The sequence below is a fragment of the Protopterus annectens genome, chromosome 2.part1, assembly GCF_019279795.1.
Source record: "Protopterus annectens isolate FY-2018-M chromosome 2.part1, PAN1.0, whole genome shotgun sequence".
Taxonomy (NCBI): Eukaryota; Metazoa; Chordata; order Ceratodontiformes; family Protopteridae; genus Protopterus; species Protopterus annectens.
Window position 1 is genome coordinate 1128705667 of NC_056729.1, and position 72089 is coordinate 1128777755.

A 72089-nucleotide genomic window follows, 5' to 3' on the forward strand; every position below is an offset into this window, starting at 1 on the left:
GTGGACATCCTCCAAGAGGGACTCACCCAAACAAATGACTGTTGCCAGAAACATGGCCTCAAACTGAATGCAAAAAAATGCATCATCATCTCTTTTGGGGAGAATGACATCCCCACAAATTATCACATTGATAATAAGGCACTAAGCATGCAATCAGCAGTGAGAGACTTGGAAACCTAGGTTGATAGCAAACTGACTTTTGACCACCATATTGCCTCCATTGTACAGAAAGCTTTCTACATGGCCCATCTCATTAGTAAGGGCATCTCATCCAGCAACAAGGTGGTCATAACATCCCCTGTATTCCTCTCTTATAAGACCGATTATTGAATGCAATGCCCCTTTTGGCATGTACCTCACAAAGCACATGCAGCAGCTGGAGAGACCACAGAGATTTCTCACATGGAGAATCCAGGGCCTCAAACATCTACCCTACACAGATAGGCTAAAACCCTGTCCCTCTACTCAGTCTCCTACAGACTCCTCAGAAGTGACCTCTGTCTGGCATACAACGCAATCTCAGATCCCTCCTTGATGGGACTGCTGCATATCCGCAAGTCAAGCTCCACTTGAGTAACCTGCACATGCAACCTCAACCTGGTCTGTGACATCAATAGGACTTGTTGGTGGGACAGATTTGTGTCCCAGAGACTCCCCCTTTTGTGGAATAAACTCCCTCTCCATGTAAAACAGAGTACCTCATTAAACCTTTTTAAGTGGAACCTAGATAACTAGATGGGGAACAGAAAATACATCCCTGGGATTCTACCTATGACCCTGCTGGACAGTAGCATAGGGTGCTGACCTGTTGGAACATGGGCTAAATTTTTGGCTCAGCTTGTAAGGGCCTCAGGGCCACTAGCCTAGTAACTTCATATGATCCTATGATCCTATGAACATTTTACAGAAGGTACATAGATGATTTGTTTTGTTTGGGAAGGTAGCCTTGAATAATTAGACATTTTTCTTCAGGCCATGAACAAAAGTACTGACTTTTTAACTTTTACCAGTGGTAAACAGGGTAACATTGGTACACTTCTGGACATTGAAATTGAAATGAATATACATAAACAGAAGTTTAGTAGTAACATTTATAGGAAACCTTCTTTCGTAAACAGTTATCTAAGTATTGATAATCAACATACTAAGTTTATGAAAGAGAATGTCCTGAAAGGACAATTTATTAGGTTAAGCTATTTAACAAGTAATGATCCAGGATTTTAAAGTGAAATATTACACTAAAGAAATTTATTTTTTGAATGAAGATACTTTGTAAATGTACTAGATAGAATTATCCAAGAAGCTGAAAGTTCTAGAAATTTAAAATGTTCTCCCATTATAAAACAGGTTTTATAAAAGGTAGAGAAAAGCAACAAGGACCTGCTAATAAGAAGGTATTTCCTCTTCCAGTTTCCCTGGATTCTCACAATATTAGAAAAATAGTTAACAAATACTGGAAGATTATTCTTGGGCAACAGCAATTTATCTTCAGTTATTAGAACAAGACCTAAATTTATCTATAGGAAAAACTATAATATGAAAGGTTTATTTGAAAGGACATTAAAATCACAAGTCAGTAATAAATGTGGCATGTTTAATTGCCATAGTTGTAAGTACTGCAGGTTTATTAACAAAGGGTCCAAAGTTATTTTAAAGCATTCTCTGGAACAGATTTGGGCTAGACACAGATTTACTTGTAATTCAAGCTTAGTGGTTTATTTATCAACTTCCTGTGAAATTTGTTTTACCTAGGTAAGATAAAATATCAAAAAGAATATATAGGCATATATTAGCAGTTAAAAATAAAGATTTCATAAATGCTCTTCCGAAACATGCTTAACATTGTGATGGTTTTCAAAAGTTTACATTTTTATTATTGATAATGTAACATATGAAGTATTTGTAGGTGTTTTAAATAACAGGTTGGAGGTGAAAAAAGTTAACTGGTAGATTTTACTGTAAGCAGAAAAATCCTCTGGCTTAAATGAAAACAATATTAAATGAATGCTACAATCACAACTATATGAGTTGGAACAGAAGTCAAATTAATTAATTATTGTATGTGATATAGAAATCTGGGATAATTGTTATAGTAAAAATGTTTTTTATGTAACTTGCTTTCTAAGATGTTAATTACTTATGTAATTTGGTCATATGACGCATTTTTAAAGATGTATAAAAGTAATTTCTCATTGCCATGGTTTAGTGATGATGATGTTCTAATAAATAATGGACCAAAAGTGTACAGCTAAATACAGTGTGAAATTCATTTTTTTAAGTCAAAAAGGTGTACTTGTACTGTTAAACTTCCATAAGATGCTTTGAAGAATTTATGATTAAAATTTCAATTCATTTAGTTTTGGAAATTTAATAGAAATGATCAACAAGGGAGAAGTAGGAAAGGGGTGTCCCTACTGGCTTGTTGAGAGATACAGAATAATTGATATCGAAAAGATTATTCAGGGAGGCTGTAGTGGGAAGTAGAGAGTTGGTCATCTAAAGTTTATACTAGGCTAAGGACCGCCAGGGTCTTTACAAGTCTAGCCATGCAACCCAACCCAGTTTTTGTCCCCAGTTTCTGTGGATTTCTATATGATGGGGTATATATATTAGTAAAGAGGTAGCTAAAGGTTATGTGGGGAGGTATGTTAGTCAGGATTAATACTTACTGTTGAAGTCTATCCATGAAAGACATGGGAACCAGACTACAGGTAAATCTGTGATTTCCTATGCAATCAAGATTTTTTTTTGAATACAGTAAGGGATGAGCTCTGCTTCATGTAGATGAGGAGCTTATTCCATAGCTCAAGGATCCTTTGAGACACATATTGATTTTTCCAGCATGTTCTAATTATGTCACAAGCAAAGTTCAGCTCCTTGGATCTAATGTTTCTGGTACTGTTTCTTTTGTGGATGTGCAAGAGATCCATCAGTCCTGTATCTGAGGATGCCTTATATGCTAGGCATAGATCACATCCCAGTAACTTGTCAGAGACCGAGTATAAAGATAGGAAGTTAAGGTGATCTGTGTAGGACAAGGTATTCATACTCTGGATTTTCCTGGTGAGGAACCTTTGAGGGAATTCCAGCTACTGCAAGTGCCTGGTTAGGTACATGTCAGACAAGGCATTGCTCTCAAGAATGGGTCTGATTAGGGCTGAGTAAAGTGGTACTATAACTTCCAAGGACCTGAATGCCATACCCTTGCTCATGACTTAAGTGACATGAAATTGTTTTATTACTATCTTGTCTACATGTTGTTTGAAGGCCATATTACTGTCTGCATATGTTTCCAGATTCCTAACTATCGGGTCATCTCTTGAGGATGTTTTACAAATGGAGTAATTAGCTTGGATGGACAATATACCAAAGTTCACCGTATTTCTTCATGCTGTGTTTTAATCTGTGACTTTGACACCAGTCATTTGTTTGTGTTAGACTGTATTGTAGGATGTTGGTGTCAAGGGGGAATCTATGATGGCTCCCAATTTAAATTCATCTGCAAATCAAGTGAGCCAGGTGCCTTTGACATTAGCCTGAACTTACAAGAAGTAGATGCCAAACAGAAACGAGCCCAACAAGAAGCCCTGGTGTACTCCACTAATGACCATTTTCCTGGTGGATGTGGTCTAACTGATCCTGACTTATTGGGTCCTATCAGTGAGCCAGCCAGCAATCCAGTGAGTTATGCAAGGATTTTTACCCAATTCTGAGAGTTTGTCAGCAATACCCAAGTTGGGTATTGTATTGAACACCTTGGCCAAGTCAAGGTAGGCATTATGCACCATTTTCCCCTCATCTATAGCCTTGGTGACCCCCTGAGAGCACTTTACCAGTTTGAGGAGGCAATACCTTCCCTTAACAAAGCCAAACTGGGATGGGTTCAGTGCCTGTAGGTTGCTAATGTCCTTGCTGATCATTTTCATGATAATATGTTCCATTGCTTTGCATATTAGACTTGTCAGACTGATGGGTCTGTAATTCCTGGGGTCAGTTGATGGTCCGTCCACACCAGACCTCCCAACCTTTCTGAATTACTCGGTTTTTACCGAGTTTTGGGGTCCAAATGAAGGGGTGCCATGATTCCCGAGTGGCACCCCTTCATTTCCGATTTATTTCTTTTGGGTTTCTAAATTTTTTAAAATATCCCGCTGTCGGAGCTGACGTCATCACGTGCGCAATGACGTCAGCGCCGTCAGGCTACCAGCCAGTTGGAATTGAGCTCAAGGAGCTCACATCATCATTTCCGGCTGGCTGGCCGTTTGCTTCATCATTTCCGGCTGGCGGGATTAAAGCAGCATTTGAAACAGACAGGGAGCCTTGCAGCATGGGGAACAGGAGTCCACCAGGTCCAGGACTAATGACAGCAGCAGCATGGGACAGACTAATTGCAGCAGCATGGGATGGACTAATGGCAGCAGCAGCATGGGACGGAGGCAGCGGGACTAATGGCAGCAGCAGCATGGGACGGACTAATGGCAGCAGCATGGGACGTCATGGACTAATGGCAGCAGCAGCATGGGACGGAGGCAGCGGGACTAATGGCAGCAGCAACATGGGGACTAATGGCAGCAGCAGCATGGGACGGAGCGGGAGTGGACTAATGGCAGCAGACAGTGAGCCGGGATTAATGGCGGCAGCATGGGCCGGGGAATGGATAGCCCACAGCAGCAACATGAGGAAAGGAACAGAAGAGGCCGAGCACTACTCAGGGTAAGTTACCAGTGTGTGTGTGTGTGTGTTTGTGTGTGAAAATGCCCCCATATAATACACTTGGTGGCTAGGGGTATTCAGGCTCAAACTCTGTACCTTTAGTACAGGGTAAAAAGAGCCTACTATCCCTAGCCACCACCATTTCGTAATTCTGACTGAGTTGAGAGCTATGATGAGAAATAAGAACACTTTTTTTTTTTTTTTTTTGTGTTAAGAGTTTAGAGCTATGATAAGAAGTGAGCACACAATTTGTATTCCCCTATTATTGTTTTTGTGCTAACAGTTCAGGGATATGGTGAGTGAGAAGTGAGAAGTGAATTTGTATTCCCCCATTATTGGCTTTGTTGTTTGTCCATGTTTTTTGTGTTAAGGTTAAGAGCTATGTTGAGAAGTGAGAAATTAATTCACTAAATGATGGCTATTAAGTTTCAGTCTTCCTATTTTTCAGGCAGCTGCTGATGTGGGATAGTGGTATGTTGTTCTGAATGTACTGCATAGAGTCCTGGGTTCAAAACCTGCCAGTGAAATGCATGATGGTAGCACAGCATTTTATTCTAGCAACTTTACAAAATTATACAAGCAATGTTTAAAATGTGTCCCTGGTTTTTGACCTTTTGTCCCCCCCCCCCCAAAAAAAAGTGAAATTGAAAATAAGTGCGAAACGTTGTGCAAGATGCCTATGGCTTACACTACTGTCATTCTATTTATAGTGTGGGTGTGGAAGCAGACTTTTATGATGGAAAAGTTCTGCATTGGGCAGTTTTGTCATTATTGGTTCATGTGTTTTGTTTCATTGCCTACAGTACAGATTACTGGTAAAATGTTCAAACAATAAATTTAAAATGCTCTAACATGTGTGTTGTATTATACAAGGAATATAATTTAATAAAATCGGGAAGGTATATAAAGAAAAGAACACATGTATGTTTCTTGTTTTGTGTGCAAGGGGCCAATGATTTGAAAACAGCCCGAAGGTAATCTTTATCCACCACTGGCCAGATGCATTTTCTTTGGATGTGGTGTGGGTTTCGATGCTGTTTCAATGAATGTGAGTTTCAAGGGCAAAGTTTAATGTCAAGCCTATTTTCATTGTGAGACAGTGTTGCTTTGTTTACCAGATGATGTCTTTTAGTGTTTCTGCATTGTTGTGCTGTAAAATGTAAAAATAAAATTCAAATCATTGTAGAAGTAAAGCAGTATGCATACATTAGTGTTTATGGTAAATGGGGCAAAATAGCCAGGTAACAGGACACTGGAATGGCTGCAGGGGGACTCTGGTCTGGTGCCATGTTTTGGTTGTCTGTTCTTCAATTTGCGTTCGAAAGTTGGTATCCCACAATCCCATTGGAGTGGGTGGGGTTACATAATTATGTATGCAAATTAGATGTTAATCGGCGTACAGATTTGTACCTATTTTTCATGGGCCTTGTCCAGATTTTTTATGTTTCCAGGTTGAGAGGTATGGTCCACACTTATGAAGAGGGATGACCATTGTGGCCCTCCATTCATCTAGCACATAACCTGTTTTGTGGCTGTAGTTGAAAAATGCCTCAAGTGGTCCTGCTAGACCATGTTTTAGGCTATTTAAGAGGAGGCAAATAGGGATATTTTGGGGGCCAAGTGAAGCAATGTGTTTGGCCTTAGTAAGCTCCATCAGGATCTGCTCCCTGTTGATAGTTGGGGAATATGTTAGAAGGGATTTCACAGAGAATAGTGGGGGGAGTGTTGGTGAACTAAGAGCTAAATTTATCATCCAGTAGATTAGTTATGTCACCCTGGTGAGTTAAGGTTGTATCATTTACCACCAGTTCTGCACACTGCTAAGTATTACTTTTAATGTACCTGACATAGCTGAAAAAACCTTGTGATTGTCCTTAGCTTGGAAGGCTATCCTAACCTTGTAACTGACCTTGTTGGACTTTATTAGACCTCTTAATTCTTTTTTAGGTGAATCAGAGAGCTATTGTCTCTGTGAGAGTTGATCTTTCTGATTTTGGCCATGACTTTTTTTTCTCTCGTTATATATCCTGTTAAGGTAAGGATTTCACCAGTGGAGATTGTTTTTAGTGTTAGACTTGGGCTTACTTCTGGTAGGTACAGGAGCCTCTATGCAGCCATTTACATGTTTATACTCGATTTCTGAGAATAATTCTGCACAGGTTTGTTGTGTTCTTGGGGTTGAGAAGAGTTGTGAATTTTGCAGACTCTCACTTAATAGGATGTACTTTGCTTTAGAATAGTACCTTACTGTAGCTGCATTTTCCAGGCTGATTTTTATTTTGAGAGAGACAGCTTTGTGGTCTAACTTCATCAATGAGTATGTGACACAGGAGACACAATGCTATCCCATATTGGTGAATACTAGGTCAAATATATTTGACCCTGTAGTTTGAGTGCACACCATCTGGTTCAAGATGTTTGTGTTGATAAAGTCCAGGAAACACTGTGCCTCTGAGTTAGAGACACTCTATGTTTCCCAGTCTATAGAGGGATAGTTAAATTCTCCCATGAATAAGGTATTTGGCTGGATGGTGAGCATCTCTAGTAGGTCTTGATAAGAGTTCTAAGCTTCATGTTTCATATAGGGCAACATATAGCTGGCTGGGACATCGTGAGGAACCTAGTCTATGGAGACTTCGACATGGATGAATTACAGGGCATTATTCTGTTTGACCAACCTGGAGTTGCATTTGTTGCTAATGTGAATTGAGGGGTCTATCTGAAAATGCTGAAATCTCAAAACGCCGATGATGAGAACACCTACACTGGAAGATCGACAATGGAGAAGACTGACAGTTGAGAATCCCGATGCTCAGAACACCGACATGTAAATGTAAGTGTGCAATAGGGGTGGACGTTAGGGTCAGGGTGTGTGTAAGGCAAGTGTGTGATAGCGATGGTTTGTAGGATTAGGGGCAGGTTAAGTGAGCTGGGGTTAGAGCACAGGTCAGGTGAGTGTGCGATAGTGACAGACGTTAGGGTTAGGGGCGGGTTAAGTGAGTTAGGGTTAGGGCGCGGGTTAGGTGAGTGTGCGATAGTGACGGACCTTAAGGTTAGGGTTTGGGTTAAGGTTAGTGCATAGATAGTTGTGTATGTAAGGTTCAGTGTAGGTTTGTAAGGTTTTTGATGTACTTGTGTTGTGTGTGCACTTTTTGTACAGGAATTTGTTTTGTTTGTTGAGTGTCGGGATTGTGGTCTGTCGGGTATGTGACGTTTCGTGTTTCTGAACTTTCGGTTTTGTGGTGTCAGCGATTCTGTTGTCAGTGTTTTAGTGCATCAATGTTGTCAGGTAGACCTGAATTGAGACACCTCCACCTTAAGCCCTTGTCTGTGCTGCTTTTGTTCTAAATGTGTGGAAAGCACTATACCCTTCCACTGCTAGAGTACTTCCTGTGGCTTTAAACCAAGTCTTGGTAACAGCACAGATGCCTACATTCTACAGAGTGAGGATAGCTTGTAGGGTATAAAGTTTATTGTTTAACCTCCTAGCATTCAGCTGTAACAGTGTCTGGTTGCTTTGAGTTTTTTTTTTTTTTGCTACATTTGTTGTTTTGTTATTTTGACTTTACCTGAAAAAGGATCTAAGAAGCTTGAAAAAAATTGGCCAATATCCAACAGTCCAGAGTGCACCAGTGCAAAGCATCCTTGGCAAAGCAATGTGGTCTGTTAACCATGTCCCGCCATGGTGATATATATTGGATTCCCCTGGAGTGACACCAGAAAGTAAGCCAATTATTAAAATCAGTCATTTTTGTTAATACTATGGCATTATCCTTGGTGAAGGTAGAATGATGGTCAATGCAAGGAACATTCCTGCCTGTGACAAATATTCAATGAGATCCATGTCTCTTTTCATATAGTCCAATGAGGTATATCTGAGGTCATTTACACCCACATAGACTATGGTAGGATCATATTGGTACCTGTGGTACAGTGACTTCAGTATATATATGATATTAAGGATCCTAGCTACAGATAGGCAACTAGCTGTTATCTTCCCATTGTCCAGGCTGCTGGGAGGGGCATCTGTGCATTGTACAATAGAATCCCCTTTGACAAGACTACTGTGTAAAGTGTTTGCTTGTCTTATGGACTTTGTAATTGGGGATCATTATGTGTGGGCTTATATGTGGTGTTAGGTGTTATTTTGGTTTGTGCTTTAGTGATTGAGGGAGATAGGTGTTGTCATTTGAGGTTTAGTATCAAATGACTGAAAATCAAAAGACTGAATCCCAAAAAGACTGAAAATTCAAAATATTGAATGCATTTCTTATGCAAGAGGCAAGCCCACCCCCCCCCCGCTCCCCTCATGTGGGGGGCTGCACACCCCCTGCTAAATATATATACCAACTCCAAGATTGCACAACAGTGGAGAAGGGGCAAATTCCATCATTCAATATTTTGAATTTTCAGTCTTTTTGGGATTCAGTCTTTTGATTTTCAGTCATTTGATAGTAATCCGTAATTTGATGGCTTAGGAGACCTTTGGTGTTCAGAGAGGTTTCTTTTAAGTGCCTCAGCAAAAGAAGGTCTATGTGTGTGGTGAGTGGTATTTGTGAAGGATGTAGTGAGTGCGTTTTCCTGACAACCTTGATTGCAAGTGAGATTTTTGCCTCCAAGAATGTTATGTATGTAAATCTTTTACATACTGTGTTACTTTATTTAAGGATTAAAATTTTGTCTGAGTACATGAGACAGTTGCTGCTGTGTGAGACCTTTACAGGCAGGATTAATGCTGTTAAATGATGTTTTTTTCAAAGCTTTACTATATTTTAAGTCACATTTCAACTTTCCATCAAATGCATGGTTATCAAAAATTCAAAAATTAATGTTAACATCTATTTGGCAATCAGTCAGACATAAGGTAGTCTTTAGTGTGCTGTACTCTGTGATAAAAAGGGCTTATACCCTACAAATATTATAAAGTATGTGGCTACCTTTACCCTGCAGAAACTTTTTTCCACTTTTGACAGAATCTCATCCTTATGGATGTTTATTGAGGTTAGCATTTGTAATAGCTATTCCCTTTTAAGCCTATTATTGTATGAGAGTTCACTTCCAAAGAGGGTAAAGTACTGACACATGCTGGTTGCTACTCATAACACCATTTTGTTGTTAATTAAATCATATGGCAAACCTTTTCTAGGTATGATTGATTGGTCTTTGTGGACAAATCCAGTATTTAAGATAGGGCAACATCCAAATGATTGGTCAGAATGGCAAGCTAAAGGAATGCACACATTGGCCCAGTTATTTCAAGGAACAAATGGGGGGTTTAGTTACTTTTAAGAACCTGTTTGACACTAATTCCTTTTCAGTAAATGATCAATGGAAATATCTTCAGCTTAGAACTGATATTTTTGTAACAATGCAAATAAAAGCATTAACGGAAATAAAATACTGTCTTCCATAACATGGCCTGCTAGTTGTCATATATGATGAGTCATAGTACCACTACTCCAATTAAAGCATCATACGTGCATCCAAAAAAAGAGAAACTTAGAGAGACTGTGGTGCAAACCAACACAAATTTGTGTCAACATATAGTAGCTGACAAACGTTTAATCATTCTCCAACATCTTACCTTGATAGCCACTCTACTGACCACACAAAGACTACCAAATACTAAATAAATCGATTGAGGGTGGGTTATAACATCAAAGCCCATTTTTTTTGTCTTTGAAAGATATTTCAACCCTGTGGAATTAGTGTCAGGCTAACTGGCCAAAAATTCTGCTTTACAACTGATGGGCAAAGTACCCAAGGCATACACAGACATAGATGATGCTGACTATGTAAACTATCAAAACTGAAAGAAAGAAGTGCTATCTAGAGCTGGCACACCTTCTAAGAGACATTTAATTTAACTAAAATTGTAAGATTGCATATGTTAGATTTAAAGCACATTTTAAACTTATGGATAGAACCAGAAGTAAATAACAAAAGTAAAAGAATAACCATGCCGGCAAATGATAAATTTAAAGGGCACTCCCGTTCAATGTAAGTGGCAGAGCTAGCCATCCCACTGCAGGACTAGCTACCTGGTGGCGTAAACCTTAGTTCGAGATGATTGTCACTGTGGAATTGACACCCCGACCCCATGTGCAAAAATAGGAAAGGGGGTTGAGGATGGATGGATGGACTCCCATTCAATACAAGTTATGTAAATGGGCTTTTCAAAGTGTTCCTATGAAGACGGATAAATTGGAGGTAGTAACTGAAAGATTATTAGTTAATGAATCATTGTTTAAAACTGAGCAACCTAAACCTGCATCTAAGAATATACCACTAAGTGTTTCAAAGCAGTAACCCTGTGAAAAGACAATGCAAATTCAATAGTCGCAGAATGAAAGTTACTTTCCTGCAGGATGGAGATTCCTAAAGATACAATCAGAAACCAGAGAACTCCATTTGTATCAAGATTAATATATTAGTTTTGTCTGTGCTTTAAAATAAAATAGTTAAAACTTTCAGTGTACCACTCCCAAACAGATGAGATAGTGGAGTGCTTTAATAAAATTCTGAATTTTATGCTATATAAGGCCATGAAACAGGATGATAAGAACAGGGATTTTGCTGTAAGAGAGGTGTCCTCAGTAAGAATTAAAGCTTGCCATATGTAGCAATGGAGATTTGGGAGGAGAAAGGATTCTAACAGCACACTTTACAAACTTGCAAGATAAGTTAAAATTTGTACTGCCACTGGTAAAGAATGTATGTAAATGGTACAAGAAGGACAAGAGAGGGTATATAATAAAAATTCCAGCCTTACATCGTTCCTTACATGGTTTATAGAAATGGGCAATGTGTTAATATCCATTACCTCTGTTGAAAAAAAAGTCCCTTATAAGAGGCAAGGACCCTCCAAGGTGGTACAGGAAATGAATGAAGTAAACTACAAAAGAAGACAAACTGGAAAAAGAAAACCAGAGAAGATATATAAAATAAATGTATTAAAAGCATGGAGGGAAACTGAAGCTTCTGTAGTCAGCTTGAGAAAGGAGATAGGTACCAATAGCATGGTATCATGCAACTCTATCATCGCTGTTCAGAAAGACAAAACATTGTCTAAGGCCACAAGTGACAAGTAAAAGAAATTTTACTGTGAAATAAAAGCTAGCTTTTTTCTAAGCTACCTGGTAGAGAAGATTGACTAAAACTGCATCAGATAGAAGATAAATGTAAAACCATATAGGATAGTAATGTCCTAAAGAAAAGCTGCAACTGAATAAGTGAAAATTGCTTAAACTTTGACTTGTCAGTGAATTACAGAGTAAATAGAATAGTCCACTTGTACTGTTCCATAAGTTCATAGGATCTTGGAATGACTTCTGAAAACTGAATGCAGTTGAAAATTTGACACTTATCCAATGCCCAGAGAGGATGAGCTCATAGTGAACATTTGATTATTGATTCACTGGTTAATGGTAAATTTATCAAGCCTGTAGCAAAAGTAAAAACAGGGTTCTCCAGCCCTGAAGGTCTTTTTTTCATTATACTGTCTTACCTTTTGAACTCCATGAAGCTCCTGCCACTATTCAAAGACTCTTACATAAAATACTGAAACCTCATGCCAGCTGTTCAGAAGTGTACCTTTGTGACACAATAATTTACGTAAAACACGTTGAGCCATGTTTATCCAAAGTGCATCCCACACTGGAGTTTTAAGACAGGCAGAACTGCCAAACATAAGATTTAAATGAGAGAAGCATTATGGGTATGTAAGTGGGAGAGCTGTAATTAGACCCCAAACAGAAAAAAATAGAAGCTGTCAGAAATTGTCTCGTACCCAGTAACAAGCTGCAATTGAAAGCATTCTTTGCATACAGCCATGGCACTAAAACCTTTCCCATAACTGCCCATGCAAAATTGAATGTTGTTTATACAGAAAACGTGGACTGTGGAATCTGTTGAATTTTTTTTTCTGCAGCTGAAAGCTATTTTATATATAGAACTAGTCTTGATTACTGCAGACTCTATAAAACACTTTACTGTGTACACCAACACATCTGAAGTAGAGGTGGGAGCTGTGTTATCTTGAGATGCAGAGGGCGTGCAAAATACACTCTCCTGCCTAGGTAAAGAGCTAACTAAGGCACAGATAAGATCCTCTTCCACAAAAGGAAATTGTCATATTTACAGTATTATTTGTTGGGACATTGGACATAACTTCACTTTTGTTAACTGACCTCAAGCAAAAACAGGTAAACGCCAAATTGTGAAGCTGGGCATTATCACCGCAAACTTTCTAGTGTGTTATATCTGCTATAATACACGTACAAAAACATGCATATATGTGTGTGTGTGTGTGTGTGTGTGTGTGTGTGTGTGTGTGTGTGTGTGCGCGTGTGCGTGCATGTGCGTGTGCGTGCGTGTGCGCGTGCGTGTGTGTGTGTGTAAATTTACATATACCAATACCTATAGATATAATTTTATATACATATATATATATATATATATATATATATCTATATATATATATATATATATATATATATATATGTATGTATATATACATATCTATTTGTCTATCTATGTATCTAGCTAGCTAGCTATGGGTCTACTGGATATAGTCTAATGACCCAAATGGTGATATTCATAATGTAGACCAGAAAACAGTGAAAATGCAAACTTTGACATGATACTACACATGTGCCAAGCAACAACCTCAGCAATGCAAAAATCAAACTTAAAAAAAAAATGGACAAAATACATTGTTTTTTTCTGGGATAAGCTGCTGCATTCCCTGCTAATTATATGCACTAACTCCAAGATCACACAAATGAGGAAAAGGCATATTTTCCACCCTCAAGAGCTATGCGATACCACATTTCCGTCAAAATTCTGCTTGGTTTTCTAAATTTTATCCATTAAACAGTGGTCAGCCAAATTAATGTTTGACAAAATGTACTTTTCCCCTATCTCTCTCTCTCTTCATATATATATATATATATATATATATATATATATATATATATATATATATATATAGATAGATATACTTATAGCTATAACATGTATAGAATCATAGAATCTATATTAGTTCTTCAAATATGTATTCATCAAATATGTATTCATTGATGGCTAAACAGTGAAATTCATTTTAGTGAAGCATGGAATTTTTCCCAGGATTAAGAATCACTGGGCCATCAGCACAACTTTGTCCTTTTCCCCACCCTAGTGTGATCTTGGCATTGGTATACATAGTTTGGAGTGGTGCAACCCGCCACATTGGGTGGGTTTGATGTACTGCAGTGTGTGTTCCAGTGTGCAAGAGGGCAAGTGCTTCCGAACCCTGGGAAAAAGTTTGTGCTTTGCTGTAATTAATTTTTGATGTTAAGCCTTCATGGACTACGTATTTGATGAATATGTATTTTGATGCAATGAATTAATATAGACCCCATATATGTATCTATAGCAAGAGACAGAAAGACAGCTGGACAGACACAACCAAGGTTGCGCAGGACGCAAAAAGACTGGCGGTCAAGAAAACATAAAAGCATCCATGAAACTGAACCAGTACCCAATGAATAATAATTCAGACACTTAGCAGAATAATCCAAAATGTATTTATGGTAGACCAGTTTTAGTTGCTAATCAAACAACTTCATTAATACATCTAAACTAAGTCCATCTCAGCTGAAATAAATAACAAAGAAAAATTACTTGGTCAGTTAAATGCACTAATGAAATGCAAACTATTTGCATAAGTATCCAGGTACTCAAAGGAATCATTAATAGCTGATCTAATAAATTAAATCAAAATTCCCCTACAGTGTTTTTTATTTAACCCTAGAGGAAAAAGGTGCTTCAGTTAATACTATCCATCATTTTTCTTTTTTATTTATAAATTCTTTTAGGAAAGTGTCTGTCTTCTGTTCACCTAGATGGACCCTGTCAATACCCATGAAAAAGAGCCATACAGCAGCATAAGTCAATGTATTTTTATATAAGGCACTGTGTGATTTTTTTTACAATGAGTGACACTAATGTCAGCTGATATCCATTCTTTGAAAACATATATAGTTTACACAACATAAAAACTACAGGAAATACATTGCCTAGATAAGTAATATTCCTAATGTCACTTGTAATTAAACTTTGAATATCAAATGAAGTCTTATGTGGTTGCTAAAACATTTTTGCACAAACTACATCTCCCGTGTGGTTTAGATCCACACATTCCACAACTAGTCATAGGTTCATAGTAAGAGAAATGTGATAAATTCTTAGCCCTCTTATAACTGAAAGCACATAATTTTTTAATAAGGTAGGTTTAGACTTTCTGAGAAAGCTCATACAAAATAGCAATGTTATACTTTCCAAACTAAAAGTTGCCATTAAGAACATTGATAGAAAGTTAACTAAGTTATTAGCTGAATATCCATATTTAAGGGGTGATTATGACAACATCTTTGTATCTGTTGATCGATATGAAAAGATTGTTGTCATGAGAAAACAAAAGCAGCTCGTCAGGGATATAGAAGCCATTTTCACTAGAATGCTAATCTTATTGTAGGGAACAAATATTTTCTTACTGTGTATGTAGTTTCTCTTTTTACTTAAGACACCTCAAGAAGAAGGATTGGACCATTTGAGGTTATTTTTGACAAAGTACACAACATTCGATTTTATTGCTCCTTGACTGAAATCTTATTAACAAACAATTATTTTTTGTTTAATCATAAACATCATAAACAAAAAAGGGGAGTGACAATGGGGTCTACTGTTGCTCCTGCATTTGTCAACTTGATTTTAGGGTGGTGAGAAATTGAAATGCTACCTAGACTAGTATATTCTTTTTTTGTCATTTTTATAAGAGATTTGTAGTCAATTTATTTTTGTGTTTTCGGCAGATGAGTTAGACTGGGAGAAATTTATAAAGGATTAAATGATTATCTAATTTCCTACATTTGTATTGGGAGAAAAAGGCGTGGGAATGATAGGAAAGAAATAGAAAAGAAAGAAGCTGAATAGCAAGTTCGTTTGAATGCTGACTGAGATTTTAGACATTAAGTTGGCGTGGGATAATTTGTCTAATACTTTTGTTAGTAAAATTCTCCAAAAGAGTCTTCTTCTTCTTTCGGTTGCTTCCATTAGGGGTTCTCCAAAAGAGTACTTTTTCAAATTGCTATTTCCATTACTCAAGTAACTACCCCATATTCATTAAGAATAATATTCCTGGAGGGCAATTTATTATGGCTTCTAGGATGACTAGCAATGATTTGGATTTTGATGAGGAAATAAAATTCATTACAGCTTTTTTTTATAGTCAGGGAATATAGTTCTGTTTTTCTTTATAATATTTCACAAAACATTAGGACTAAGAGAGATAAATTTGCCCCTATTTTAACACATGGTTTCAACAATAACAAAAATTATATTGTTAGTAAAGGTGTTGCATCAATAGAATTATCAAACCAGAATGTTCCACGTTTTGATCTTGATATGACTGTAGTTAGTGCTAGTATTAGAAATGTTATAATAAACAATTGGAAGATTATTGAAGGCAATGGTGATCTTATAAGTTTATTTGGTAATAAGCCAAGTTTTCTATACAAAAAGAGTTGCTGTTTAAGAAATCTTTTGGAACACAATAACACCAAGATATTTACTGCCATTACTTCTAAAACAGGGGCCCTTAGAAATGTAATATGTGTTTTGCATGTAGGTTTATTAATGACGGTCCTTTTGTCATGTTGGAACATCTTAATTTTACTGTTGAAGTGCCTGGTAAATTTAATTGTGTTTCTAAAGGTTTAGTTTATATTACTATCTGTTCTAGTTGCACAGGCGTCTATGTTGGGAATGACCACTAGAAGCCTTGGCAAGAGAATTAAAGAGCATATGTATGATATAAAATGAAAAGATAGTAGAAATGCCCTCTATAGACATACTGTTAATTGTAATAAATTGAAAAAGTTGTATTTGCTGTTTTACAATCTGCCCTATTGGATGAAAGGGGTGGGAATGATAGGAAAGAAATAGAAAAGAAAGAAGCTGAATAGCAAGTTCGTTTGAATGCTGATAAAATACAGAGTCTCAATGAAACAATAAATATAAAATGTTTCTTAAAGGACCGATGACTTGCCATTCAACATTAGGAGATTGCATTAAAATGTATTGTTATTATGTGACTTTCTTGAACAGTGATGTTTAATATTGGACTCCAACAGTTCATTTTTAATTGACAATTGTGTCGATTTAATTGTTTTCATTGGTATACATTTGTCACTAGTTGATACATTATTAATGGTATTATATATGTGTAATCATATAGTTTAAATTTTATTTCTGAAGAAGTCTTTTCTTGAATGAAAGTGTTGATTAAACTTTAGTATGCTAAAGCCGCTGAGAGTCTAGCTGGTTCTAAGCTGGAATTCATACTGACATGGGGAAATTTAGCCAGATCACCATGAAAATTCCTCTAATGTTTTTGATAATTACAATGGGATCTTTTAATTCCACTTAAGCTACTATTAACTTAGGTAGATGGATCCTCGGTTTAATATCTTATCTGAAGGATGGCACAGTTAGGAATGTTGTACCCCTCCCCCTTATGTTACACTGCAAGATCAGTACAGAAAATTAATCCTGTTACCTGTATGGGAATAGAACCCACAGTCTCTGATATTCTAGCATTAATGGTATGTGTTCTACTTGTCGAGTCAATCTCACTATAAGCAATGCTGGCAAATGTCTCAGAAGCTACTCAGTAGAAACTTCTGTTGATGGCATTTAATTTATTAGCCAGCATCAACAATAAAATGAAGAAAAATGAAAAGCAGGGTGTAGGGACATACACTCTACTTCTGAAACAAAAACATATCAGCTACAGCCTAGAGACAAGCTCTGTACTTCTGGAACAAAGTGACTTGGCTACAAAGTGAAAGGGTTATATAAAAGCCTGGCAATCAGAAACATGCTGTATTGGAAAATGATAACATCACATTGCTTTGGGGATGAGAATGCACATTTCCTCAGGGGGATATGATCTCAGAGTTAATATATATAAGTAAGAGGGTGGGGGATTAATATATATAAGTAAGAGGGTGGGGGGAAAGCTGAACAATGGAGGTAAAAGTGCAGGTCCTCCACCTGTATAAAATTTATTTATTTTAGGTTTTAGTAGGTTGTTAACTTCTCAGCCACAAACTTGATATCTTTGGATGTGTGACACCTGACCTGAGGTCCAGACTTAAACCCAAAAAGGTCATATTTATGTGGTCATGAATTGGGATACTGTATTTTATTTGGGTGAGAATGCAATGTCTGTGATTAGGAGCATGCTGTATTAGTAAATGGCAAGACCACACAGCTTTGGGATGGGGAATGCATTTTTGCTAAAACGTATATGATACTGGAGTTAGTATATGATACTGGAGTTAGTAATGTGAGCCACATCCCATACTTGTCTGGTGCAGCTAGGATCTTCCCTCCCAAAAAAAAAAAAAAACACTTTTAATTTAGGTGTTAATAGGTCACATAGTTTCAATCCTTTGGGATCAATGTTTTGATGTTTGCTGTTTTCGTACTTTGATAATTCAAAGCACATCCATCACACATTATCAATTACTGACTTTATGTCCACAAGCATATTAAGTGCAGCCTCTCAATTTGTGAGGGTCAAATCCAAATAATGACAGAATATCTTCCTTTCAACAATACTTTGTCCTTGAACATATGATAATCCAGTGATAGCAATTATGTGTGAATCAAAGGTGTTAAAATAGCACAGAACACTAAATGTATTAAGAAACACTGTTTTTGCTTTTATTTTAATTTCTGCAGCTGAATCCCATGTAAAGGTTTAATACATATAGAGATTCATCGTTGCAACCATTACAATTAAAATGTGTTATATTATTATTAATATTAGACACTGGTAGGCAGACTGATATTTTACATTATTTGAGCCGTGGCTCAGTCAACAAATCTAATTTTATATGCATAATCAATTTTCAGCTTAGACCCAACCTGAACAGAATTCCCTTTGGATGCTGGAGCAGACATGATGCTTTATAAACTGACATAAAGAATAAACACCAAACACCAGAATTCTGATATACTGATAATAAACACTATGCCTTCATGGAATTTTTTATGAATGCATGATGTAAATAAAATTTAAACCTGACCTTGATACAAGTTATTCACCATAATTAGTTGGAAAGATCAAAAGACAAAAAATGTATTCACATATAGGCTACCTGATAGATATTAAAGTGGCTACCCTGTCATTTCTGTAAAATGAAAAAAGGACTGGGATATTCCCCTTCAGGTGAAACAGTATCAGTCTACAACTAATTCAGACATTCTATTTGATAAAAAAGACAGAGTAAACTCCTTTCCTCCAAACTGATGTTATTAACTATAATTTAATATTACAAAAATAAGTTATTAATAATATAACTATACACATGGGAAAATGTTCAGTTCATTGCCATCAAGATCATTTATAATAATAATAAGTTATTTTTGTATATTCTGAGGGATAATATACCTAAGTATTTGTCTGAAAAATGAATCTAACAGTGAAGTTTCCATCAGCTTCTCACCAATTATCAATTTCCCCTGTTCAGCAGTTTGATGTAAACATTCAGTGACTTTCCACTAATTTGGACAGCTGGACAAATGTGTACTGTTATATAATTATTAATCCAGAACTGGATTGGGGCTTATCTGTAAATGTTTAATTAGCTGTATGAACTATGTCCTTTTGTAACATGTGAAATGTAACTTGCAATTATTGTGGAGCTTTTCTCCCTAGGCTTCCACTGAAAAAGGGCTCTTCTTGGCGTAGAGGGCTTCCCTGGTCATCAAACTTAAATAAATAAATAAAAATAAATAAATAACTGCCATACAATAAAGTAATTTCTGCTTAGCAAATGTAATTTTTGATATATACTGTTTATATGTGTGTGCCTGCAATGTGCTGATGGGGAACTCATCTGTCAGCAATAACGTGAAAACAGAAAGCGACCCTGAAAGTCATATATATATATTAGGCAGACTCTAGAAGAGAGCCTAACAGTTATATAAACTCAGTCTGCTTGCTCCATTTGATTTGCTGTATCTCATTATTTTCTTTATTGTTCTGACTTTCTCTGTCCTTATGTAAGACATATATGTCTGTTCAGTGTACTGGGCTCTTCTTTATACATGGTCAAGAAATGAGCAGTACAGACTGCAGGCCATAAACATCTCTTAACTATGTTCACAACATGTTGCCACTCTGCTCTGCAGGGGCATTTGTAATAGACAAGAAACATAATAGAAACATATTCTTTTGGTGTTTTTTTATGTAATCATTCATCCAAAGCATTTTACTTCCTTCATGTGATTATGCCTTCTGCTGCCTTTGATAATTTAAAGTATTTGCAGGGAAGAAACAAATCCATACATAAACACAATCACACACACACACACACACACACACACACACACACACACACACACACACACACACACACACACACACACACACACACACACACATGTATATAGGTTCATAGGTTCTTGCTCATGATTATGGCTAAATAAAACATTTAGTTATGTTTTACATATAGCAGTATAACTAAAAAAGCAATATTACTTATGTGAGAGCAGTTTTATGGAAATTCCATTTGGATATCATTTTAAGGCTACAGAAAATGTGTTTTTTCTTCTTAGGATTAAATGCATCACAAATAAAGAAGGTAAAATTTAAATGGAGAAAGGTTTATGGTAGTATGGATGTAGTAAATGATTCTGAAATGCTGTTTATGGTTGTGAGAGTATAACATTCACAACAAAGACTAAAGTACGCGCATGTTCTGTCTCACAGTAGTGAGAAGTCAGATCAAAGCTTTAAACTGGGTACATCATGGATGGCTCCAGCAATGCATTTCTAAAAAAAATCATTTTCAAAGCAAACTTCAACAAATGGTATGGAAAGAAAATCATGTTATTTGTTTATTATATATATTTGCCAGTCTAAGACTAACAGACACACCCCAAACAACACTCACTGTCACTTCATATTTTATGCTATGCAATTTAGAGAACTCCTGGAAGTTTGTTTTCAAGCAGCAGATATTCTTCTAAATGTTTCCTCTACAACTTATGTATCAAATGCAGCTGAAATACAATACATTATTTTACTTGAATTTAAAATAATGCATATGCATCTAAATAAAAGTAAAATATAGCTTAATATATGCCATGTGCCAAACTACTTTGATTTCCATGTTAAAATGCTGGACTAGTGCTTCTTAACTTTCTGTATTAGCAAAAGCAATATAAAAAAATAATTTCATTAGTGATATTTCCTTTATAGTCACAGAATATCTAACTTGCAGGTATATCCTTAAGTAATGTGAAACAGAGTATGTAAACTACATTTTCTTTTAATAAAATTCCTTTCATCATTTGAAGTCTTATGACAGTACAAAATCTAAAACCTTTCCCTTGAAGCATCTGAGAATTAAAAAATGCATTAAATATAAATACCTTCTTCTTTTTATCAGACCTTTAAGGACCAAAAGCAACATTCTCATGCTTTCAAGGGAACAAGGCCTCACATGAGGATAGCTGCCAGTCAGATGTATTGAACAATTTTCTGAGAGCGTTTTGCCTCAGTGAGCAAAGACTGTTAAAACTGGGAAATTGACAGGTGTGTATAATTTTTATATTGCCTGGAAAATAAACACTGGAAAACCAAAATAGTGGATGATTACAAGCAGACAGAGAGGAAGGCAATGATAAAGGCTGCCTTGAGCATACTGCCACCATCAAGAAATGTTACAAAGGATATGAAAACATTTTGTTCTTTAAGAAAATGTAAAAGATTACTGCTAATGACTTGTTCAGCTGTACCAGTGAAGTCGATGAAAAACATTTGACTGCAAACTATTGATGCAATATCATCATTTACAGAATCATAGCCTCCTAGCAGGATGATTCTGTCAAATAAGCCTGAGACAGCATGTTTGTTCCAATTTATGTAGAAAGAATGGTTGTAGAGTTTGACTACATAAAAAGAAGTGATAGTTTGCTATTTGTTTTATGCAACTGCACATTTAAATACTGCAACAGACTTGTAACAAGCAGGCCCACTGCTCACCTTTTGTCTGTGCATTTATTGACCTAAAGAGTAAACACATCACTTTCATCTAAAACAGATGAAAAGGAATGTGATCACTAAAGAGCTATATGCTAATAATACGCTAATCCAAGGAATCTTTCACATGAAATAAACACATACTTCATGGAGCTCCAACCCCTCTTCTCATTTTTATAACAATTCAGTATAAGGAAAATCATTTGGCTGGCTAAAAGTCCAATTCAGACAACATTATGGTGGCAATACTTAATGCTAGGACTCTACTGCAGTTTCAGTAGCTAAATAGGCAGTACACTCATCTTTGCTGCTTGAATATTAGAAGCCTGTGGGTTTGATTCCCACACCAGGCAGCTGTATTAATTTCCAACATTGATGCTGCAGTGCAGTATAAGGGGGGTGCTGCACTGTCCTCATAATGGATTGCAGTTACAAACCAAATATCTTTTTTGTTAAGGGATACCAATTACCCAAGCACTGATAGGCATACTTATACCTCTAAAAATGTATAGTCTCAGTGTTTCCTGTTCTTTGTTAGTGAAGATGTGCTGCAGCAAATTGCAAAACTACTTAGCTCTAATACCCTTGACCTGGTCCTCAACAATCTAGCCCCTACCTGCACTCCACCCTGCATCTTGCATAGTTATCTTTAACCACAAGTCAGTCGTCTTCTCTGTCAGGTTAAGTGGTACCACCCCACTGCCAAATAAGTCTGTCTTTAGGCATTTCACTTGACAAACCAGCATTTGCTTGTTGAAGACCTAGGAAAAAATGTCAACAATCCCTGCAAATGTATACAGCTGAAAGGGCTTCCTCATTCATCTCTGACTTTTGTTTATAGCTAAACAGATGCTTAAAGAAGTTAGTACTTGTCCATACTAAATACATTAGTAAATTCAGGAATAAACCTCTGTGGTAGAACTCACATATTAATAAACTGTATAACAAAAGATGCAAAATGATGAAAAGTTGTAAGAAATCCCCATCCCTTATATTAGGACCCCATCAAAACGTGACAGGAAGGAAATTAACAGTTACCAAAGGAAACTGCATATCTTTCTTCAGTTATGTCAGGAAATTAAGGTATATATAAACTGAAGCATATTGCTCAACTAAAAAGGCTCTAAGATACCTTACCAAGAAAATCAAAGACCTTAAATTGTTCAGCTCTCCCAAAAGATTAGCACAATTCTCACTATTATTCATCAGACTACAGACTGCTTTCTGGTGACCTTATCCTTGACTTTTAAGGCATGAAAGACTTGAACCTATTTGAACTTCTCTTTCTTTGCTAACCTAGTGGCTGTACAAACACCCACACTAAAGATCGATACCTAACCCCCCCCAATAAACAGGACTTGCTGGAGTTTCCTAACTCAGGGTATTCCCAGTCTATGCAATATGTTATAGTAGTATTAAACAGCGTTGTCTGACCTGTATAAAACAGCACTGTTAGAAACAATGTTATTAGGAAATAAAACTAATTTTTCCCTTTGAATCAGTGGCCAAAACTGGATTATCAAGTATGTGTCTTGCCTACATCTTTTCTCAAGCATTCTGTTTGCTCTGTAGTATATATTGCATCTTCCTGTTTTTATGTGACCTGCAGATCAGTATTAAAAAAAGCTATCTTGCGTGTAGGATTTCAAACAGTAAGCTTGGAACAAAGTATAAAGTGCAGTTTTGCCTAATGTGTGTAAGACATTTTATAGCTGCATTTGTTGTGTTTTTCCTTCCTAGCTCATATAGATCTCTGACTTCCACTCGAAGGACAAATATTTAACTAAATAAGTAGGATGCTAAATGCATTAGTCTTGCACAGTTTTTGAATTAAATATTTTTGGACCTCCTTGACAGTCTCTTCCCTTCCTTAATCATTTACCTCATTCATTCTCTACTAGATAGCTATAAATGAATTACTGCATGTGTTGAGCACTGAGCAGAGGTTGGCCATTATTAATAGGCCTTAATAAATTGCATCTGAGATTGTTTTGTTTTGCTCTTCCCATAGTCAAACCCCTCATGTGGCATGGAATGCCATCTATGGGGATCTTGTCCTTGGACATCTGCCAGTGCATTTTTCACACTTGTGATGGGGCTGGAACTCTTGTACACCACTGTCAGTTGTCATCCTAGCTGCAAATCTCCTTTCCACCCCAGATGACAGGCAAACCAGAAAAACTGCAACTCATTCCTACCTTAGTGGAATCCTCTGGTATTGTTGCCTGTTTACTAAATCCTGGTATCCTACATCACAGCTGATTTAAGGCTATATACATCTGTGTCATAAAGGCAATATCTTCACTTTTTTATTACTGCGGTGGTAATATGAGCATGTTAGAGATACTGTTCCATAAAGATAGTTTCAGTTGGATGTTCAACGAACCTACATCCTGGATCACACAACTAGGTGCACTTTTATACAATTAAGTTTTTTTATGTGTTTCACAGGTAATTACTGTTTAATAATTTAGCCTCTCAAATGAGCGAGTAAAGAGACTTAAACCATTACAGAACTATAACCCACTGACTTTGCTAAGGTAAATCCATAAGTTTTCTTCAGGTAATCCATATTACTTCATTTTCAAAACAAAAACACTCAGAGTATCTACTGCAGATCAAGAGCTCTCTCCTTCTCAAGAGGAAAAGGTTTCTGATAATCAACCATCTATTTTTATAAAAAGGGGGCATGGTTACCTTCACGATGGGAAGATGTATGGGAGCTTCTTTCCAAAATGCCCCACAACTATAACTATGCATATCCCAGAGAAGTTGCTAGTGAGCACTATACCATATGATCCCCCCAGCTCAGATCTTTTGGGATGAGCAACATCAGCCAGATGGAGTCTATCTCATCCAGCCTGTAACCCTAACATTTTAGACACTGACAGGCATCACATCAGGCCATGAAGCCAGTAAAGCATCTCAATCCCTTTGTGTCATATTTTGCCTTTTTATTCATGGATCTGTCTGTCTGTCTCTCTCTCTCTCTCTCTGGTTTACCAGGCTGGTAAATGCTTTTTTTAATAAGCACAGTGAAGTGGCTGGATTTTCTTTTCTGTTAGGTGGTGTAGAATACTAAGGCTATGAGATGTTAATGGGCTACTTCCTCTGCTAGAGGGTTTGACTCTCTTTCAGCTTTCATTTGCCTGCTGTGTGACCTTGAACAAGTCACTTAACCATAGAGTACTTTGGGGCAAATGGGAATTTGGGTTAAGTTCCTCAATGGTCTCCTAGACAAAATGCCTAGCAATTACCTATGGACCTACATTTTCTGCAATGTGACATAAATCGCATGACAGACTTTATTTTTACCTCACAGCAGCTGACCATCAGCTGACGCAAGTTCTTCTCCTCATTCTTTGCATCTACTGAACTCAGCTGACCCTCCATCAGACTCATCCCAATGCACAGCATCATACTACAGCCAGGGAGTATGCTCTAACCTCACCAACCTGTGGCAGCAGTATGAGCTCTGCTATGGCTGCCTTCAGGAGGCAATGCAGAGATCACCAGGCTCTTAAAGTTGCTATTACAGTGAGCCTAGTCTGCCCCCCATCCCCAGTGTCAGATGCTAACTCGCATCCTTTCTGATACAGTCCCTCCAGCACCCAAGCCACATGTCAAACACAGGTAATTTCAGATGCAGCCTGGGCTTTATCCCTCTGTACCCTGTAGCCAGATGCAATCATATGACAGATCTTGGCTATTTGCAACACAAGAAATCTGTTTGAATGGACTGTCCTGTATCATGATCTGTTTTGTTGGCGACCCTAGTATCTTGTTGCTGCACCTTTTTCTTGCTTAACATTAGCATCATCTGCAGCATCAGCACACGCACACTGTCATAAGGTTCTGAAACAGCTGATCACAATTTTCTGAAATGTCACTTGATGCACACGTGCTGTCCCTTTTCATATTGTTTAATTTTGTGACAGTTTCTATTTATTTACCTCTCTTTAGTTTTGTGCTGGCACTCATTTTAGCTCTCTAACTGAGTTTTCATTTACATCATAAGTCACCATAAGTCTGACCAGCCTCATATGCAAAGCCATGCAAAGACTTATCATGAAATTAATCAATTAGGACATAGAGAACCTCCAAACACTAGACCCATCTCAGTTTGTATTAATCAAGGGCAGGTCATACTTACTCAATCTGGTGGATTTTTTTTTAACAGGTCTCCAAAGCAATGGTTGAAAGCAAAATAGTATACACTAAATACCTCAACCTGGCCAAAGCTTTTGAAACAATTCCCATTTGGGCATAGTAGAAAAGCTAAACATACTGGGAATAAACTTCTTTGTCACACTCTGAATTGCCATCTGGCTTACAGATAGGGCACAGATAATCAAAATAGAAGAATTTACTTTCACAAAAAAGATCAGTCATCAGTGGAGTCCCCCAGGGATGTACGCTGGGACCTGTCCTGTTTGGCAACTACTTTTCTGAAGTAAAAGCCAATAACAAATGGCTGTGGGTGACCAAGTTTGCAGATGATTGCAAGCTAAGAGTGGTCATTAAATCTCTGAATGACTTAGCCATCCTGCAGGAAGGTTTGTCTCAAATAAATAACTGGTGTCAAAATCATGGTCTGAAACTAAATGCCAAAAAATGCATCATTGTGTCCTTTGGGAAGTCACCTACATCCAGGGAACTATGACATTGAAACTATGCCCCTAACAGTTAACCCAGTTGTTTGGGATTTGGGAACTTAGGAGGACAGTCACATAATGTCTGATCAACACGTGTCTATTGTTGTATGAAAGGCCTTCTATACTGCATAGCTTATAAACAAAGGGATTGTGTTTAGATCTAGGGGTGTCATTGTCTCCTTTTACTTCACCCACATTAAGCCAGTCATTGAATATAAGGCCTCTTTTGCCATGTATCTGTCCAGACACATTAAAACATTGGAATGCCTACAGAGATACTTACTAAAAGGATACAAGGCCTAAACAACATGTCTTACATTACTGATTCAAAACCATGTCACTATACTCTGTATCCTGCAGACTGCTAAGAGGTGACCTGTGTCTGGCAAACAAGGCATTCCCTGACCAATTACTGATAGATTTGCTGGACATCAGTAAGTCAAAGGGCATCAGAAATAATCTGCATAGGGATCTAAACCTCTTCTGCAACATCAACAGAATGGTTTGGAGGGACAGGTATATTTCACAGAGGATACTGCAGTTATTGAACAGAGTTCCCATTCACATAAAAATCATTCATCCCTTATCCATTTTCAAGTTCAACATAGATCTATGAATGGGAAACAGAAAATTTACCCCAGAACTGCCCTCTGTACTATTAATGGACAGATCCAGCTACTAAATGCTTTACCCATGCATGGGTCCCCTTAAATTATTTATGGTTTGATCCCAGTTATTCTCTTTATGGGTAATATATGATTATCGACATTGGGATAGTCAATCTATAACCAAATATAACTAAGCAGAATGGGTTATTTAGAGCACAAAAACATAAATTGACTACCCTTAAAATACCCTGCAAAGGCAGCTAATGTAGCACTTAGCTATGAACCTTTGAACCTGTCAGACAAGAGTGGAGAAGAATCTGTTGGTTTATAGACTCCAGGACCGACTATACTCAACAAGAGTCATATCTGAGGCATTCTGTGTACTTCCAGTTGCCTTGGGTTTACTGATACAGTATCAGATTATCCAACTATTTGATTTACAATTTCACCAGGCATTCTTATCTGACTTTTAGTACATTTTTGTTCAGTTGTCTCTATAGTGTTCAAACTCTGTGTGTCTTTGCTATTCTCTATAACAAACATATCCCTCAGCTTGAAAAGGATAGAGAGAGAGAGCCTTCCTTCTTTCTGAGGCAATTGTTTTCCTTTTGATGGATCTGTTACAGTAGCATGACTTTCTTGTATTAGGTTGATTGTCAAAATCAGACAATGAACTAAATAATCCACACAACGAGAAAAAGAAAGAGAAAAAGAAAAATGACCAGTGAATAACAGCTCTACTTTTCACCATACGCAATTTAATGCCACAAGAAAATTCTCTTAGCGCCCCGGCCACAAACAGCCTTTACAGAGTAAAAACTTTTCATACTAAAAATTGCTCATTTTATACTTCTACTTAATTCCATCATCTTCAATTAACCAATTACATACAAATTGTTAACATTCAATTCACATTGTGTTTAAAATAAAAACACCTTTAAATAAAACTTTGCCAATTGCATTCCTTATTTAACCCATTGGGTTGCAAAGTATTATATTTTATTATAAAAATAGATTCCTTTCTCCTTAATACATATTTCAACATCTCCACATCTCCATAATGATTTAGCACTTGTTCCAAAACAGTTACTTTCATACTTTCCACTTCTCCCTTATGTACCCTATTGAAGTGTTCTGCTACAGGACTAATAACCTTATTATTTCTAACATCTCTAACATGTTCCTTTACTCTTTCTCCCAGGCTTCTTTTAGTTTCCCCTATATAATATTTATTACATGAACAACTTATGGCATAAATTACCCCCTTACTTAAACAGGTATACATACCTAAAGTGTCAAATTTCTTCCCTTTTATTTTATCCACTCTAGTAGTGATATACTGACAAATGGAACACTTTCCACAAGGGAAAGTTCCCATTTCTGTTAGTTTACTTAAAATTTTGTCCCTCGGTTTAAAATATTTACTATGAACCAAGAAATCTTTTACATTTCGTCCCCTCTGATAAGAAATTCTTAATTCAATTTGAGACAATGAGGGGACCTCTCTTTTTACCTGTTTCCAATACCCTTTAACTAATTCATTAAATCTATCTGAAAAAAGGGTATATTTAGAGACAAAAAACATAGAATTATTAGTAGTAACTTTTTTATTATTGTTTCCTTTGATTTGCTTTCTACTCACTTCTGAAACCCCGGCTACTCTACCTTCATAAGTTCTGGCATAACTTTTATACGCTTCTTCTGGGCTATAACCCCTGTTTATGAACAAAGCGATAACTTTTCTAGCCTCATACCGTGCCTCATTACCATCACTACACAATCTTTTTATTCTTAACATTTTTCCAAAAGGGATAGATTCCAATGTATGACTGGGATGGCAGCTGCTAGCATGCAACATCCAATTAATTTGATCAAAATGGTTAAATAAGGAATTCAATTGGCAAAGTTTTATTTAAAGGTGTTTTTATTTTAAACACAATGTGAATTGAATTTTAACAATTTGTATGTAATTGGTTAATTGAAGATGATGGAATTAAGTAGAAGTATAAAATGAGTGATTTTTAGTATGAAAAGTTTTTACTCTGTAAAGGCTGTTTGTGGCCGAGGTGCTAAGAGAATTTTCTTGTGGCATTAAATTGCGTATGGTGAAAAGTAGAGCTGTTATTCACTGGTCATTTTTCTTTTTCTCGTTGTGTGGATTTTGGAACTGCAATAAGTTGTTGAATAATAAACTAAATAATGTCTAAGATTTGTTTTGGACTTTATCATCAGCCCCTATATTCTATCACTTAGTGCAGTGGTTCCCAAACTTTTTTGATTCTCGGCTCCCTTGCTGAATCCAGGTTTTCCCAAGCCCCCCCCCCCCAGCAGTGCGCATAAGGTGCATATTTTAGGTGGGCACTGTAGCATCCTGGAGAGCCACGGTCTCCTTCACAGGGGCACAACAAACTAATAAGTTTAGCTGCAAAATAAACCGCGAACAGTTCACGGTTTATTTTGCGGTTAAGCTTATTAGTTCACGGCGAGTGTGAGTGAATGCAGGAATGAATGAAGAAGTGGCTGTGTGTGTGTGTGTGTGTGTGTGTGTGTGTGTGTGTGTGTGATCGGGATATTGAGAGCAATGTGTGAATGAATGCAGGTATGAATGAAGAAGTGGCTGTGTGTGTGTATGTATGAGATCGGAAGTGTGAGAGGGATGTGTGAGTGAATGCAGGTATGCATGAGGAACTGGCTATGTGTGAGTGTGTGTGTGTGAATGAATGCAGGTATGAATGAGGATGTGGCTGTGCATGTATGTGTGAGATGGGGAGACTGAGAGTAATGTGTGAATGAATGCAAGTATGAATGAGGAAGTGACTGTGTGTGTGTGTATGTGATTGACACCTCTCGACTGTACAGATTTTCGCAGAATGTCCAGATTTTTGTCTCATATTTTTGGTGTGTTCCTCCTATAATCTGTATTTTTCTGGCAAATAGTTGAGGATTGAAGTAATTAAATAATGACAAACATTTGAGTTTAAAACTCCACATCCTTCAGAGAATTAATGCCAATGCAAAACCTATTATTCTATCAACTTTCTAAGTTCGTAAGAGCAATATTTCAAATCTGTCCCTTTTTGTCCCATTATCATTTTAGGCTTTGTCTAAATTTTAGAGCAAACATTACAAAGCTTGAGCCTACAATTAAAAAACAATGAGAATTATAATAATAAAACAAGTGAAGCTCACAAATTATAATAATAAAACAATGGAAGTTCTGCAAATCTGTATCTTGTGGTACAAGAGTACTTCCACATAAACATTGTGAGTGAAATAAAAAATGTAGATCAAAAGAGAACGGTAATTAAAAAAAAAAAAACATAAAAACATAAAACAAGTAAAAAAATGCAACAAAATATGGGTTGGAAAAGGTCCATTCCTCCCTCACTAAACTTGATACATACTACACTCCTTGCAGATCATTTATACCAGCTCAAAAAATAAGCAAGTAAGTAAGTCAGTAAACAAACAAACAAACAAATAAATAAATACCTTACAGAGAGAGAAAGAGAGCAGAGGATCTTAAAAGTTTTGGTAAGCAAACATCTGTCTATGATATAGCAGCATGCTGCACATCACTGTAAGTAAATGGTAGACATTTTTCTTGAAGGAAACATAAAAAACAATGTGCAATGCCTGTAAAACTATATTAGCTTTACTAAAACTACCTTCCTCATCTGGCAAGATGAGTTGTTTGTCAGTAAAGGTAAAGCCTATGGTAGAGAGACCGGAAACGGAGAACAACAACACAGAATGGAGCAGTATCACCAAAGCCATCACTTTATTCAACTCATTTGAAGAACTGTACAACTAAGGATGAATGATGACATTTAAGAACTGCCTTCTCTGAGTCTCTGTTCCAGGCCAACAAAACAACATCCTTCACATAGCTGACCATAACAGGCAAAATACTGTTATCCTTGAATGCCCATAAAGTATTGGAGTTTAATAACATACAACTTCAGACACACCCCGCACATTAAGGCTGATGCACAGGACCAAACTCTTACGTATTTCTCAAAAAACATAGCCAGCACCATGTAAGAGTATTCATACTTCTCTTTAATGTGGCAATACCATAAAAATCAGACCGGTTTTGGCAACCTTGCCTTCTTCAGTGATAAATACATGAGCACATATCACCAATATTTATACCACAATCCATCTTCATTACATAATTGAAAATCAATATTTAAAGCAGCATAAACCCCATTTACCAAAACTATAATCAAACACACAAACTACATGTGGTCATTAAGCCCTGGATAAAATAAAGCCCCAGGTTTAATGATCCATCCCCTTTCCTTCTTATTTAATATTACATGCCATCCCAATTTGTTTTTCCTGTCCCTCCCAAACTTTATCGATAACCCTAAAGTGGAACTTGGCATTACTATGTTTAAGTGTATGTTTATACAGAGCACTTGAAATATGTTTGGTACGAATGTCACTAAAGTGTTCCGAAATATGAACATGCATAGACCTAGAAGTCAGCCCAACATAAAAAGCAGCACAGGAGCAGGTCACTAAATATACCAGCCAATCTGACCCACAGTTTGCAAAAAAATTTATATTATACACCTTACTGATATTCTTGCTAGAAAACTGCTTAATTTTTAACATATGTTTACATAGTGAGCAATGCCCACATGGGTATGACTCACACACCTTTTCACCAGTTAAAGTGCCTTGTTGCTCAGAATTCCTATCCCTGTTGTCCCATTTATAATGATTGAAATGAGATCCTAATGTCCGTCCCCTTCTGTATGAAAATTGGCATTTTGAGGAAAGTAATCCTGACAACTCCTCATTAGCCAACAAGATATTCCAGTTTTTGTTGATTACATCCCTAATAATATTAATGTTTCTGCCAAATGTAGTGACAAACCTAATAGTGTTATCATCCTCATATGTTTTATCATGATATTTTAATATTTCAGACCTACTTTGATCTGCTACCCATCTTTCAGCTGACCTAATATAATGAGGTTGATATCCCCTAAACAAAAACCTTTCCGTAAGATCATCCTCGAATTGTTGATAGACATCTGGAGAAGAACAAATTCTCTTCACCCTTAATAATTGAGACTTTGGTATATTTTGCATAATGTGGCGGGGATGTAGACTTGTCACAAATAATAAATTATTATACTGTGGGTACTTCCAATATATCCTGGATGCCAACGTATTGTCATTATTTCCTGTGATTGTTGCATCTAAAAAATGTATCTGCTGTGTATCCACATTCAGGATAAATTCTATCCCCCACTTATTTTCATTCAAATATTGAACAAACTCTAACAATAATCTTTCCCGCCATGCCATACTAACCAACAATCATCGAGAAATCTTCTCCAGATGTCTAATAAATGTTATGTAAACTGTCATATATTAACAGATCCTCTAAGTAGCCCATGAAGAAATCAGCATATATATGGGGGCAAAAGATGCCCTCATTGCTGTTCCCTGAACTTGCCAATAGCAAACCCCGGGAAAAATATAACATTTTTGGTTAGAACATATTCCACCATACACAATAACAAGGTGTTAAACGTAAACCCTGGATGATAAATATCCGCTTTCTCTAACCAACATCTGACAGCTTCCAATCCAGCCCAATGTGGAATACTGGTATATAATGCTGCCACATCTAATGTGCACAGTAACCAGTGTGATTCCAACTGAGAGTTCTCTATTATAGTCAGAAATTCTGTTGTATCTTGAATTCTAGCTCTGACTATTCTCAATAAGGGCTGCAAATATTGTGTTAAAAAAGCTGATATCGGCTCTGTTAGAGATTCTATACCAGACACTATCGGCCTGCCAGGTGGTTTTTCTAAATATTTATGAATCTTGGGCAATAAGTAAGGATCTGTTGCTGGGGTTCATCAACCATTAAATGCTGTTTCACCTGTGGGGAAATAACCCCTTCATCACAGGCCAGGTCCAAAAATGTATCAATCTCTCTCTTAAATCGAAAGTTGGGGTCAATTGGCATGGGCATATAGTGTCTTGCATCCCTTAGCTGTCTACAGGCCTCTAATACATAATCTTCAGTGTCCATAACCACTACCACCACATCTTTGCCCATTGGCATAATAACAATATTTGTATTGTCTTTTAGATTCCTAAATGCCGGTTGTTCCACAACTGTCAAATTTTGGTTCAATATTGTGGCTTCACAATTTCTAAAGTGTAAGTCTTTCATAACTGACTCTTGAAATATCGCCGCATGTTTATCCACTGGGGACGTGAACTTAGATTTTCAAAAATGAAATTCAGTAGATCTTTCAGCCCTGTTCTGGGGACCAAAGTTCAATTTTAAATTGAGTAACCGAAAAAATGCCAACAAATCCACCACCACACTATCTTCATTAACAAAAAAGCCAGGTATATATTTAAGTCCTTTATTAAGCAATTGTTCCTCCACTTCTGTTAAAGTTACAGAGGAAATGTTATGGACATTATACACCATATTTATTGGTGACCCAGTGTCTGTAACAACATTTGTACACTGTTTAGGTTTGTTATGTTTTCTACCTCCTCTGTGTCATCTTGACCTAAAGGGTATTCCATGCCTCTTTGTTTCTTAGAACTAGGTGACCCCTGAGTAAGTGTTTGTTCCATATCTGTAGCTGATGAGTCCTCCCCTGAGGTACGACTATATTCTGTCCCAGATTTTATAAGGATTGAACTAGGTCTTTTCCTTTTTGCTCTCTCCATCTTACCCCCTCCCTCAGAAAACATAACACTCTTCCTGAGTCAAAAGGTCTCCCTCAGTCATAATCTTTGATATCTCGATTAAACATTTGAAGTTCTTTATTTTTCAAAGATTTCTCTAGGTCTAGTAAATCTCTGAACAATTTAGTTAAGCACTCTTGGTACCAGGCTTGTCCCTCAAATGGTTTTAAGTCCTCACATACCTTTTGTACATCTACACAGTTTTTATCAACCACACCTTTCATAATGTGAGGACAATATATTTACACATTTCATTGACGCATCCTGCTGTGCCTGGGCCCATTCCTGACTCAATATATCATCTGCCATACTCACATATGGCACTGTCCAGACCCTAAGGCCTCTAGGTGCTATATTTTTGGCCTGATATGCCTTAAATAACTTCAAATGCCACACACTGGTGCTTAACATGGTCATCTCCTTCATTAGTTTGCTAAATAATTCACTACATTGGTCAACCACATGAGGTGTATCAGTATCACCCAAACGCCCCCCAGACCTATCACACCCAAAAACTTGTAAGTCATGCTTGTCAGCAGACAAGCCTTGTAATATAGTAACTAAGTCCATTTTCAAAAGTGACCCCAATATTTTCCTTCAACTATTAAGTTTATATTTCAGTTAGAGACCTTCAACCAGTCCCAAGTTTGGAAACTCTAACTCAAATGACCTTCAAAACACTGATGTGCCCCCTACTGAGGTGGCAACCCATATCATTTCAATGCTACAAGACCATCAAACTAACAGTTTTCCAGTTAAAACAGACATTAATATACCTTAACTGTTAGATACACTTACATAGGCTGTTATTGTCTAATACTGACACAAAATCAGTCCCCTATACAATTAAGTTTTGAAACAGAACAATTGACATAACGATATTTAGAATTATATAAATGTCTTACAAATGTTAACAATAACAATACCCTTTCACAAACAATCCCAGTTTCTGGCCAGTCTTTCCCACTCCAGATCTCCAGCTGTTATATTCAAATTCACTTTATCGAATGGTCCACCATTACAAAGATGTTATTATGGGCCCTTACAAACCCAGCTCTAAACTAAACAGTCTAATAGAAGCTGTTGAGAGTTCAACATAGATGATTATCCCCTTAAATTCTAACCAACAATCACTTCACAATTGTACATCACATATAGTGTAGCAACCACTTTATCAGCAAATAGCGTATGTAACCAGTCATTGTGGCTACAACACCCCGTGAGTATGTCATTTGTTCAAAAACAATAGGCCTGAGAAGCATGACACATTGAACTTTTTACGAAACCAACCCCCCGGCCATAATAATTGTACATTTGCTTATAATCAATGGAATCCATATATATCATTCATAAAAAACAAACAAATATATAAGGTCAAGAAATGAGCTTCATGCAATGTCCCATATTCAAACAAAACATAAATGTTTTAATATCCAATATCCCTCCTTTATTCTTGAATAGCAAGTGCTACAAAAACGACTCTTCAGTGCGCTTAAATATATCACTTCACCAATAGATATTCAAACACTGATTTGGCAAAAAAACACATAGGTTGCATCAATAAATATCTTTTGAGCACTAACTCATACCAAAAAGCACCCACAGACCACAATGTCCCGGATCAACTTTAGGAACCACCAAAATAGTTCACTGAATCTGGATCAACACATTATGTGAGTTTTTCCAACCAAAACTCCATATAACGAAAATGTAGTGGCACTCCAAATAAACCCACTGTTTGACTCTTAGGGCAAAGGCACCCCATTAATTTTACATCTGTTCTTTAGAAAATGAGTGCAACATACACAGCTCTTCAGTGCATTCAAATGTATTGCCTCATAAGCCCTTGTGGGTATTCTTACACTTGTCTGCAAAAACACATCCCAGTTACATCAATAAATCTAAATTGAGCAATGTCCCATACCAACCGGTTGCATCAATGAATATGGATTGAACAATATTCTGTACCAGCCAGTACTTACATATTTCAATGCCCCGTATCAACCTTGTTCATAAGAATCACCAACACATGATAAACTGGATCCAAGTCGACACAATAATTGAGTTTTCCAGCAAAAAACTCAGTGTGGAAAATTCCCTAAAGCCACTCCAGGTCACCACAATGGTTGAGTCTCAATACAAAGGAATGATCATAATTCTAAAACAATAAACACAAGAATGTTGATATCATTGGCTGCACGACATGCATCCATACATGAATAACCCTTCGATCCTGTTCTCCTCTTCAAAATAGATGCACTGTTCACCGCAAAAATGATAGCCACTAGATATATTCTCTCCTTACCTTTTGTAGCTATACTCACCTCTGGACCCCCAAACATTCCGCCGACAGATATCCAGTACTTCTACAACTAGGAACGGTGACCCAAAGTAGTTTGTTATGCATATATCTTCCTCTGTTCACCTTCTGTCAACCAAAAAAAAAGATGACATCCTGTATTCATCTCAAATTAGTCCCAATAAAACAGCCACTTCTGCCAAGGTGAATTCAGCTACAGATGTAGACAAAACACTTACTCAGAGGCCCACATCAGAGAGAAACAACAATCAACTTCAAAGACACACCCCCGCATGTTAAGGCTGATGCACAGGCCCAAACTCCTATGCATTTCGTAAAAAACATAGCCAGCACCATGTAAGCATATTCATGCTTCTCTTTAATGTGGCAACACCATCAAAATCAGACCGGTTTCAGCAACCTTGCCTTCTTCAGTGATAAATACATGAGCACATCTCACCAATATATATACCACACTCCATCTTCATTACATAATTAAAAATCAACATTTAAAGCAGCAGCAACTCCATTTATCAAACTATAATCAAACACAAAAACTACATGTGGTCATTAAGCCCTGGAGAAAATAATGCCCCAAGTTTAAGGATCCATCCCCTTTCCTTATTATTTAATATTGCATGCCAAGCCAATTTGTTTTTCCTGTCCCCCCCAAACTTTATCAGTGACCCTAAAGTGGAACTTGGCATTACTATGTTTAAGTGTTTGTTTATACAGAGCATTTGAAATACATTTGGTACGAATGTCACTAACGTGTTCCAAAATATGAATACGCATAGACCTAGAGGTCTGCCCAACATAAAAAGCAGCACAGGAGCAGGTCACTAAATATACCAGCCAGTCTGACCCAATACTCAATTACTCAATTTAAAATTGTACTTTGGTCCCCAGAACAGGGCTCAAAGATCTACTGAATTTTGTTTTAGAAAATCTAAGTTCATGCCCCCAATGATTAAACATGTGGCGATATTTCAAGAGTCAGTTATGAAAGACTTACACTTTAGGAACTGTGAAGCCACAATATTGAACCAAAATTTGACATTTGTGGAACAACAGGCATTTAGGAATCTAAAAGACAATACAAATATTGTTATGATCCCAGTGGACAAAGGTGGGGCATTAGTGGTTATGGACACTGAAGATTATGCCCCCAATGATTAAACATGTGGCGATATTTCAAGAGTCAGTTATGAAAGACTTACACTTTAGGAACTGCGAAGCCACAATATTGAACCAAAATTTGACAGTTGTGGAACAAAAGGCATTTAGGAATCTAAAAGACAATACAAATATTGTTATAATCCCAGTGGACAAAGGTGGGGCGTTAATGGTTATGGACACTGAAGATTATGTATTAGAGGCACGTAGACAGCTAAGGGACGCAAGACACTATATGCCCATGCCAACTGACCCCCACCTTTCAATTTAAGAGAGATTTATACATTTTTGGACCTGGCCTGTGATGAAGTGGTAATTTCCCCACAGGTGAAACAGCATTTAATGGTTAATGACCCCCAGCAAAAGATCCTTTATGTATTGCCCAACAGTCATAAAAATGTAGAAAAACTACATGGCAGGCTGATAGTGTCCGGTATAGGATCTCTAACAGAGCAATTATCAGCTTTTTTAATACAGTATTTGCAGACCTTATTGAGAATAGTCAGAGCTAGAATTCAAGAGACAACAGAATTCCTGACAATAGAGAACTCTCAGTTGGAATCACACTGGTTACTGTGCACATTAGATGTGACAGCATTATATACCAGTATTCCACATTGGGCTGGAATGGAAGCTGTTAGATATTGGTTAGAGAAAGTGGATATTTATCCTCTAGGGCTTAACACCTTGTTATTGTGCATGGTGGCATATGGTCTAATCAAATATAACCTAATATGTTATATTTTTCCTGGGGGGTTGCTATTGGCAAGTTCAGGGAACAGCAATGGGGGCATCTTTTGCCCCCATATATATGCTGATTTCTTCATGGGCTACTTAGAGGATCTGTTAATATATGATAGTTTACATAACATTTATTTGTCCAAGATAGACATCTGGAGAAGATTGCTCGATGATTGTTGGTTAGTATGGCATGGCTGAAAAGACTAATTGTTAGAGTTTGTTCAATATTTGAATGAAAATAAGTGGGGGATATAATTTATCCTGAATGTGGATACACAGCAGATAAATGTTTTGGATGTGACAATCACAAGAAATAATGACAATACGTTGGCATCCCGGATATATCGGAAGTACCCACAGTATAATAATTTATTATTTGCGACAAGTGTACATCCTCGCCAAATTATACAAAATATACCTAAGTCTCAATTCTTAAGGGTGAAGAGAATTTGTTATTCTCCAGATGTCTATCAATGATTTGAGGATGATCTTATGGAAAGGTTTTTACTTATGGGGTATCAATCTCATTGTATTAGGTCAGCCAAAAGATGGGTAGCAGGTCAAAATAGGTCCAAAATATTAAAATATCATGATAAAAATTTTGAGGATGATAACACTATTAGGTTTGTCACTACATTTGGTAGGAACATTAATATTATTGGGGATATAATCAACAAAAACTGGAATATCTTGCTGGCTAATGAGGAGTTGTCAGGACTACTTTCCTCAAAATGCCAATTTTCATACAGAAGGGGACGAACGTTAGGATCTTATTTCAATCATTATAAATGGGGCAACAGGGATAGGAATTCTGGACAACAGGGCACTTTAACTGGTGAAAAGGTGTGTGGGTCATACCCACATGTGCATTGCTCACTATGTAAACATATGTTAAAAATTAAGCAGTTTTCTAGCAAGAATACCAGTAAGGTGTATAATATAATTTTTTTTTTGCAAATTGTGGGTCAGATTGGCTGATATATTTAATGACCTGCTCCTGTGCTGCTTTTTATGTTAGGCAGACCTCTAGGTCTATGCGTGTTTGTATTTCGGAACACTTTAATGGCATTTGTACCAAATGTATTTCAAATGCTCTGCATAAACATACACTTAAACATAGTAATGCCAAGTTCCACTTTAGGGTTATCGATAAAGTTTGGGAGGGACAGGAAAAACAAATTGGGATGGCATGTAATATTAAATAAGAAGGATAGGGGATGGATCATTAAACCTGGGGCTTTATTTTCTCCAGGGCTTAATGACCACATGTAGCTTGTGTGTTTGATTATAGTTTTGGTAAATGGGGTTTATGCTGCTTTAAATATTGATTTTCAATTATGTAATGAAGATGGATTGTGGTATAAATATTGGTGAGATGTGCTCATGTATTTATCACTGAAGAAGGCAAGGTTGCTGAAACTGGTCTGATTTTTATGGTGTTGCCACATTAAAGAGAAGTATGAATATGCTTACATGGTGCTGGCTGTTTTATGAGAAATACATTGGAGTTTAATAACAACCATACATAACACGTATCTATAGCCAAAAAAAAATAAAAAAGATAGCCTTGCTTAATAGCCCAATACAGCTATATGTTGAAGCAAATTAAACATAACCAATGGGACAATCCAGATGTATTTATATAAAAACTGGTGCACACTCGTAAAATATGAATCAAAGGCATACAAATGTAACAACTCAACTTTACAGTAAGTAACATGGTATCAAACTGAATTTTAGTATCATGGATGAGTCATTTCCTACATGTTCACCTTAGACAAATCAGAGTGCACAAAACAGGTAATAAAAGTAAAACAACAATTACATTCTGCCCAGTCAGCTCATAAACTTCCATTACCAAATAATTATATAAAATGTTCTTGTAAATGCTTCATGAGCAATTTGTAATCCATATTGCAAAACAGTATTAGATGTGAATGGTTATAAGATGTTTACATTTTCCTTTTCAGGTAAAGCAATGAGCAGCACCACTAATCTTTTAATCAACTGTACCACTCTTTCCTGATCAAACACACACACACAGTCACTTCCGCATTCATACCTACATTCACTCACACATCGCTCTCACTATCTCCTGATCAAACACACACACAGTCACTTTCGCATTCATACCTGCATTCATTCACACATTGCTCTCACTCTCCTGATCTCACACCCACACACACCCACTTCTTAATTCATTCCTGCTTTCACTCACACATCGCTCTCACTCTCCCAATCTCTCTCTTACACACACACACACACACACACACACACACACACACACACACACACACACACACACACACACACACACACACACACAGCCACTTCTTCATTCATTCCTGCATTCACTCACACATCGCTCTCACTCTCCCAATTTCTCTCACATACACAGATGCTTTTGCTTTCATGCATGCATTTACTCATGCACGCAGACACACACACACTCATACAGGCATTCACTTACCTGCAATCGGCTGCTAAGCTTCGCGGCTCCCCTGTAAGGAAGCCACAGCTCCCCAGGGCGCCATGGTGCACAGTTTGGGAACCCATGACTTAGTGTTTATCTCAAGAATACTATTGTACTGCTGATCCATTTTGCAACACACCTTTACTTTTTCTTTATTATTTTTGCATTTTTTTCCAGCTCCCAAATGGATTAATTCTATTGCAAGGATGTGATTGTGCGTATTTCTTAGGTTCATAGGTAGATACTAGGCTATCTGCCCTAGGGCATTTATAAGCCTAGCCAGAGTGTATTTGGCTTCCTCCTCCCTATTAGATTAGCCTACTGCGCCTCTGTAAAGTAGGTCACAGAAGGTACCCTTTTAAGATTAGTTTACTGTGCCTCTGTCTAGCAGGGACACAGGAGAGATCCCAGGGGTGAATTTGCGATTTCCCATCCACGCGTCCAAATTTCGCTTGAAGAGGGTCAGCGAGGGGCTATGTCTAACATGAATTGGGATTCTATTCCAGAGTGAGGGGAGCCTCTGGGAAATGAATCTGTCCCTCCAGCATGTCCTATTTATTTTTGTGCTGAGGTTTAGGTCCCTGGAGCATGTAGCTCTAAGGGACTTGGATTTTTTGAGGTGGAGCATGTCCATTAATTCTGGGTTTGACATGGCTTTGTACATCAGGCATAGATTGCCTCTGAGTAGGCGGTAAGCAATTGAGTAGAGCTGGAGTTTCTTTAGTCGAGCTGCATAGGACATCTGTTTGTAGCCCATGATCCTCTTGGTGAGATACTTTTGGGGTCTCTCCAGTTGCTGGAGGTGTCGGGTAAGGTGCATCCCAAAAGGGGCATTGTATTCAATTATGGGCCTGATGAGTGATGAGTAGAAGGGCACAATGACCTCTCTTGATTTAGATGCGAACCCTTTCGTGATAAGGTGGGCTATATAGAAGGTCTTTCTAACCACTTTGGCAATGTGATTATCAAAGGAGAGATTACTATCTACATTGGTCCCCAAATCTCTAATTACTTCTTCCGTACTTAATGGATTACCACCTATGTGGTAATTTGTGGGCACCTTGTTTTTCCTAAATGGGATGACTATGCACATTTTAGCATTTAGCTTGAGGCCATGGCTCTGCCACCAAGCATCCGTCTCTGTGAGACCCTTTTGGAGGATGCTTGTGTCAGCTGGAGATTCGATTATGGCCCCCAGTTTGCAGTCATCTGCGAACTTTGTCAGCCGCAATCCCCCCATGTTAGCCTGAACCTCAGAGAAGTATATACCGAACAAGAGATGTCCCAGAACTGAGCCCTGTGGGACGCCACTTGTAACTGGTTTGGATTCGGACATGGCACCTGCGATTCTGACCATGTGGGTTCTATCTCTGAGCCAGTTTGCAACCCATCTTGTGATATAGGGGTTAATATTTAAGCTGGTAAGCTTATTTATGATGCCCGAGTGGGGTATTGTGTCAAAGGCTTTTGCGAGGTCCAGGTAGGCTGTGTGGACTACCTTGCCCTCATCTTTGGCTTTGGTAACTGTTTCAAAGAAATCAACTAGGTTTAAGAGGCAAGATCTGCCCTTAACAAAGCTGAATTGGGTAGGGTCCAGTGCCTGGAGGCTCCCAATGTCTTTGTTTATGAGTTCCATGATAATACGCTCCATAGCTTTACAGACCAGACTAGTCAGGCTTATGGGGCAATAGTTTCCAGGGTCTGTTGTGGCACCACCTTTGTGGAGTGGGACCACTGTAGCTGTATGCCATTCTTTGGGTACATATCCTGTAGTAAGGCTAAGTTTGAACAGTGACTTAATGTGAGGGTTCAGTTTTTCTTGGAGCTCATGTAAGACACAGCCTGGGACACCGTCCGGTCCCATAGATGCTGTGTTTTTTGCTTTGGAGAGGGCAGCTTTCACCTGTGCATCTGTGATGTCAGGGAGGTTACATTCAGTTGGGATAGGTGTTTGCTTCTTTGGGGGGGAAGGGGGGGAGAAGTTTGCACTGAATCTGTCTGCCAGGATGTTGGCTATGTTTGTAGGTTCTTCAGTTTGTTTTCAATCTATTCCTGTTTTGCCTTTAGTAAGTCATTCTCAGTTTACACATTCTGGAATTTATGTTTAGCTATTTGCTAACCTTTTGTAGCTCCTCCAAACCTTCCTTCTCATTCCTTAGAGATACAATGTCAGTCTGGGTCTGAAACTGACATCTCTTTTGTTTTCAAGGTTCAGCATAAGATTACTTTGCTATTTTCCTGTTGGTTTGTATTGTCACTTAATGTTACGCTTGTCATCATGTTTCCTTGTTTCAACTTGTACTGAATGTTCATGGAGCCTTTTGAACAAATAAGCAATGCATTTGTTTTGCGGTCTATTTGTTGGTCTAGGCCAGCAAACAAGTTTATCTCGGTCCCCTTCAATAAACATACTATACCAAATGACATTTGATGACCTTTATTAAACTTCCATAAATATAACTTTATTGAACAATATTTTAATTTATTGATCACAGCATGAACATCCATATAACCATTTACTAGGGCAGCTTAACCTCTCTCACCCTAACCAAATAAGCAGTGTCTTCTCCTCCACTCACTTATTTTTACTTATCAAGCAGCATCCCATCACTTCTTTCATTTCCCATCTCATGGAATTAAACATCCAGCACCAGAGGGGGGACAGAAGAAGGATAAACATGTCCCTCTTTTCCATCTAAACACCAAACCTATAAAATAACCACATAATCCACAATGTTTCCAAAAAAGGGAGGGAGTGCAGGTAGCAAATTCACTCCAAATCTGATCCCTTACCCAGTCACACTCACACAAAACCAGTTAAGCCCCTCCTTGAACTTACCTCATTTCCTCTCAACCCTCCTACTTTCCAATTTAACCCTTCCATCCCCACCACTAACTATCTTCCACTACCATCATAACTCCCATTACTATTCCTACCTGGCCTTCCCCGAAGATGTCCCTTAACAAATTGGTTTGTTCCCAAACCTCATCTGAAAATCTCTCTGTAATTGAATCTTCATTTTCAGAAACCATCTGTTCCAACATTGCCATTGACTTTCTCATTCGCTCTGTTTAAAAACAGAATCACCCTGACTGCTTTATCTGTCAATAAAATAATTTTGTCTTGAAGAGCTCTACATTGCTGAATGGCTATCCCATTTGCATTCTCTTTTTTCCTGTGTAGGCTGTCGCTTGTCTCACGCATTCAAAAGAGATGATAAAGGGTTGTATGGGTTCAAGATATTTATTGTACATAAACACATCAGTAACTGTAACTGGAACATGTACTTAAGCTAAACGATTCACTCATTAGTTCAAACACACTCGCATGTACAGCTCCATTCATGCTTGCATTCACTCTGGCACTGATCTTGCACATGCTCAGTAACTTATATGCACATACTATATGGCTGCAATGGCTGACTAGGTACAATACACACAATCATCTACATCCTCCCTATTTGACTTATTTGGTATGCAATAGAAGAAAAAGACATTTTACATGCTAGATATCACATCAACATTTAACAACAAATCAGAACTCAAGTCCAAGTCACTTTGTATTTTGGATTGGGTTTGGAAATTCTACCTGATCTGGTCATATAAAAACTTTGAGGGACAGTCTCTGGAGATTCTTTCTCAACTGGAGCTTTGGGGATTACATCAGAATTATTTGCAGAAAGTGCACTATCCTCTGGAATTAGAACAAGTAAGGTCAATCTGAAAAACAGTCTCTGGTACAGGCAATCTGCTGCATCACTGGCTCAGAGACTGGAAGTATATTTCTTCAATTCCTTTTGAAATCCATTCCTTCAGGTTGTACAATGTAAGATCTCAGTTCTTCATAAATATGTTTTGACAATTTCTACTTGGTCATATCATTAACATGTTTGCATCCTCACAATCTCTCTTTGTCTTAATGGTCTAAAAGGTTTGCTGGATTTATCGCAGTACAACCTTTGTGACCAATGTTTTTTAAAAAGTTGAGTCTTGTCCACTCTGTTGTTCTTTGCATTTGGAATCGATAATTGTTTACTGATCAGCAAGGTTTCTCTTGTCTGTCTGAACATTAATCTCTGAGCAGGTGACCCAAGCAAATTATCTCAAGGAATGTTTCTGAGATTGGGTAAGTTAAGAAAAACATTGGTACTATCTCTCTTGGATTTCTCCAACAAACATTTTGCACTTTGAACTGCATGCTCAGCTAATCCATTAGACTATGGATACTCACGACGAAGTAACATGGACAAAGTCCTAAGACTCAACAAATTGCTTGAACTTCTGACTTGTAAACTGTGCACCATTGTCAGCTATGACTTTGTGCAGACTACCATGAACAGAGAAATGTCTCTTCAATTTTGTAATAGTGCTTGTCATTAAATTAGGAAGAAGGCCAATTTTAAACCAATTTGAGTAAGAGTCTACTAACACTAAATAATGTTGACCATTCCATTTGAAAATATCAGTAGCAGCTGTCAACCATGGTTGTTCAGGAATCTGGTTTAGTTGAAGTGAGTGTTTTTGTTGGTGCAATTTAGTAGTATTGCAAATAGAACATATTAGAGTTTCCTTCTCTATATCTTTTGACATAGAAGGCAAAAATGCTATGTCTCTTGCCCTTGTTTTGGTTGAATCAGTACCCAGGTGACCATGATGCAAAATCTTGATATATTCCTGTTGTAACCCTGAAGGAATTATGACTTTAGGACCTTTCTTGATAATTCAGTCTTCCATCATGAGCTCATCTCTATAGGGAAAATTCTTCTGTATGTCAAGTGGTAGACTAGTTTATCACACTGGCCATCTTTGACTGATATGTTTCAGCTTCTGGAGAATAGGGTCTGAAGCTGTGTGATTTCTGAGTTCATCAAGATGCAATGAGGAAAACTATTTGACTTCCATGACTTTAAGGTCTGATTTCTAATTATCATGCTGTTCTGTTGCTTGTCTGGGTGATCTTGACAAAGCATTGGCATGGTATAGATATATGCATTTTGTATAAACAATATGGAAATTGTACTTTTGAAATTTTAACATCATGTGCTGCAGGCGTGCTGGGGCTGAATGTATTGGCTTTTTCAGAATTGTCACTAGAGGTTGGTGATCAGTCTCTATTTGAACAGGTTTGCCATAAATATAATCACTGAACTTTGAACATGTGAAAACTACTGCCAAAAGCTCATTTTCAATTTGCCCATACTACATCTCGGTTTGGGTTAAAGTTCTGGAAGCATAGGCTACTGGTATGCCTTCTTGAAGACATGCTGCACCAAGACCATACTTTGAAGCATCACATGAAAGTTTGTGATCATCATAATATCTCAATGTGGGTGGACTGGCATTTTTCTGTTTCAGAATGTCAAATCCTCTTTGGTGTTGTTCCATCCAGGACAAGTTTACATTTTTGCATGTCAACTTACATAATGGTGCTGAACAATCATTTGAGTCTAGGATGAGCTTTCTTAAATAATTGACCATAGCTAGAAAATATTGCAAAGATGTGACACTGTCTGGAACTGGCATTTCAAGAATTGCTGTTTACTTAGATGGATCTGGTTGCAAGCCAGAACTTGTAAAACAACTCAGCTTGAATTTTCATTTCTGAGGATTCAGTTTAAGATTGCATGTGCATGGTCTAAAACTTTCTTGAGATTTCTATCAAGTGCAACTTTGCCATTGCTCCCTACAATAACATCGTCTACTACGATAGCACATGGATTACTGGAAAAAAAATGCTCCATCATATGTTGAAATACTTCAAAGGCAGAATTTATCCCAAATGGCATTCTCAAAAATCTGTACCTTCCAAATGGTGTACTGAAAGTAGTTACCAATGAAGATTTGTGATCAAGCAAAATTTGCCCAAAAGAGCTTTTTGCTTCTAAGACTGAAAAAATACTGGTATTTGGCATGAGTGGCTACTTCTTCTACTGTGTGCATCAGATGATGAGGATGTTTAAGTGGTTTGTTTAAATCTCTGGGATCAATACATATTCGAATATCATCTGAGCTTTTCTTATGAGCTATGACCATGAAGGATATCTATTCATTTGTTTCTTTTAAATGAGTTATCACAGCTAAATTCATCATTTAGTCTAGTGCTTAGGTTCATAGGTTCACAAGTAGGTACTAGGCTATTGGTCCTAGAGCCTTTACAAGCCTAGCCATAATGATTCCCTGGCTATTGCTTCCAACAAATATTTACTTTCCTGTACCCCTGTCTAGCAGGGCTACTGATGTGATCCCCGGAGTGAACTTCCTACCTCCCATCCAATCATCAAGGTTCCTCTTGAAGAGGGCCATTGAGGCACTCTGCCTGATATGTATGGGCAGCCTATTCCAGAGTATGGGGAGTTTCTGGGTCAGGAACCTATCCCTCCAGCATGTTCTATTCATCATGATGACAAGGTTAAGATCCCTGGAGCATGTGGCTTGGAGGGATTGGAATTTCTTAAGTGTAGCATGTCCAACAACTCTGGGTTTGACATGGCCTTGTATGTTAGCCAGAGATTGCCTCTGAGTAGGTGATATGTGACAGAGTATAGCTGGAGTTTCTTTAAATGGTCAGCATAAGGCATCTGCTTTAGACCTGTGATTCTTTTAGTGAGGTATTTCTGCGGCCTTTCTAGTTGTTGCAGATGTCTTGTGAGGTACATACCAAATGGGGCATTGTATTCTATAATGGGTTTAATGAAGGATGAGTACAGAGGGACAATAACCTCCTTTTTATTTGATGAAATGCCCTTAGTGATGAGGTGTGCTATGTAGAAGGATTTTCTAACTGTTGTGGCTATGTGGTTATTAAAGGTAAGGCCACTGTCCACCTGTGTCCCTAGGTCTCTTATCACACTTTCAATGTTTAGTGTACTGCCACCTATGTGGTAGTTCACAGGTACGTGATTTTTCCCAAAGGGGACAACTATACATTTTTTGGCACTTAGCTTGAGCCTATGGCTCTGGCATCAGGCATCTGTTTTGGTAAGGCCCTTTTGTAGTATATCCACATCATTTGGGGATTCAATAATGGCTCCCAGCTTGCAGTCATCTATGAACTTTGTAAGCCAGAGTCCCTTAGTATTGGCCTATACTTCAGAGAAGTAGATGCCAAACAAGAGTGGTCCCAGGACAGAACCCTGCACTACATCACTTGTCTGGAGGTGGATTTGGAGTCGGCTACTTTTACAGTGTGTGTTCTGTCAGTAAGCCAGTTTGGAACCCATCTAGTGATGTAGGGATTAATGCTCAGCTTAGTTAGTTTATCTATGATTCCAGAATGGGGGATAGTGTCGAACACCTTGTCGAGGTCCAAGTAAGCTCTATGAACCACATCTCGTCCACGGCTCTGGAGACTGATTCGAAGAAGTCAATCAGGTTCAGTAGACAAGATCGGCCCTTCACAAACCTAAACTGGGTAGGGTCCAGTGTTTGAAGGCTGCTAATGTCTTTGTTTATAAGTTCCATGATAATACGTTCCATGGCCTTGAAGATCAGGCTCATCAGACTGATGGGACTGTAGTTCCCGGGATCCAAAGTGAATCCCCCCTTGTGTAGTGGGATGACTGTAGCCATGTGCCACTCTGTGGGCACGAAGCCTGAGGTAAGGCTATGATTAAACATGACACATAGGTGAGGTGCCAGTTCATTTTGTAGTTCATGCAGTACACAGTCTGGGATGTCATCTGGTCCCATGTGTTTTTTACCTGAGTGGCCATTATTACCGGAATTTGGCATTCTTTCGGTATTGAGATGGACCCTTTAGGGGATGAGGGGGGTGATGTTGGCACTGAATCTATCTGACATGATACAGGCAATATCCTTGGGATCAGTATATTTAGTGCCATTCTGCTGTAGCTCAGAGCAGATCTGAGTATTGCCATTTAGAATCTTGACATAGCTATAGAATGCCTTGTGGTTGCCTTTGGAATCTTTGGTAATTTTGTTTTCGTAACTAGCTTTGGAAGATTTCATGAGGGATCTCAGCTTTCTACTGAGGCTGGTAATGGAGGTTTTTGAATCCTGGGTTCTTCTTCTTTTCTGCAACAGTTGCTTCCTTCTGTTGTATATCTTGTTTATGGCAGGGGACCACCAGATCAGCTTCTTTTTTTAGAGGGCAGCGTCTTGGTTCTATTTGGGATGGCTCGGTCCATCATGCACTAATGAATGTGCTATATAGCACCTTAGTGTAAGATTCAGCAATTGAAATTCCAGTTCCCATCTGCATGGGTGTCATGAAGTTTGTTACTTCTGACTTGAGAAGCATGAAGTTGGCTTTGGAGAAGTTTTTTCTGAGGTTTCCTTAAAGGCGGGTGGGATTGGGATGTGGATGTCAAGGGTGATTAGTTTATGGTCTCATCTGACCAACGAGGGGGTGACCACTGGTGTGGAGCATCAATCTCCCATGTTGGTAATGACCAAGTCTAGAATATTGGTACTCCTGGTGGGACTATGAATTAGTTGCTCTAGGGCATTGGAATTTATGAATTCCAAGAACCGTTGAGCAAAGTTGTTGGTACAGGAGTAGCATTCCCAGTTAATGGCAGGGATGTAGAAATCACCCAGTATTAGGGTATTTGGTTGTATCTTAATATTTTCCAGTATGTTTAGAAAGGTGTAGTGAGACTCTTGGGGCATGGTGGGGGATCTGTAGCAAACTACAATTTGTTTTGCAGTCTTACCTAGTGTTAGTTGCACCTGGAGAATTTCAGATGCATTGTGTTGGGCAACCAGCCGGGAGGTGTGAATATTCTTGGTGAATATGGACACTCCTCCACCTTTAGTATTTCAGTCCTGGTTTGGTGGCTGGAAAGTGTGGTATGAGTTGTAGCCCGGTATTGCAGGGGTGCTGTCTGAAGCTTTGAACCAGGTCTCAGTTACTGCACAGATATCGATGTTCTCCATTTTTAGGAGAGCCTCAGAAGACTGCATCTTGAGGTTTAGACTTCTAGCATTGAATAGTATTACCTTCAGATTTGCTTGCTTTTACCCATTACAGTGGTAGTTTTGTCCTTTGAACCTTGCCTAAAAAAGGCACTATAGGGGTGGGAAGAGCCTTAGCCAGTAATCTGAATCCCAGGGGTGACAGGTGCAAACCATCTCTTGCAAAGCATCGTGGTTTGTTGATCAAGTCGCCCCAGGCAGACAGATACTGCATCCCCTTTGAATGACACCAGAAGCTTGGCCAATTACTGAAGTCAATCATTTTGTCCTTATACTGTGGTATCATTCTAGGCGATGGCAGGATGCTACTCAGGGCTAGAGTCATACTTGCCTGGGCTACATGATCCGAGAGTTCTTCCATGTCTCTTTTCATGTAGTCCAGGGAGGTACATCTCAAGTCATTCACTCCAACATGGACAATTACAGAGTCATATTTGTACCTGTTGTGGAGTGACTTGAGTGTATGCATTATGCAGCGGATCCTGACACCCGACAGGCAACTAACTGTAATTTTCTCCTTGTTCAGCCTGGTGAGTGGAACATCAGTGTGCCTGACTATAGAGTCACTCATGACTAAAGTGTTAGGTAGGTTGTCTTGCCCTAGGGGCTGCTGTTGGGTGGCACACTGGTGTTGTGAGCTATGTGATGCTTTGGTTGTGTTTGGTTGTTTTTACTTTACTCTGCATTGCTACCAGAACCTTCCTTGCTGGTCTAACAACTGGGCTACTAAATGGTTTAACTTCATGAAATATGTGACAGGGAGTTTTCCAAGCTCATCTTTGAAAACATCAGCACATTCACTAAAAATATTCTGTGTGAATCTATTGTGGTTGTTCAGACTTATATGGTGGTCCTCCTTATTAAATGAAGTCAGTCCCATTCTCAAACTGTCTTTGAGACCTATCAATGATTGCAAGTGTCTTTTGACTATATAAATCTGTGGTTCCCTATTATATCAGCGAACACTTAAAATAGTTAATCCAAAGAATAAAACAAGGTGGAACACTGCTATGTTAAAAATATTTAATATCCAAAAATAAAATGTTAGAACAGGATGAGCGCTTTCGGGATAAACCCTTCATCAGATGTAGTACAAACATTAAGCAAACATTTTAAATATTATTACAGCCAATCAGAATCAGTAGAAAGCCCGCCTATTTTGTAGGACAGGTTTAATAGGTATAACCTCATTTAGACCCGGTTTCCTGTTTGCCATTAGGTCAACAATCCATCTAGTTTCTACTAATTCTGTTCTTAACTTAATATCACCCCCTCTACTGTTCAATCTAACATTCACTATAGCCCGAAATTTAAAAGTGTGTGTTGGAAATTCTTTTACATGCCTACACAATGCATTTCTATCATCACCATTCCTAATACTGGAAAGATGTTGCAAGATTCTCACTTTTAACAGTGAATGCTGTTTGATCAACCATTTAAATCAAAACTGCAACATCCTGAATGCACGGAACAGTGATTTTTTTTTCCCTAGGGGGAAAAAATCATTAGGCCGTTTTCAGGACTTTGCCATTTTCTCCACTGTAGTGCGATCTCTGAGTTGGTATATTTAAGTAGGGGGGTTGTGGGGGGCACAGCCTCCCACATCGGGAGTGTGGGGAAACCTATTTTGTGGGGGGGGGTTGTTTTTTTTTTTTTACTGAGCAGCGATTTTTTTCCCTGGGAAAAATCATCGTTCCATGTGTTCGCCATTTTGCCGTTTCGATTTTTAAGGGTCGATTATACAGCGTTAGCTATTTTAAGAGTTTGCTGTTATACATAGAGCTAAATCTGCAAGGCATAGCTGTTCCCAGCAGAATGGCATGTGAGAACTACTGCACCATCAGTTTGGATCTCTTCACCACTATAAGCAACTAGCTTTGCACTCTTTGCTGAATCAAGTTTCTCACCAGCTTTTACCTTGGTACACATTTGTACTGATGTAACATTGCATTTGCATCCAGTATCTACTTTAAGCTCTACAGGTGTTCCATTAATCCAGACAATACAAAATAACTGATAGTCTACTGTATTAACAGTTTCATCAATCACAGAGACATCATCAACATAGAAAGTTTGCTCATGGCTTTCTGTCTGATCTACTTGCTTCCTTGGATGGTCTCTTTTATTAAAAGACTGTGCCACTATAGACTTGCGAAGCCTTTTTAAATGATTCCACTTTTTATATTTGTGGCATTGCTGACCAAAAGCTAAGCACTTCTCTGGTTTAGGTTCATGGCTGCCCCAGTGCTGGTGCTAGGTTATTTTGTGCCCTAGGCAAAACGTATTAGTGCACCCCTTGTTTACAAATAAGTTATTTTTTTTTAATTGAAATTATTTAAAATTGAAATTATAGAAAAAGGAAACAATGATACACCATCCTTAAATGACTCCCTAGAACATAATAACAACAATAATAATAATAATAATAATAATAATAATAATAATAATAAAGAAAGTCATTTACAGACCCCAAAACACACAGACCATACCAGACAGTGTATTAAAGTATTAAAAAAAACACAACAGTCCCCAAAAAAACTGCATCACCAGTATCTAGTCAGCCTTGCCTGCATAGTATAAAAAAAGAAAGTCATCAACAGCCTCCAAAACACACAGACCACTAGTATCCTTTTGACCATGCCAGTGTATTACAAAAAAAAAATCAACAGTCTCCAAAACACATTGCATCCCTAGTATCTGGTCAATCCTCAAGGATAGTTTATTAAAAAACAAAAGTCATCAACAGCCCCCACTACCTAACTTTACCTACTACTAGTATCTGGTTGAACATGCCAGGAGTGTTAGAAAATCACAAACTGCCCCCAAAACAGCCAGCCCACTGCAGATTTCATCGTATACTATGATCTGGTTGACCCTGCTAAACTCCAGGCCCAGGATGTTCGAAACCAAGAACAAATATATAACCAGTCCACCTTTTCATTTTTAACAGTATTTGGTTGATTTTGTCAAAAATAATAAATCATTAAATACATAAATTATCTGGTTGACCCTGCCAGGAAAAAAAATTACAGAAAATATCTGGTTGATCCTGCCAGGAAAAAAAATGCAATATGTAATTTCTGGTTGGCCCTGCTAGAAAATAAATGCAATATATATGTCTGGTTGGCCCTGCTGAAAAAAAAAACAGTCAGAAAAAAACATTATTTTGTTTTCACACTTACCTGAAAAGAAACTATCTGCTGTCACTGTGAATTAGTTTTCAATTAGCAGTAAGAAAATTCATGTCTCAGAAGAAGACTCCACTGCTGCTCTCTCACTCTCACTCATTGTTTTACTCAATGTAAAGAGCAGGAAGAGAGTGCAAGAGCAATAGGACTAATCAGCACTGCTGACTAAACAGTCCAGTTGGACTCAGATCCCTGCATTCTCTAGTTAATCCGGCCTGTTTTTAAGGCAGTCAACAGTAACAAGAAACATAGGTGTGTTTTTTTTTTCTTTTATTAAAGCGGAACTCAAGCACGCATGCACGCTGCTCCAAGTTCCGAGAATACTTGCTACATTTAACTAAATTACAGAGGTATTACAAGACACCCGGCTGTGCCCCCTCATTATCTGCACCCTAGGCAAATGCCTAATTCACCTTAATGGTGGGGCTGACACTGGGCTGCTCCCACAATTACATCAACAAACAATAAGATTAGGTGCTATGGCCCCATTTGTTTTATGGTTGAAATTGGGTACTTCCACACCCTTCAGATTATATCTCTTTTTTATCTTAGCTTTCTGTTGTACATTATCAACATTTGCACTGGTAGACACTGTATAAGATACTGCATGCATGCTTTTCTCATTTGTAAGCATATTTGTGTGCTTCTCTGTAAGCTCATATATTTGACAAATCTCTATGTCTTTACTCAATGTTAAATCACTATCGCAAAGCAAAATCTTTCTCACTGCCATCATTAACACCACACACAAGTCTGTCTTTTATCAAATCATCTTGTATTTCACCAAATCTGCATGTTTTTACTTTATTTCTCTAGTCAGTAATATATACTGCTATAGTTTCACCAGGCTTTTGATTTCTTGAGAAAAATATGTGGCTCTCCATTGTAATATTTATTCGGGGGTTACACATTTCTCCAAATATATGTTTTAAGCACTCAGGGTCTTCCCTCTTTTCAGCTTATATTACAATATGGTGGCTGCCTTCCTTGCATTCACGGCAGGTGTATGCACAAATGAGCGTTTCCTCTCAATTTCTTCTGAGCCAGCTAAATTAAGAAGTATGTATGCCTTTGTACATGTATCTTTATCAGAAAAAGCAGCCTGTATGAAAATATCATATTCTTGTTCAAACACTTGCCTATTCTCAGCAATATTATTATAAAACAACAGCGGTTCAGGACTGTGAAATCCCTCTGCCATAACAACAAAATACATTTAAACATAAGTATAGATCTGGCACTTGTAATTATGCTCAGATGCACAACAATGTCTTTGAAAAGGCTTCACTTTAATACTGCAAACAATGCAAACATTCCAGAAATTTTGGATACTTCACATAGCTTTAGTTAATGTAAAAAAGTGGTACATTGTAAAGAAATGTGGTTGTTTTGGCCTTTTTGTACATTTTAAACAATTTCTGAAGTGTTTTAAACATTTCTGTAATTATTTTGAATACTTTCATCAGTATGTTGCAATTTTGGACATTTTGTTTATCTCGGTAATTATTTTAAATGTTTTGTATGCTTTACCACACATTCAGTGACTGAAAAATGTTTTAAACGAGTTTACGTACTTTTGAATAACCACTGACCTGTTTGTGAGTTCCCTCCTGCATATTCCTCCACCTTTAACTGCATTCCTCATGGCTTGTGTGTTGCTTCAACTTTATCCCATTATGACACCATGCCGCTTGTCTCATGCATTCAAAAGAGACAATAAAGCTAGGTGCTAGGTTACTTTGTGCCCTATCGGTTCAGGATATTTATTGCACATAAACACACCAGAAACTGTAACTGGAACATGTATTTAAGATAACTGATTCACACTGGCATGTGCATTTCCATTCATGCCTGCATTCACTCTGGCTGACTATACAAAATGGCACTGATCTTGCATGTGCTCAATAACTTACGCACGTGATATCTAGCTATGGTGGCTGACTAGGTACAATACACACAATGATCTACATAGCCCACTTTTGCATAAGTGTATTGTGTGTAGCAAGCCCTATTGTAATTTCTACAAGTTAATGTTTTTATCAACATTTTCTAATTTATAATTGATGTTTTGTTCTTCAGCATCACATATTCCTGTTTACTTAGAACATTCAAAGTCCAAGTTGCCACTGTTTAACTGGGTTTTCATGCACAGTTTCAACACTGAAAGGCATAGCATCCATTTCCTCCTGCCTGAGACATTCTGATGAAACTGTTTTCAGGGCTGGAGCACTCTTTGTGACTAAACATACTTCAACAGTGGCACATTATTTTGTGAACGCATGTTGCTGGAACTCAACATTGCTTAGCATCTGTACTCTTTCCATGATAACAGCACAGGTATTGTTTTTTGTGTTTTACCCCATTTACTTTTCTTTTATCAACACAAACAATATACAATGTCATTAGGTCTGCACACAGTTTTCTTTCTTACAGTACAGAGAACTAAACCCCTTTTCAGTCAGAAGGTTTAACTTTTTTTGATGCAGCACCTAACATAAACTAAAGTTTAATAAAATACACCAAAGTTGTTGTAAACAATCTCATACAATTTGCCTTAGGTTTTTTATTATGGCTCACTAAAAAGAGTCAGGTTTATACAACACTTTTTAAAATGCACTACTGTACAGAGTTCCTCCATTTGTTTGTGATTTCTATTCAGTACATATGTTTTTATTTTACTTTCCAACAAGATTATTCTACACACACATAACCTTCACTGGAATATATTTTCAGTCAAGCAACGAGTCTCAAGTTTCCTTCAAAAGACCACAGCAAACAATGCTTTAACAGGACAACTCAAAAATACAAGAAATGCATGGTTTATGTAAGAAGTATTTTTAACTGTTGCAACATAACCTACTTTGAATTACTTTCAGCACCTCATTAAGTTTCAGTTCTGCACACTTAACAGTCACTATGTAAAACTAACTGGAATGGTGTGTTCAGTGGAAAAACTGCAGATGGAATGTGGAAAGTTTTGAAAGAGACATTGAATGCAAAAAATCAAAATAATGTTTAACATCAGAATCTAGGCATACAATGTAAGGGGGATATATTTCCATAAGAACAATATATCTAATTAAGGTAAGAGACAAAAACATATAATAAATGGAAGACAAGTCGAACTACAACTTTAAAAACTGAAATAAACAAGTTTTTCAAAGAGACTAAGCATAGTGTGAGATACAATCAAGAAAAATCTGAAGAAATTTTATATAAAGCTATTGAGCATAATAGGAAACCTTTTTATAGATACATTAGATGTGGAAGGAGTAATACAAATCAATAAATTGTGTGCAGATTTTAAAATCTATTATCAGACAGAGCAGATTATATATATATATATAAAACAGTTTGGCTGCACTAAAAGGATTATAAGTTGCCCTAATGACATCCAGGTAACCTCAGATACTGAAATTAAATTAGATTATATTGAAAAGAACTATGCAAAGTGGATACAAACAAAGCACAGGAAGGAGATAGAACTAGTAACAATGACCTGAAAACAATTCAGCAAGAATTTATGGTACCATTATATCTATTATTCACTAGGTCATATAAATATGGGGAGATTCTTCAAGATTGGATACATACGCTTATTAAACCTGTCTTTGAGCGTAAGTAAGTAGGACAAACTCAGAGTCATATAAACCCTTAAGTCTACTTTCATGTTGTGTAAAAGTAATAGAGAAGGCAATATTTACTAAGTTATTGTCATAATTGGGTAAGTTGGGACTTAAAACCGTATATTGGTGTGCATATCTTAAAATAGATTTATTTTCACCTGTAACCTGATGTTCTATAACAATATAATAACAACTATGAATGAGAAATTGTGCTGTGATATAATTTATATAGATTTAACTTCAGCATTTGACATGGTCATACACAAAGCACTGATCAATAAATTAGAACAACTAGGTATTGATGTACTCTTGATAAGATGGATAGCTGCATGGCTTACAAATAGAACATGGCAAGTATCATACAGCAACAACTGGACAGGTGAAATTCTTGGTTACAGTGAGGGTGTCCCATAGGGCTCTGTCCTATCCTCATACTTGTTTAGATTGTATTGTTCAGGCCTAAATGTTTCATCTGGGGTGTTCTACAGTCTATATGCAGATGACCTGAAATTGGGTAAACTCATTACCTGTGTTACAGAAAATGCATGTCTGCAAAATACCTTAACTAGATTGGCAATTTGGGCACAGGAGAATAATATGCTGATAAATACATCAAAAACTAAGCATATGAGATTTGGAAGACATAACCTGAAAGGCGAATATTGAATACAGCAGATAGGGACTGAAACTGTAGACTCATTTACTATATATGGGTAGCTCCAGTTATGAGTTTTTCTAATCATGTCAACCAATTGGTTAATGATAGTTATGGAACTATAGGTTGTATAAAACATTTATAAAGTCTAGGAAATCAAAAATGATGAAGTCATTGTTTAATAGTTACATTAGACCCAAACTTAATTATGGAATAACAATATGGAAACCCTATTAGAAAACAAGCTTGAGTAAATTGGAAAGAGTACAGAGGAAATATACCAAGGGCATCCATGGATGTGAAAATGTAAGTTATTACAAATGACTAAAGTATCTGAACTTGTACAGTGTCTCTTACAGATATCTAAGAGGAGATCTTACTCAGGTATATAGGGCATTTAGAGACAACTACCTCTGGGAATGTTTAGGGTTATCAAAAAGTACTAGAGAATCATCAGATAACCTATGTAGAAGATTCTATATGAATGAAAAGTGTACTCATTGGTTCTCTGACAGAGTAGCTGATGCATGGAACAGACTACCAAATTACATTAAAGCAAATACTAGTTTAAATATTTTTAAAAACAGCCTGGATACTTATTATGGGAACAAGTGTTTTGGTATATTGGCAAGCTAGAAGGACATCGATACCCATGCTTGAAATATCTGTATGTATGTATGTATAAATCTATCAGCTTTGCACCCAATAATTTATTTCTCAATGTTTTCTTTCATTAGAAGGGCTCCCACCTCTTTGGGTTCCACTTTTTAAGACACGGTTCATTTAAATGTATCACACAGTCTTTAGTAGATGTTCCTTTTTAATTACAAGGTGGACAGCACAGTTTATGTCTGCATCAGTACTTTTCAAATTGTTTCAGATGTTCTTTGCAATTGCAACTCAAGCTTAGCTTCATTGCTGTTTTACACATTGTTTAGGGCAGGCTGCAGTTTACAGCAGGCAGCATAATCATTATTTCCAGTACACATGCTTTAAAGCTGCTTGACATGTTTTCTAAGAAAGCCAGTGCAACAATATTTCTTAACCTCACCACTGTTTCTTAACAGAGGCTTTATACTTTGCAAGGCTTTTTCTCTAGCACTTTCTAAATCAGATATTGTGTAACATTCTTTGAGCAGATCATTTTGTTTTTCTCAAATTTTGCATGTACTAATAACACTTTCTTGCATTTGCAAAATTTCCTAACAGGTTTCCTCAAAACATAAGTAATTTAAAATCACAGTGCTTCACAGCTCATTGTTTTTATTTCTTTGATCAATATGCAGTAAGCTACTTTTCGCAGTTTGAAATTCAACTTTATAACACTCACTACTAATTTAAGCAATTACATTTACCAGTATTCTTCAGCACCCACTTCATGCTGCAAGAACATTTTTTTTCAATGTGGTTCTTCCAGCAGCTTAGTACATTTACTATGCAAATAGTTGCTTAGGTAAACAATCTTTCACCAGTTTAACATCACTTTATTGACACTGTGGCACCTGTGCACTGGCCAGCAATCAAGGAGCCTCAATCCTCACCACTACCACCAGTGAATGGCATCCACATTGGGAAGGATAACAAATACATACACAGTAAAGTACAATTTCCCTTAAGAGCACACAGAGATCACAGTCAGTCTGGGGCTGATCTGTCCCTTTCTCTCCAGATCCCCAATTAGACTCCCTACTAGCACAGCTATAGGGTCCAGATCGCAGCCTAGTGGTCAAGTTAAAGCCTCCAGCACCTTTTCTGTCCAACCAGTGCTTTGTGTCCCTGCCCAAGTAGCTGACACACACACTTTGAGATATGAGTTATATACAAACACACAGACACTCCTTTGGAAGGCTGGCACGGGCTCTCCAGCTATGCTCCCTTCTCCGCCAGGGTATAAGGTAGAATTCACTGCCACCAACCACTAATATCAGCTACTAATAAGGCTCTTATCAAGGGGTGTCCAATTATTACTGTGCAATATTATTATCCAACTGGTAAGTGTCCACAAAGGCACAGGACACCCAAACAAGCACTGAAGTCCAAACGGAACAGTTCCTCCTTTCTTTTCTTAACGCTGAACTTTATTAAGGATAAAACACAGCGTTTTCACTACTACTAGTGTAGTAGCTTCCTCAGAGAATAAAACAGCAAACATTTTTTGGCGCCAATATTACAGAATATAAATCAAAGAATCACTTGTTCAATCAATTAAAAAAGTCGAAAACAATTAGCCTAAATGAAGTTGATTAAGAACATGACTTCCCTACCACATACCAATAAGTTTATGAAAGTAGTAATATATACACACTTACATAGACAAGTAATTATAGATCATGTCAGTTTAACAGTAGTAGCGTTGTAGCTGCAGGATATAATCAAAGTTACCTAAATAAGTAAAATGTGTTAAGCTATAAACAAACATGTTCCAAGTCACGTCATTATAGCACTGTGCCTCCACAAATAAGTATATAACCAAGGTTAGATGAAACCTCAGTAAAGCATTGTATTATAGAGTAAGCAAATAACAGTAGTGATACAGTCAACATACTAAAAATGAGCTACCAGTAATAATAAAAGTAAAAATCAAAACTTAAAAAATTATTACCAATACCTAACAATACAAAATATTTAAAAATATAAGTAAAAATATATGAACAAATTTTTTTTATTATATGTAAAAAGTGTATATAAGAAATACTCAAGTGTATGTTGGTGGATAAGAGTGAAACAAAATTAAGATACAGAAGGCCAACAAAGTAGTCAGCATGGGAAACATTCTACTAAGAATGACAATAGTGTTGATAACTATAGGAGAAAAGCCAGGTAAATTATCTTGAGTAACTTTTGAGTTTAAGGAGACAAGAAATATTGCAGTGTTCATACAAACCAGGGAAGTGAAAGGCGTCCAACTTGATCTGCCATTCAAGTTCCCTGGTTTCAAGAAGAATTGATGTAGGACCACCTCTTAAATTGTGTGGAATATGATCAATAGCTATAAAGTGGAACTTATGTCCACTATGTTGATCAATATGCTTTGCCAAAGCATTGTCTTCCTTCCGTTTCTTAATGGCGTACATATGTTGGTAGATTCTTTCTTTAAATTTACGATCTGTCTTTCCAACATAGAATGCCAAACAGCTGTCACAAGTAGCTAAGTAGACAATGGACTTGGTATCACAGTTAATTTTGTGGTGAATCCTATATTTTCTACCATTTAGTTGGAAAGAGTTACCTGTTCCTAAGCAACTACACCAGTTGCAGTGACCGCACATGAATGTACCTTTTTGTCTAGAAAAGGTGTCAACATTATGGTGTTTTTCCAACAAGGCTTTCAAATTAAGCCCTCTCCTATGAACAACAAGGGGCCTGTCACCTAGTTTCTCAAGTAGGAGGTTGTTACTGGTAATAAGATGCCAGTTCTTCAAAATGATGGAACAGACTTGGTTTGAGTCTGTGCTGTATGTTGTGATAAAGCTAGTTAGAAACTTTTGAGTTTCTTTGTTACTACACTTCAAGGTAGTGTTAGAATTTGGTTCTAAAGACTCGAGTAGGCCAGTGGGAGAAGGGATAGACACCTCATTGTTGTTGTCCAAGAGGGGTTTGTAAAAAACATCCAATCTCTTGTTTTTAACTTCTTGTATTAAATCACAAATAAGTGTCTCAGGGTAGTCATGACTACTGAACATGTCAAACAACAGTTGACATTCAGTGTCAAAACTTAATACAGTACTACACATCCTAGCCGCTCTGATGAGTTGTCCCTTGACTATCGATCTTTTTTGCTTAAAAGGATGCTGGCTGGAGAAATGGAGAAATGAATTACAGTAAGTTGGTTTCCTGTAAATTGATGAAATCAAAGAGCCATCCAATGTATTTTTCTCCAGTTTAACATCCAAGTAGTCAATGGAGGATTTGGAGAAATGGTATGTAAACTTGAAGAACTGAGTTGTGTTGTTCATATATTCAATCAGTTGTATAGCATCATGCTTTGTGCCTTTAAACATGATGAAGATATCGTCAAGATATCTAGTGTAATAAATTAACTGATGCTTGAAATTAGGGTTGTCCAGTATAAACTGTTTCTCCCAGTAAGCTACAAAGGCATTAGCGACACTGGTGCCACAAGGTGACCCCATTGCAATACCTTGTGTTTGTACGTAGTGTTGCCTTTCAAAAATGAAGAAATTAGATGATAGGATAATTCCCAGAAGTTCAGTGACCGTGTCAATTTCGTCATTGGGTGCTCCTAGATGGGTCATGGTTAGCTATCCATTCTGTAGCCTCTAAGTGTGGTATAGAAGTATAGAGGTCCACTACGTCTATAGTAAGGAAATTAGTGGAATTGTCAAAGGAAAGCTTGTTAATATCAGAAAGAAAAGACCAAGAATCCTTACATATACCTGGGATTAATTTAAGGTATTTAGATAAAATGTTGTCAACCAGACGTGCACAAGGATGGGTCATTGAAGACCTGCCATCAACAAGAGCCCTCATAGGCGGATTATGAAGGTCTTTGTGAATTTTAGGGATTCCAAAAATTATAGGGGTTTTAGGAGGTGTAATGTCAATAAAGTGGTAAGTGTCACTATCTATTTTACCTGAGATAAACAAATCTCTAAAATAACCCCTATTTCTAAAAAAAGTTGTATTCATTTCATTTAGAGAGGAAAGTTTATAAGCTGGACTGTTCAGAATGTGTAACATCTTTTCGATATAATATGTGTTGTCAAACATGACTAACCAACCCCCTTTGTCAGGTTTCAAGACTCTGACTGGTAGGTTACGAAGCTCATTCAACAAGAGTTTTTGACTCTTAGAGATGTTGTCGGTCTGTTGCCTAAAGAAAGAATTATGATTCCTATCTAAGTGTTTCAAATCAAATTCACAAACCCTTTCAAAAAGAGAAAGTTCAGGGTGTAATGGGGGGTTAAATACACTGGACAGTTTTAAATTAGTAACCTCTTGACCCGTAGGTGCAGAGAACAGTAGCCCTAAGTTAAGTTTACGTGTGAAACATTTCAAATCTAGTATAGTACCAGTTAAGTTAAAGTGACAACTGGGTACAAAAGTGTTACCAAAGGCCAATAAGTCAATTAGTTCTTGTTCTAATGTGAAACTGGAGAAATTATAAATTTTGAAATCTCCCTTGGAGTTAGTTAAGATTTTTAATGTTGTGTTTTGCACAGAGTCTAAGTCCAAGTCCACGTCTCAGAGTAGTAGTTGTTCCAATGTCTGTTCCTGTAACCCGTCTGTCGGTTGTTGTTGCGTTGTCCTAAAAAAACATTGTTGTTGTCTTGAAAGAAACCATCAGGCAGTCCTTCCCCTTGGTATTGAGGACCATTATTAAAGTTGTTGTAGTTATTATTCTTCCTATCCTTTAACCTGTTACTCCGTCGGGGGCCTTGAGCCAAACCAGGGTCAGAGTCTTCTTGAATAGTCTCCAGGTTGTCCATCTGGGGGTTGTTAGAGTCAGTGTCCCTATTTGGTAATGGGCAACCAGTGTGAGAAGACCCAGGATTGTGCATAGAAGGCACTAGTTTGCCATAGGCTTTATTCTGTTGGTACACTAATCTATCCCTGTTGAGTTTTTTGGCTTTATTGGCCTTAAGCTTAGTTAATAAAGTATCTATGCTGTTAAAGCTACGAGCATAGTCATATTTGTATCTTAAAAAATCCAAATCCACCTTTATTCGACTGTCCAAGTCATTAATTTCAACTGTAAGAGTGGCAATATGTGTTGAATAATGATTGATCATTAATTCTAGCTGAAAGCCTTGCTTATCAAACAATGATTTAAGGTCTGTTAAAAATGCAGCATCAGCTAACAAGCCTGTGGGGGCAAAAGTGCTGCGCAAGCCCTTAGGTACAATTTTGTCCTGCAAACATTGTTTAAAGTAACAGACTTCAAGTTGCAGTTTTCTTAATTTCAATAGTTTAGAATCAAGTACCTTTAGTCTGCTCGCTATAGAATCTGTAGTTGAAGAGGTGTCAGTCAATTGTGATGCCGGTAGTTCCTCTGAGCCGTGGTGAGAGAATGAAAAAGACTCCATATTAGTAATCCACTGACGAAGAATTGGAACACCAATAAGCACAGGATTCGAGTTAATACTGCCACCGTCGTCAATTCCAGCTGTACCTTGTACAGTGCGAGAAGTAGGAAAAGGGCTGCCAGACATGACATTGGAAGAAATAGGTTGTCCCGCAGGAATGGATGAAGAACCCGTGCTAGAAGAAGGATTACATAGCACAGGAACGCTACCGTTCAACAGCTGGTTGTGATCATAAAATGTTTTATGATCTAAGTTATCCAAACGTGAATTCAAGTTATCAAGCCGTTGGGAAATAACGGCAAGTAGGGAAGCCATGTCCGAGTTATCTGTAGGTCTCTCTCGGTTAGAGGAACCAAAAATGTTAGGACTTGCTGGGCTGTTCGGTGTACCTGTAGCCATGACAAAAAAAACACAAACTATGTAACGGAGAAAAAAACAACGATCCACAAAGGCACAGGACACCCAAACAAGCACTGAAGTCCAAACGGAACAGTTCCTCCTTTCTTTTCTTAAAGCAGAACTTTATTAAGGAAAAAACACAGCGTTTTCACTACTACTAGTGTAGTAGCTTCCTCAGAGAATAAAACAGCAAACATTTTTTGGCGCCAATATTACAGAATATAAATCAAAGAATCACTTGTTCAATCAATTAAAAAAGTAGAAAACAATTAGCCTAAATGAAGTTGATTAAGAACATGACTTCCCTACCACATACCAATAAGTTTATGAAAGTAGTAATATATACACGCTTACATAGACAAGTAATTATAGATCATGTCAGTTTAACAGTAGTAGCATTGTAGCTGCAGGATATAATCAAAGTTACCTAAATAAGTAAAATGTGTTAAGCTATAAACAAACACGTTCCAAGTCACGTCATTATAGCACTGTGCCTCCACAAATAAGTATATAACCAAGGTTAGATGAAACCTCAGTAAAGCATTGTATTATAGAGTAAGCAAATAACAGTAGTGATACAGTCAACATACTAAAAATGAGCTACCAGTAATAATAAAAGTAAAAATCAAAACTTAAAAAATTATTACCAATACCTAACAATACAAAATATTTAAAAATATAAGTAAAAATTTATGAACAAATTTTTTTTATTATATGTAAAAAGTGTATATAAGAAATACTCAAGTGTATGTTGGTGGATAAGAGTGAAACAAAATTAAGATACAGAAGGCCAACAAAGTAGTCAGCATGGGAAACATTCTACTAAGAATGACAATAGTGTTGATAACTATAGGAGAAAAGCCAGGTAAATTATCTTGAGTAACTTTTGAGTTTAAGGAGACAAGAAATATTGCAGTGTTCATTCAAACCAGGGAAGTGAAAGGCGTCCAACTTGATCTGCCATTCAAGTTCCCTGGTTTCAAGAAGAATTGATGTAGGACCACCTCTTAAATTGTGTGGAATATGATCAATAGCTATAAAGTGGAACTTACGTCCACTATGTTGATCAATATGCTTTGCCAAAGCATTGTCTTCCTTCCGTTTCTTAATGGCGTACATATGTTGGTAGATTCTTTCTTTAAATTTACGATATGTCTTTCCAACATAGAACGCCAAACAGCTGTCACATATTATATCGAAAAGATGTTACACATTCTGGACAGTCCAGCTTATAAACTTTCCTCTCTAAATGAAATTAATACAACTTTTTCTAGAAATAGGGGTTATTTTAGAGATTTGTTTATCTCAGGTAAAATAGATAGTGACACTTACCACTTTATTGACATTACACCTCCTAAAACCCCTATAATTTTTGGAATCCCTAAAATTCACAAAGACCTTCATAATCTGTCTATGAGGGCTCTTGTTGATGGCAGGTCTTCAATGACCCATCCTTGTGCACGTCTGGTTGACAACATTTTATCTAAATACCTTAAATTAATCCCAGGTATATGTAAGGATTCTTGGTCTTTTCTTTCTGATATTAACAAGCTTTCCTTTGACAACTCCACTAACTTCCTTACTATAGATGTAGTGGACCTCTATACTTCTATACCACACTTAGAGGCTACAGAATGGATAGCTAACATCATGACCCATCTAGGAGCACCCAATGACGAAATTGACACGGTCACTGAACTTTTGGGGATTATCCTATCATCCAATTTTTTCATTTTTGAAAGGCAATACTACGTACAAACACAAGGTATTGCAATGGGGTCACCTTGTGACACTAGTGTTACTAATGCCTTTGTAGCTTACTGGGAGAAACAGTTTATACTGGACAACACTAATTTCAAGCATCAGTTAATTTATTACACTAGATATCTTGACGATATCTTCATCATGTTTAAAGGCACAGAGCATGATGTTATACAACTGATTGAATATATGAATAACACAACTCAGTTGTTTAAGTTTACTTACCATTTCTCCACATCCTCCATTGACTACCTGGATGTTAAACTGGAGAAAAATACATTGGATGGCTCTTCGACTTCCTCAATTTACAGGAAACCAACTTACTGTAATTCATTTCTTCACTTCTCCAGCCAGCATCCTTTTAAGCAAAAAAGATCGATAGTCAAGGGACAACTCATCAGAACGGCTAGGATGTGTAGTACTGTATTAAGTTTTGACACTGAATGTCAACTGTCGTTTGACATGTTCAGTAGTCGTGACTACCCTGAGACACTTATTTGTGATTTAATACAAGAAGTTAAAAACAAGAGATTGGATGGTTTTTACAAACCCCTCTTGGACAACAACAATGAGGTGTCTATCCCTTCTCCCACTGGCCTACTCGAGTCTTTAGAACCAAATTCTAACACTACCTTGAAGTGTAGTAACAAAGAAACTCAAAAGTTTCTAACTAGCTTTATCACAACATACAGCACAGACTCAAACCAAGTCTGTTCCATCATTTTGAAGAACTGGCATCTTATTACCAGTAACAACCTCCTACTTGAGAAACTAGGTGACAGGCCCCTTGTTGTTCATAGGAGAGGGCTTAATTTGAAAGCCTTGTTGGGAAAACACCATAATGTTGACACCTTTTCTAGACAAAAAGGTACATTCATGTGTGGTCACTGCAACTGGTGTAGTTGCTTAAGAACAGGTAACTCTTTCCAACTAAATGGTAGAAAATATAGGATTCACCATAAAATTAACTGTGATACCAAGTCCATTGTCTACTTAGCTACTTGTGACAGCTGTTTGGCGTTCTATGTTGGAAAGACAGATCGTAAATTTAAAGAAAGAATCTACCAACATATGTACGCCATTAAGAAACGGAAGGAAGACAATGCTTTGGCAAAGCATATTGATCAACATAGTGGACATAAGTTCCACTTTATAGCTATTGATCATATTCCACACAATTTAAGAGGTGGTCCTTCATCAATTCTTCTTGAAACCAGGGAACTTGAATGGCAGATCAAGTTGGACGCCTTTCACTTCCCTGGTTTGAATGAACACTGCAATATTTCTTGTCTCCTTAAACTCAAAAGTTACTCAAGATAATTTACCTGGCTTTTCTCCTATAGTTATCAACACTATTGTCATTCTTAGTAGAATGTTTCCCATGCTGACTACTTTGTTGGCCTTCTGTATCTTAATTTTGTTTCACTCTTATCCACCAACATACATTTGAGTATTTCTTATATACACTTTTTACATATAATAAAAAAAATTTGTTCATATATTTTTACTTATATTTTTAAATATTTTGTATTGTTAGGTATTGGTAATAATTTTTTAAGTTTTGATTTTTACTTTTATTATTACTGGTAGCTCATTTTTAGTATGTTGACTGTATCACTACTGTTATTTGCTTACTCTATAATACAATGCTTTACTAAGGTTTCATCTAACCTTGGTTATATACTTATTTGTGGAGGCACAGTGCTATAATGACGTGACTTGGAACGTGTTTGTTTATAGCTTAACACATTTTACTTATTTAGGTAACTTTGATTATATCCTGCAGCTACAACGCTACTACTGTTAAACTGACATGATCTATAATTACTTGTCTATGTAAGCGTGTATATATTACTACTTTCATAAACTTATTGGTATGTGGTAGGGAAGTCATGTTCTTAATCAACTTCATTTAGGCTAATTGTTTTCTACTTTTTTAACTGATTGAACAAGTGATTCTTTGATTTATATTCTGTAATATTGGCGCCAAAAAATGTTTGCTGTTTTATTCTCTGAGGAAGCTACTACACTAGTAGTAGCGAAAACGCTGTGTTTTATCCTTAATAAAGTTCTGCGTTAAGAAAAGAAAGGAGAAACTGTTCCGTTTGGACTTCAGTGCTTGTTTGGGTGTCCTGTGCCTTTGTGGATCGTTGTTTTTTTCTCCGTTACATAGCAACTGGTAAGTGTGACTGAACAGCAAGTCTATCGGAGTGGCTTTCTACATTATCATTATATACATGCAATGTACTCTAGAGCTTAAATTATCTCTGCACAAAACAGCCACAGTTGAAAGGTTTAAAAATATTTAATAATAAATAATAAAAACACAAGGCAATACTTCTTACTACACAGTGCTAGTTGAGAGTTCAGAGATCACAGGAAAATGCTTAAAATAATACAGTAGAATAGTCCTGACATCAGTATAGAAAATATCTAGTCTAATCTTCATATTTCCTAGCTATATCTAAGAGACACACTAAAGTCTAAGATCCTGCTTACATAGAGATACAGGCAAAATGCTGGCGAGCTAGATGTTCTGAAGACAAATGCAAAATGCCCTGAGTCTCGCTATCCTTAAATTAATAACACAGTACTACTAACTCATTTCAGATTACATAATTTTTTTCCTGTGGTTCCCAGGCTAACTAAAACTTTACATTTACATTGCTTTGATCTTGAACCTGACCAGGAAACTACAGTAATTAAAGACATTATATATGTAAAATTTAGCAATTAACTCTGGTCTCAAAACAAAAGAAATAATCTGTTGGTTCAGACACCACGGCTCTGAGTCCTGAGATCAAAAACAGTCATAAAATGCTTGACTTATCAGGTTTCTTACAGCACAGTGCACTGTGGTTACATTTCTGTAGTTCAACATCCCATACAGTCTTTTCACATATAAGAGAACAAGCCCGTGGCTTATATTAATATTCACAAATGACAGAATTATCTACAAAATTCTATCTAGCTAGGCTGGCAGCCTTCACATATCTTCACAGACACAAACAACAGTATTTACATTTCTCATAGATACAGATATAGATATAAATATAGATATATTTAATTGATTTAGGAATTTCTTCTCAGACTTCACTTTTAGAGTTCAGCTTTTGTTTCTGGTTCTTTACTTGGTGTGTGTTAAAGATAATCCCATAACTCTGCTCAATGCTGAACAAAGAATTAATTCAGCAGTACACCGTTGGATGGTTTATTCAACAACTCCCATTAAAATATACATTCTGAAGTTCACTTTTATCAGACTTACAGAGACTCAGAATTATTTCTGTTCCTTCATTACCTATTGCAGAAATCAGATTTTGCCAGCATGTCAGCAGCTCACCAGAAAGCACACACACTATTCTCTCTCTTTCTATAGGTGATTGTGTTAATGCATACAGAGCAGCAATTCTTTCTGCAGGTGGAAAAACTTACTTGCTGGCTATTAACACTTTAAGGCAGTAATTCAAGAACAAAAGAGTGCAGTTTGGTATGTTTTTCTTTTATTAAACTTTCCTAAACACTACAACCAATGTAATACATGAAGATGCTGGAGACTGCACTATAAAATAAGTGTAGTTTTATTTACAGGTAACCCACTTACCAGAACACAACTAAGCGCAGTTGTTTACACATTAGTTTTATGTGTTTCACTGGAGCTTAAAGTTTAAGACTCAGAAATCAAATATGCCAGAAATTAGTGTAAATCACACATAAGTTAGTACACTTTGGTACATTTTGGTTTTAAGTTTTTCATAGTATTTTTCAATTCAATAATCAGAAACAAGCCAACGTCACCCCAGTAAGCCAGTACAGATGTGTTCAGATAAATTGTCAGGCTTCCATCAGGTAATTCATAGTCTTTTGTCGCCACAACAAACTCACCCAGTGTCTCTACTGTAGGTTTGGATCACTCTCATATTTTAGAAGTAAAGATCTAAGATACTGTGGCTCCAGCCATCTCTTTTTATGTGGCCTCCACACTCAGGAAAGATATAGGATTCTCCTTTTAGAATATCCCAAGACTGCATGTACCCCACAGCAGTCACTAGGGGGCACTATATCACACTATCATAAGACTTAATTTCATGTTTTACATTGGTTATTGTTATGCATTTATGACTGTTTAGACTCTATTTAAATGCTTATCATACATGCTGTCAGGAAGTAACTAGGCAGTTGTTCACTCCACAAGCATGTTTGCTCATTTATATTTTCCTGACTCTATGTCTATTATTGTGCCTTTATTCTCAAGTGTCTGTAGGATTTTAATCTCTCTCTTAATATTCTCCAGCTTTTCTCAAAATATTGGTGAGAGAGTTTGCCATCAAGACACAAGGGAGTTCCGTTCCTCATGCCCCCTCGTCAAGCTCTCTTAGCTACCCTGAACCACAACACATGCCGCCCTTATCCATTTGGGCACAGTGCAGTTGGTGGGCCCTAATTTCAGCTATGTTGTTGATCTACTCTGCAACCCTGTAAACATGAAAGTAGTTAAATCACTTTGCTGAGCGGGCAATGATAACTCTTTCTTTATTAACTTAATTAACTTAATTAATTGGAATGGCACTTTGGACATTTGGGAAGAGCCACAATGTCAGCCATGTTAACAGTTCTCTGCATTTCTGCAGTCCTTATTCTACAACATGAATGTTGCTTGGCAGGCACACATGTACAATCAGTTCCCCACTTTTTTCACATCCAGCCTCCTCTAGGTGTCCAGAGGTTTGCTGATAAACAAGCTGCCATCCCTTCACTCACAGCAGTCCTTCCTTGACCAGCTCTTCTAGTATTAGTGTTAGTTCTAGTATATATATATATATATACATATATATATATATATATATATATATATATATATATATATATATATATATATATATGGGTCTACATATCGAAATCCCACATGATCGAGCACCAGAACATCAAGACAGAAACAGCGAGTCTTCAGGTCATCGACTCTTCATAACACTGAGAATTTACGCAGGGGAAAGTAATCGGTTGGCCAATATAAGGGAGTTTGCCCTTTTCTCCTCTATAGTGCGATTTTGGAGTTGGTATAATTAGTTAGGGGGGGTGTGGGGGGGGTGCAGCCCTCCACATGGGGGGATGAGGGGTGTACCTTCCATGTCTGTAGGTTCGAATTAGTCTTCTGTGGTTTGTTGTGCTTGTTGGTTGACCAGTTACTTTCTGTGGGTAAATTCTAAGTGTTATAAAGAGCCAATGACCTGAGGATTTGTTGTTTTTGTCTCAATGTTCTCTTCTTCAATCATGTAGGATTTTGATATTATCAGGTAGACCCATGTATATATATATATATATATATATATTTTTTTTTTCTTGATTTGTTTGTTTAGTTTGCTTTAGTTATTTGAATCAAGGGGCTTGCATTTGGCAGATTTTCAGATTAATTTTTGTATTAGATCCTTTATACATATATCCTAGTACTCGCTTTAATTCTGTAAATTTTGTATGCATTTTCCTTAGCAATGATATTGTTACTATTGTGCTTAAGCTACAATATCTCCCTTTCTTTGGTGATTACAAAAAACTAACTTTGAGATTTTTTTCATGGACTTTGGATATGCAATTTTTATGGTAATAATGAAGGTGTGGGCCTTGCAGTAGATTGTAAAAGTGTCTCTAAATCGTTTCTGTTATTAGTAATATTTGGTAACTAATTCCACTTCTATTTTTCCCAGATTGCAATTGTAGAAATACTTAGTTGTGATTTGCATATTCAACAGTCATGATTTGCTGTACCTTATGCTTGTAAACAATGGGCCAGATTCCATAAAGCTCACAGAATCTGGTCTGCAATACGCTGATCTCAGAGCAAAGCTTGCGGATAATATTGTAATATGCTAATATACAACAAGAAGCTCAGAATACGTCAGCACAATGGAGTACCACAGCTCCAACAGCACACTATGGCAATGTGCAAGTAATCTGTAAGTATACAAAATAGTTGTTCAGTGATGTACATTACCAAACAAATGGAGAGAAATCACAACTCAAGAATCCCAATGGTTGTTTAGAAAGATAACAAAATCTGTACAGTAAATTTACAGACAACATGGAATGTAACTGACTATGTAGTGATAACCCCCAAAAAACAAAAAGCACACACACATTAAAAATGCCAAGTATCCCAAACTACTTGACATGGCAATTGTAACAGAAATTTGTATGAGTACACATAGAAATTTATTAGACAATGATGGATATGTCTGTATGCCATCCATTAACTTTTAATATGTACGCCAAAGCTGCAAGGCTATTTGTAATACATATATATTTACATCACTCATTACATTCAAATCAGAGACAGCTATGGAAATCTACATAATACATGCATCATAAAAAAATAGTTCTAATAAAAACAAATAAAGGCGAAGGTCACTCAATGCCACTTCACCACAGCTAGCAGTTACTAACACTGGGTTTGGGACCTGTGTGGGGAGCACAAGTAATGCACACACCCAAAGAAAGTGAAAGATAGAAAAGAGTATGTGGGGTATGGGTGCAGAAGAGGGACAAACAAGAAGAATGTGGGAAGAGGAAAATCAAAGGGAAAGAGAGAGGGACATGGACAATATTTTTTGGTGGGAAAAGGCCCCATTTTTTTTTTTTTGTTTAAAGAATGGAAGGAAAGGTAAGCACAGGGAGTGATGATGTGAAAGTAAGCACAGCAGGTATACTTGTAGATAAAATAGCACAACTCAAGGCAGACAAAGGTTGCATAAAAACAGTAGGGACAGGTAAGTTACACAGACAGCACACTACACAACATGGGCAATGGAAAGTTGGCAAACAGGGTATGGATACATATCAGCTGTGGTGAAAGGCAGAAAAAAATCTACCTATGCACTATTGCATTAGCACATGTTGCATAATGTGTGACAGTCATACCTGGATGTGTATGACCACTAGTACATGTATGTTCCAGGGTAAAAAAATTAGATCACA